Source organism: Lotus japonicus, chromosome 1, assembly GCF_012489685.1.
Source record: "Lotus japonicus ecotype B-129 chromosome 1, LjGifu_v1.2".
Lineage (NCBI taxonomy): Eukaryota > Viridiplantae > Streptophyta > Magnoliopsida > Fabales > Fabaceae > Lotus > Lotus japonicus.
Genome location: NC_080041.1, coordinates 7,331,759 through 7,401,477, shown reverse-complemented (window position 1 = coordinate 7,401,477; position 69,719 = coordinate 7,331,759). Strand labels below are relative to the sequence as shown.

Genomic DNA, 69,719 nt, shown 5'->3' with positions numbered 1-69,719 from the left:
GTCCTTGATAGAATATAGTTCCCCCCCCCCCCCTTAATTGTTTTTTGTTAAGCTTGTTACTATATGCCATGTAATATTTTTCTTTTTACCTCCCAAATAAATCGTTTGCAGTTTGTGTCACCCTTTTCAATAAGCAATTCCTCTATCCTCTGACAGCTATATTATATATGATTCCCAAATGAGTATATGAATTCTCATTTCATACACTAAATTTCATTTGCTTATTGGACTTGGGCTGTTATTTTTCTGTTCAGGATGCAATGGTACATATATGGAAGTCACTAGTGGCTGACTCGAAGAAAACCATTGATGAAAACTTAGATCTCATCATTGATGATTTACTAGTTCAATGTGGATCCAGGCTTTGGCGGTCACGTGAGGCATCATGTCTTGCCCTTGCTGATATTATTCAAGGAAGGAAGTTTTATGAGGTGATTAAGATTAATTTTGTTCTTCTAGAGTTTAGAGAACATGCTCAAAGTTCTCAATGGACTATTCTGTTAAAAAAAAATCACAAAAGTTATAGCAAGAGTCCCACTAGAAGGGGGACTGGAGAGTATTAGAGTAACACAAGTGTGACTCAAAGACGTCCCGCATTGTATAAATAATCAAGTGTACAATTGTATATAAGTTAAAGGACACATACACCCATTGCCTTAAGGTTTAGTGATGATATGGATGTAACTTAAATTCTAATAATTTCATGTGGCAACCAATATCTCGGCCACTGCTATGGCGAGGCTCTGTAAAAAGGAGAGAAAATAATTTGGCAATTGTGCTATTACTGTTGGTTTGTGATGTTTGTCACTAGAGAATAGTGTGTGTGCTTCTGCTTGTGCTCATGTTTTTCTCAATTTTTATTGGATTTGTTTACTTGGCTTTTATATTGTAAAAATATGCTTTATTGGGGGATCTTTCAATTGTTGATTTACAGAGGATTACAGAGGATGATGAGCTATTTCTATTTGACGACTACTCTTCTGTTTCCTATGTTTTGTTTTCCCTTTTGTGCTTTGGTCAAAGAGGATTTCTTATCCTCCTTGTGTTCATATATATATATATATATATATATTGCTTATGCTTGTAAGTTGTAACATTAATCAGAGTCAGAGTTGCGTGTCTCATCTGCGATAAAAAACTTTAAATTGCCTAATATGCCTTTGTGAATTGTGAGAGAAAAAGACCTAGATCTTCTAGTAATCAGGTTCAAGATATAGAAAAGTCATACTTAGATGTTTGTTTTCATATTTTTGTTTTGTGTTGATAAAGATTAATTTAGAAAATAATATGAAGATAAAAGGAGGGATGGAAAGGAAAAAAACTTTGACCATATTAATACTCCTTCCATTCCTAGTTATAAGACCCTTTAGAGACATACTTGGTGTCCCTTTATATGAGATCCCCTACTAGATTTTAGGAATTTTTTATCATCTTCTTCCATATATACCCCTTGTATTTATTTAGCGTTTGTAATTCCAATATTTTGATTACCACTTATAATTAATTCTCTTCCTCACCTTTTGGAAGGTTGTATGAACTTTTTTAAAACCAATACATTAATTGATCTCATTACATGTTTTCTTAATAAGCGTAATTGTCTGACGAGGTCTTATAAATAGGGAACGGAGGGAGTATATTATAACATGAGAACTGCTTGATTTTACCATGTCTGGAACAACATGTCTTTATTCTCATTTGTGCGCTTTTCTTTCATCTTGCACCACCCACAGGTTGAAAAACATTTGAAAAGATTATGGTCAGGTGCATTTCGTGCAATGGACGACATAAAAGAAACTGTTAGAACGTCTGGTGAAAAATTATGCCGTTCGGTAAATACATTGACGACAAGGCTATGTGATGTCTCTCTAACTGATATGTCAGATGCACGCAAAGCAATGGATATTGTTTTACCTTTTTTGCTTGCAGAAGGTATATTAAGTAAAGTTGACAATGTTAGGAAGGCATCAATTGGAGTTGTTATGAAGCTTACAAAGGTTAGAATATCTTGCTATTGCATTAATTCTTCAACTTGTGCTCATGACTCATGAGCTTTTTTGTTTCTTTTGATGTTTTTTGCTACCAAATGGTGAATATTTGTGTTTTCACCCTTAGTGTTTTTTGTAGTTCAAGCCATATTGATCTTTGTAACGATGTATTACTTTTATGTTTGGTTGGCCGAGGCTAGTATATATAATTGAAGCATAATGCAAAAGTGTAGAAAATGTAGAAAGATAGAAAACTAAGAGAGAGAGAGAGAGGAAAACAGAAACTGTAACTGAATAAATGTTTCTCTGAATTGTTTCCCAAGTGAGAACAGAAGCAACACAAGTCTTATTTACAACCTTATACAACTAGTGATAGCTCATCGAGTTGAAGGATTTACTTCTATTACATATTCTGCTATACTCTATTAAAAAGTATTTTGAACAGAGTTTTTATTCTCATCCATAGTTGGAATTGGTTATGTTTTTTTTGGGAGGCTCTATGTCGTTGATTTTTCAAGTGTGGGGTTTTCAGACATTTAGAGAAATGCAAGGATCATCACTAGCTGGCGTTTCTTTCTCTTCTTTATACTATTTTCTGTATTTTGTATGTTATAGCTTGTCCTATTCTCTTACTTATTTAAAAAAAAAATCTTTACCAAAAAATAAAATGACTAATTAGAATGATAACTGTTTCTAGAATTTATTTCTCAGTTATTGGCATCATTGGTGCCTGCACATATACATTACAACAAGTTTAGATAGCATACAATTGGATGTGTTGTCTGTTTAAGGTTTTTTGTTTCTAAGTCATTAGGTTTCCAGGTTTTCTTTTGACTTTATCGGATTGTGATCTTATAAGATTAATAATTAGTAATGGTTGATTTTGGAAATAAGCTATATTATAGTGCAGTTGATCTAATAATTTATTCTGCTTCTGAAATAATCATGTGTGTTTCTCATTATGGTCTGTTTTCAGCATGCTGGAACTGCGATCCGTCCACATATGTCCGATTTAGTGTGCTGCATGCTTGAAAGTTTATCAAGCTTAGAAGACCAAGGACTCAATTATGTTGAGGTAAAGATATGTTCAATTAATGCATTTACTAAAATTTATTAATTCATGTTTGTTTGTATGTTTTACGTTGTCTCTTTATAGCTTCACGCAGCAAATGCTGGAATACAGACAGAAAAGCTTGAAAGTTTGAGAGTTTCCATTGCCAAAGGCTCTCCTATGTGGGAGACTTTGGACTCATGCATAAAAGTTGTTGATGCAGAATGCTTGGACATGTTGATCCCACGGCTTGCTCATTTAGTGCGATCTGGAGTGGGCCTTAACACTAGGTTTATTACTAATTCATTATGACATTTTATGCATTTTCTTTGGTATAGCATGCATGCTTGAACTGTTCCAAATGATCTTTTCATCCTTTCGTTTTCCCTTTAAAATTTGAGGAGCTTTTGTTGATTCCGAGAGGGTTTAGTTTAAAAGGACTGTAGGATTAATGTATATCAGTAGATGCTTGATGTTTATGCTGAGATATCTTATTATATTCTAACACAACCGCCCAATAATAGTTAGCTAGTCAATTAGTTGGATTAATGAATAAGTCATGCTGCATACAAATATGAAGAGGGGTTGAAGGGAAGATTCTAGTCATTTGAGAGTATTGGGACCTGTTGGTATTGGAATTTGGGAGGTTTGCAGACCCTTGAAGTACTGCTGGTGTGCTGGTATCTCTGTAGTCGTGGGAGATTTCTTTTGAGTAACAAAATACTAGTTTCTATCAGCTTCTCACGCAATCTCATGATCAATATGCAACTCTGTTTGGATAGTTTTATAATCCTTATAAATGGAAGTTTTACTATTGGCTCTCACCGAAGCACTTTTGTCTTATTCAAAGTATTAGAGTATATAGAGTATTAACTCTGTTCTGTTATACTGTACAGCTGTCAATATAACAGAACAGAGTTAATACTCTATATACTCTAATACATAGGCTCTAACAAATTTGTCTCATAATCAGTGATGCTTTCTGTACCTGTGCAGAGTTGGTGTAGCAAATTTCATTACCTTGTTGCTTGAAAATGTTGGTGTTGACATCAAGCCATATGCAAATACACTGGCGAGGTTGTTGTTTACAGTTGTTAAGGAAGAAAAAAGTACTACTGCAAAACGTGCCTTTGCAAGTGCCTGTGCAAAAGTCTTACGTTATACAGCAGCTTCACAAGCCCAAAAACTTATTGAAGATACTGCAGCTTTGCATGCTAGTGACAAGAATTCTCAAATTGCATGTGCTTTTCTCTTAAAGAGCTATTCATCCATGGCAGCGGATGTTGTTGGTGGATATCATGCAGTTATCATTCCAATCGTTTTCTTTTCAAGGTTATGAACATCCTTTTACTATTTCTTATGTGATTTATGTTTATATTTTGTGAAAGTCCCATATTATGTGAAGAAAAAATCATATTATCTAAACAGAGGTTCTTGCTGTTGGCTGCCAGCCACTATCCTTTACGTAGTGTTTGGTTGGATGGGAATGGAGGGGAGGAGATGAGAGGAGAGGGAGGAGAGGATGTTTAAACTTAACTTGTTCGGGTCAAGTTTTAGGAGGGGGGGGGAGGGGAATGGAGGGGCCAAAACTCCTCCTAACTCAATTTTGTGTCCCCTCCAAAAGTTGAGAGAATTGGAGAGATATTTCGTTGGAAAAAATGACATGATGAGATTTAAAATCCCTCCCCTCCCTTCCCCTCCCCTCCTTTGAACCAAACACGCCCTTAGAATGATGTGTATCCTTTTACTTTTTTACTTTTAAGTAGTTTGTGATGATGTGGTCTTCTTGGTTGCATTATGGTGCTTAACTGCTTATGCAAGGACTTCCCTTGTTTGATAAGTTGTGGAACTAGCAGGAATTGTTTTGTTTGTATGTTTTTCCTTGTAATTTCTTTTGTACTATTTCAAAGGATGGATTTGCTCTTTACTGTTGCACTTTTATACTCAGTTTCAGAAATAATGTCATGTTTTATTTAAAAAGAAGAACTTCAAGAATGGAATTGAGTAAGTTGATGAACACCCACTCTAGGTACGGAATCCATGTTAAGGTCCCATTTGGCTTGGATATGGTATCCTTTTTTTTAGTTACATATTTGTATGGAACACACTAGTTTAGGTTTATTCTGTGATTATCAAGGATCAATTCTAAGAGTTTAAGTCGTTAGGTGGTGGAGGCCTGGGAAGAATTGTTATATTTATATCACAGCCTCTTCATGTAAAGACCTTTGATCATTGAAAAAGCTCATGCCCTGCACAACTTGTTGCTAAAAATATAATTTAATTAGAAGAATTTGGACCCCATTGAAAGATCTAACCTTTTAGAGGACTCACATTTCATAAAAGCTTAAGCTTTAGGTGGGGCCCATAATTTATATATTTATATCAAATGGTAGGAAATATGTATAGGCCATGGGGTACCTTGTTGTAAAATTTCTTTAGGCATCTGAATATTAAATCTTCATCACGTAAACTTTGTTATTGAATGATGCTTATCGTAACCAACTAACAACATATTGAGTAATAAAGGTAGTACTTATTTCATGTGGACTAAAATAATCTTATGCAGATTTGAAGATGATAAAAAAGTCTCCGACCTATTTGAAGAACTATGGGAAGAATATACAAGTGGTGAACGAACCACTCTCCAATTATACTTGGGAGAAATTGTTTCACTTATTTGTGAGGGCATGTCGTCTTCATCATGGACAAGTAAAAGAAAAGTTAGTCTTTGCCCTTCTTTTTATCCCTTGCTGTTACTTTGATTTAACTCGTTGCAGCTTGGTCGTTTGTGTCTAGATGTTTGCTTATTTTCTGCTGCTGTACCTGTAGTCTGGACAGGCTATATGTAGGCTTAGTGAAGTTTTGGGTGAATCTCTTTCCTCTCACCATGATGTTCTGCTTCAATCTCTCATGAAGGAAATCCCTGGTCGCCTATGGGAGGTAAGGAAATGAATTAGTTTGCTTTGCTTGAGGACAAAGCAACTTAAACTTTTAAATATGAAAAGTTATTGTCAAATATTAATCATTGATGAAATTGCTCAACTTTGATGTCCTTATTTTTCTTACTATGTATGACAGGGAAAAGAGGTGCTATTGCTAGCATTAGGTGCCCTATCTACATCCTGCCATCAAGCAATTTCTGCTGATGGTTCTGCCACTTCCATTGCCATTCTTAATTTGGTATCATCAGTATGCACCAAAAAGGCTAAAAAATATCGAGAAGCAGCGTTTACCTCTCTCGAACAGGTAAGAAATTCATAGCGGGTGCTGCAAATCAGTTTTAGTTTTAGAAAGCTTTCTCATTTTGGGTAAATATGAAATTGAAAACCATTGAGCATCCTTGATCATTGATAAATTTTTGTGACAGCTCTATGTCCAGTGTGAGTGTGAACAGGGAAAACATTTAAGTTATGCTTGTAATGTAATAACTATTACTTACATGATGATTGTCACTTCTACTCTGTTATGGAATGAATTGATAACAAGTAACAACCCTCCCCCTTTCTCTGTAAAACTTGTCTAGATGATTGACCAAGTTTGCTTGGACTAGAAATTGGCATAAGTAATTAGGATTACGATATTGGACGCTTCAATTTTAACTGTTAGGTAAGGCAACAAAGGTAGCCTCATCAGGTTGGGCCTGCTTATAATGAATGTTGAGAACTTTATCAGTCAAGAAAAAAATGAATAAATAATCAATAAACCGGAATAAAAAGAAGCAACTTGATAAGTAACTCACTAGTTAAAGACTGAAAGTTTTACGAGCTGCCAAGGAGGGTTAAAAGAATACAAACTAGTGACATCCTTAATTGAACTTTAAAACATAACGAGTTTTACACTGCTATCTACAAATGTGTGATCTGTGGGCCTTGGCCTCTTTTCACACTGCTATTTACAAATGTGAATTGGTTTTGTTACATATAAAACCACCGATAAATCTTCATCTAATAGCTTAAGTATTTCGGAGAGTTGTTTGTGAAAAACAGCGGAAGATAACTATTTCACGTGTACCTCTTTTTGTGACCCTAAAATCATAAAATCGACACTACATGTTTGTCCTTTACCTATGATAATAACTATTGTGAATTTAGTCAGTTTTTAATTTTTTAAAATTTAAATGTTTAATTATTCTCCGTTTAAATTTCCAGGTTATAAAAGCCTTTGGCAATCCGGAGTTCTTTAATATGGTTTTTCCATTGCTGTTTGAACTATGCAATTCAGTACCCGTAAAGTCTGGGCAAGCATTAGTCAGTGATGCTGCTAAAGCAGGTTATGACAAATTCTAATTCTAGATCCTTATTTATATTTTGCGACAAACATTTTTCCACCCATGGGGGCATGGGGTAGTTCATGGCTAATGCTGTTGGTATGTTGAAGTTTCTCATGCTAAGTTGGTTTAGTTCGCTAATGATTATGCAACTAGTTGTTAGAGTGTTGTTTCTATATGCTACTTTCTGAAGTGATAGTTGTAAATATGTAAGGCCTTGTGATGAGAGTGATTTATTTTATAATTATGTTTTTTAGTTCTCTCTCCTCTGTCTATTTTATTTATCAGAAAATTTGCTTGATTTGGGCTCTCGCCAATATGCCCAACTTTTAGTTAAGACTTAATGGTTCTTGGTATAAAGCTTCTCTCAGTTTTATATGGTCCTGACAGGCATATTTTTTGGCTTTGAAACTATATTTAGGCTTAATTACAACTTTGGTCCCCGACGTTTACCAATGCCACGATTTTGGTCCCCCACTTAATTTAATTACATGGATGGTCCCCGATGTTGTAGGTCGTGTGCAACGTTAGTCCTACCGTTTATTTCTTAATGGAAGAGGCTTACGTGGACGTCTAGTTGGAGAGAAAAAGGAGATCTGAGGAGAGAGGGAAGCACGTGAGTATCACGTGAATTCACGTGAACCTTATATGAACTCATTATACCCAAATCTGAAATCCTAGGGATCTAAATCGCGTTACCTTCTTCGTTCCAGGGAGGTCAGGGGTTTGGGTATAATGAGTTCAGATAAGGGTCACGTGATACTCACGTGCTTCCCTCTCTCCTCATACCTCATTTCTCTCTCCAACTGGACGTCCACGTAAACCTCCTCCATTAAGAAATAAACGGTAGGACTACCGTTGCACACGGCCTACAACGTCGGGGACCATCCATGTAATTAAATTAGGTGGGGGACCAAAATTGTGGCATTGGTAAACGTCGGGGACCAAAGTTGCAATTAAGCCCTATATTTATCACATGAAACAAAAAACTGAAATTTCAGTGTAACTATTAACTATAAAATTCAGTTTCTGGCAACTTGACATATATTGCTTTCGGCAGAGTTGGAGAGTGTTGAAGAGACGTCTGTTCCTCATGACAAAATTGTAGACTGTTTAACCTCAAGCATCCATGTGGCACATATAAATGATATTCTTGAAAAGCAAAAGAGCCTAATTCATATGTATTCAGTACTCTTATCACCTGAACATAAATGGACAGGTATTCTTTGCCCTTCACTTTTTGCTTTTCAAATTCAAAGTCCCTTCCAGGTTTTTGTATCCTTATTAAGAAAGTAACCTTTGTGCAGTCAAAACTACAACCTTTACATCCATCAAAGAGCTTTGCTCAAGGCTCCACAGTGTAGTAAAGGATTCCATGGAAAGTCAAGGGCCTGCCAGTATATCTTCCCTTGTTCAGGAGGTAATCGAGGTTGATTTTTAGTTGGACTTCTAATAACTTCAATTCTTGAATGATCTAAAAACCAACTTTATCCTTCTTCAGATGTTTCATTCTATATCACCAAAAGTATTGCATTGCATAAGCACAGTGAAAATTGCACAGGTATGTCACTATCTTGTTTGCTTTAACATTATTCATCAGTTACCCATCACTATGGTATTTGCATTGTGGTCAAATAGTTGGTTGATAATAATTTTATTCTATCTTCTCCGTGGCCGAAAATCAGGTTCATGTTTCTGCCGCAGAATGCCTTTTGGAAATCATTAAATTATCCAGGGACGTGACTTTAGATAGTACCATCAATGAAGAATTCAAGGAAGAGCTCCTTCATCAGTATGAGATAGAGAAGAATGGAGAAGCAAAATCATTATTGAAAACGTGTGTATCCATTCTTCAAGACACGAAACCATAAATTGTACTATAAATTATGATACCTCATGCTTATTGATAGGAGATGTAATGGCTCATGTAAACAGGTCATGTTAACAATTGGAATTGCATATTTAGATGGCAGCACTCAGTTTCTTGTCATTTCCTTCCCTATATTGTTTAGCCCTTATTGTTAATACTTTGTTCTTCTGAATCTTCTTCATGTTCAATGCTGAAGAAAGTATAGAATACAAAAGCAAAAGATTTTAATATATTGGACATATAAAAATCATTTAATACCTGTTTCATATTTGACACTTAAGATTATCAGGAGAATTGATTTGGAAGATTCATTAGTTTATGTGAATTGGATTGTAGGTTATTTGAGCTTATTTATCTTATTTTAACGCGCATTAATTTTAGTTGTAAGATTATTTTGCTGACAATTTATATTAGAAAAAATAGAGATAAACCAACAACACACTCCTTTTTCCACCAAACCTATAAATCACGAAAATTTTCAGGTTTTAAAAGGTTATTTAAATTTATTTTTCATTCTCTTAACTACAGATAATTATTTTTATTTAATTTAAACTAATTCCCTCATTTATAGGTTTGGTGGAAAAAGGAGTGTGTTGTTAGTTTATCTCTATTTTAAAGATATAATCTTGAATCAAATCTTGACAAATTTTTTTATAAAGAAAAAGGAAAGATAATTTCTCGTAAAATCAAAAATTAATTTTAAATGAATATATTTATTTTGAAACATAATAAAAAAGGTTTAATTCATAATTTTTTTAAAATTCACCGGTACATAAAATTCGAAAAAAACATAGTAATAGGAGAGAAATGATTTCTTGATGACCAAGTTAAAGGATTGGGAGACTTTTAAGTTCAAAAATATAGGAGAAAAGGAGATTATATTATTTCAAGTAAATTGGGATAGAAATCTAGCTTTTAGTTTAAATTTTAACTGAATCAGTTGAAGATTCTCTTTGAAAATTCGAAATACAAGTACTTTTGAACAAAAATTGAAATCTTATGACATATGAGACTTTTGAAAACTAAAATTCTATCTGCTAGGGGTGCTATGGCCGAAATTTTGAAGCCTTGAGGCTAGAGTTGGATTATTTTTATAAATAGGGTCATCAGTTGTGTATAAATTCATGAAGCTTGAAGCTACACTCTAAAAATACACTTGAGAAACTATTAACTCTCAAGAACCACTCCTATAGGGCCTACTAGAACCCCTCTCATCTCCTCTCTTCATTGGTCACAATTGTTTTCTCCTTCCAAAGAGTCAAGGTTTGATCATAGTCTTCTATACCATCATTCTTTACACCTTTTCTATAAGAAATCCTTCTTCTCAAATTTCAAACTCTTTTGGAAATATGAGACCTTTATTTTTTTGTTATGGAATTTATAAGGTAAATATGATGAGTTTTAAAATAAATAAATAAAAAAACCTTTCTTTTCTTTGTTTAGGGTCGCGGGTTCATTAGGGGGTTTGTGGGTCGAAAATGATTTTGAAAACTTGTTCTTTTTCCTCTTTTGGACACGAGTAGTTTTTGGTTGAGGAGATGATTTCTTTCTTTTTTATGAACTCATATTAACTATTTGCTTGTGCTAGGTTGCTATCGTATGCACTACTATCTTCGGAGTTAAGGGTAACTTCAATCTATTGGTGAGTTTGCATGTTTCTCTCAATCTCTTTTGCATGGTACTTGAGATGAATGTGTTTTTATTGGGTGTTGTTTGATCGATGTTTTGACATGTTTTGATCACTTTTGATTTTGCTGATTTTCTATGTTGATAGCATGTTTGCGTGATCACAAAATAATGAATATGACTTGTTTTGCCTTAAAACTTGTTGGCTGATTTTCCTAAGGTATTATTCTTGAAGTTGATGTTATTTTTAACATGGTTTAAGTATGATATGTAAATTATATGTTTGCTAGAAAATTGAAGTACGTTGAGTTTCTCATGATATGATTTAGACTTGGAAACTGGTTGGAGATGTGGCTATGAGTCATGAGTTTGTCGATTGGCTAACTTGAGCATATAGGACTTGATTTGAAGTGGCGGTGTGATGGTGTTTGTCCATATACTCTCACCTCATGGAGGTGTCTTGAACTTGATGACACCGTGGTGGTTTATCATGTAGATCATCGCAAGACTAACCTATTTTTTTTAAACTGTGGATTAAATTGTTATTTTGTGATCTATAATTTAAATTTGTGATATGGATTGTTGATATAGTTATCTGTTTAAAAATTTGTGGATAGAGTTTGCATAAATTGTTATGTTGTTTAAAGTTTAAAAACTTGTTGATATTAGAGATTAAGGATGAGTTGTTACCTTATCCAAACAGGTTATTTGAATTTGAATTATTTTTGTTGTTTGTTTTTGGAGCTAACCCTTTCTGTTTGATAATTGCTACATGGGTGCTTAACGCGATTAGATCATGGAAGCCTTAGTATAAGCCCTATATTTTTGTAGTTAATTATAACAATTAAGAGAATGTTGACTTTGACTTATGGTTGTCTTGAGTATTATTTTGATTTTGAAATAATAATACATTAGCATAATATTATTAGATGAATATATTTGAAAAAAATAATTATAATTAGTTTTACTTTCATGATTATGGAGATAAAAATTATTATTTGAATTATTTTAGGTTTTATTAATTATTATTTTTTTCTTATTTTATAGAGAGAGAAAATAAGATAACAATTATTTTTGGTTAAAATAACTTAAAATCCGAAATTATTATTTAAAAAAGTTATTTAGAGGTTATTTTCAACCTTAGGAATTAGTCTTTGAATTTTTGAAATCTATCATGAGATGTCAGTTTAAAATTTAGTTTCTGAGCAGATAAAGTTGTTTTATTGAAATTTAAGAGATAAGGGTGGAAAATGAAAGAAAGAATTAAACTTTAAATTATATTTGGAGATAATATATGAATATTTTCTCTAAAAGATAATTATATAATCATTATAGTTATTTTGTGATTTATTGAGACAAAATAAGATTATCTCTTATTTTAATTAAGAGATAAGATAAAGATAGATTGGTTTTTATTTAAAATTAATTTAATTTCGAAATTGAATTGAAAATATGGGTTTAGAATATCATTCTGAGTTTTTTTAATTAATCTATAATTATTTGAATTAATTTTAGATGTGTCCGTTTCTAACTCAAACTTTACTAAGTACTATTTTGAATTAAGAGATAATGATAGATTTAATTTTTCAATTATTAGTTATAATATCATAATAATATTATTATTTGATTGGTTGTTTATTTGTTGACTTTTCGTTGGTCATTGACTTGATGTTGTTGTTGTCTGTTTTGCTGTTCTGATATCTGGCAGATGATTAATTGGTCAAAATGATGCAGAATATATTCAAATTAATTGTGTGCATGAGTAAGAGTGTATATTAAGTTGTGCGAGTGTTGGTTTGACCAATTGAGTGATTGATCCATAGGAATAATTTTTTCAACCTTAGGTTTATTACGAAAACCAAAAATTATTGTAGAAATAGACTTGAAAATAATTAAATTAATTATTTAAATGTAATAAAGTAAAAAATGAATTATATATCCCCTGGTGAGCTAGAATTTTCATGAATAACACTTAGGAGTGAGAAAATGTATTTTTGTTGACATATTTCAAAAACCTTAGGCGATAATCCTATATATGTTTTGGTAAATATCTAAAAGAAAATTAAAATTTTTATCTTGAATAAAATTTTGATTTGACACCTCAACATAATCATTATTGATTAGATGTTGAATACATAAGTTTAAACTATATCTCAAAGATATTCTTTGGAGATTAGAAAGGGAGAAAAATGGAAACATTTAGGAAAAATTATAAATAATTATTTTAGGAGTAGGAGAATAATTATTTTCGTAATTTTTGAATATTTTTCTTAATTATGTCGATATTTTCGAAAATTGTATAATAAGTAGGAAAATAGAGTATTTTGAGTTTTTAATCATTAGATGATATTTTTTCAAAAATAGAAAATAGCAGAGATAAATCGATATTCACTTTTAAAAGTGTTTATATTTAAGTTTGATTTGTTTTGGATTTTTTAAGATAAATCAGTTAAGGATTCTATGTCAGAAGATTTAGCTAGCAAATAAAACCAAATTCTATCTAGAAGTGAATTTCAAGAGTTTTGGGGAAGGGGTTTGAATTTATTATAAATAGGGGTCCTAGGCTAGAGGTTTTGAGTCTTGAGTGGTCTCTCTTGCGTGTGTTTGGGATGAAGGTGTTAATTTTTTTTTGTTTGTTTGATTGAAATTTGGTGGTGATATGTTATACTTGATTCATGAACTTGTTGAATATTTGATGTTATATGTCTATTTGTAGTTTACATGAATTGTTGGAGATACTAGCATGTCTTTTGGAATTTGTTGCATGACATTGAGAACTTGTATGATTTGATGTCATAATCGTAGTTGACGTTATGATGAACTGTCAATGTAACAGTCGGTTGTCACGTGTGATTGTCTCATCTTGTGATATGATATTGATCAGTTGTTGTTGGAAGTTTCATATGGATTTGCATCTTGATCGATTAAGGTACATACCCTTTGTCGATCAAGATGCAAATCCATATGAAACTACCAACAACAACCGATCAATATCACCTCGCAAGGTGAGACAATCACGCGTGACAACAAACTGTCACATTGTCAACTCATTAGAATGTCAACTACGATCCTGGCATCAACTCATACAAATTCTCAATGTCATGCAACAAATTCCAAGAGACACGCTAGTCTCTCCAACAATTCATGTAAACTACAAATAGAAATATAACATCAAATATTCAACAAGTTCATGAATCAAGTGGAACATATCACCACCAAATTTCAATCAAGAACAAAAAAAAATTAACACCTTCATCCCAAACACAAGCAAGAGAGAGCACTCAAGACTCAAAACCTCTAGCACCGAGTTACCTTATCTATCACATAAGTCAAAACTCTTGATGCTTTGAAGAGGAAAACAAAACTCAAACTTATAGAATGAGGGAGAGAGTTTCAAACAAAGAGAAGAAGGGTGCTTGAGGATTGATGGTTCCCCTAGTATTTTTCAGGTGAGGGTAAAACTGATTCCATGTGAATGAGTTTACACTAGCATAGGCCTCATATTTATAATAAGCTCAAACCCCTTCCCTGAAACTCTTAAAACTCTTATAATAAGCTCAAAACTTCTCCCATAATCTATTACGGGAGAAGATTTCAGTTTTTAGCAACATATCACTCCTAGAAAGAATTTGGTTTTATTTGCTAGCTAAATCTTCTAATTCTGAGATAGAATACTTAACTGATTTATCTTAAAAATTCAAAAACAAATCAAACTTAAAAATAAAATCTTTTAAAAGTGAATATCAATTTATCTCTACTAATTTCTATTTTTTAAAATACCATCTAATGGTTAAAAACCCAAAACACTCTATTTTCCTATTTATTATGCAATTTTTGAAAATATCAAAATAATTAGGAAAAATATTTAAAAATTCCGAAAATAATTATTTTCCTACTCCTAAAATAAATTTTTATCATCTAAGATTTATTTATAATTTTTCCTTCAGGTTCCCTTTTCATCCCTTTTTAGTCTCCAAAGAATATCTTTAAGATATAGTTTAAATTTATCTATTCAAAAAAAGTTTAATTAAATCAAATAATTTTTTTTTATCAATAACCTAATAAATTATGATTATGTTCAGATTCCAAATCAAATTTTATCCAAGATTTGTCTCTTTCTAATTTTCTATCAATATCTTCTAGTTTAAAATGCAATGTATCTAGCCTTAATTCTTAGTTAAAGGTTGACACCTCTAAATATAATTCAAATATTACTAAATTATCTTCAATAATAATATTCTTTTTTGAAAGTTCAATAATAATATTCTGAACCGCATTTTGAACTAATAATTGAAAGGTGTATTTTCAAAAATTAAATCTATCATTATCTCTTAAATTTCGAGATTAATTTCTAAAACTCAAAATAATATCCTGAACCCATATTTTCAAATAAATTTTCGAAATTGAATTAATTGTAATTACAAACTCATTTATATAAGAGATAATCATATTTTTCTAAATAAATCAAAAAAATATGACTCTTATAAAGAATATCTACAGCTATTATCTCTGAATTTAATTCAAAATTAATCTTTCCTCTAATTTTTCACCTTTATCTCCTAATTTTCAAATAAAACAACTCTATATGTAGAAACTAAATTTTAAACTGACATCTCAAAATAAATCTCAAAAAATTCAAAATTAATTTCTAAGGTTCAAAATAACCTCTGAATGACTTTTTAAAATAACAATTACAGATTTTAAATTAGTTTAACCAAAAATAATTTTTATCATATTTTCTCTCTCTCTCTATAAAATATGGAAAAACCTATTTTTAATTAATAAAATTCAAAATAATTCAAATAATAATTTTTATCTCCATAATCACGAAAATAATATTAATTATAATTAATTTTATCAAATATATTCATCTAATAATATTATGCTCATGCATTGTTATTTCAAAATCAAAATAACACTTAAGACAACATGAATCAAAGTCAACCAAACAAGTCAATACAACACAAAAGTCAACATTCTCATAATTATTATTATAATAATAATAGTTAACTAGTAAAATATAGTCTTACAATTCTACCCCTCTAACAAAAGTTTCGACCTCAAAACTTAAGGGTCACGGAAAAGTTCAAGGTAATGTTCCTTTTTTTTTATCAACAGATTCCGAAGCCGTGTCACGGGTGACTTTATTCCAAACTATATTTGTAAGACCCCGAATTAAATAATTAGATTATTTATTTACTTTCGTCGTGTTGATTAATTAAGTAATTATATTTTATTTTTTATGTTATTTTCACGACTCGAATCCTATTACGAGTCATGAAAACTATTTATATAATAATTAAGTTCAAATTATGTTTAAGGTTGACACGGTAGTCAGCTTAAGTAATAGCACGAGCCATATTCGCACCCGACTACGGTCGAGAGTGTCCGAAAAAGGCTATATCCGCTCCTATAGCACTGTTTAAGAGAATTTTAGAATTGAAGGGAGAATAAGAACCTCTAGGTATTTTTCACATGACCAGTGTTTCGATACGAAACCCTGGATTGTACGCTTGTTAGGTTTTGCTTCCCGGAAGTCCGTCGAAGCTAGACTTTAACTTCTCGGGGACTTTAATTAAGACCCTGAATGAAGAGTTTTTCTATTCGGAGCTTCTAACGAAGTTTCCATCCGCAGTGTCACAATTCCTTCAGCAATTGCGACATTTCTCCAGAAGGAAGTTTCTCCATCCGACGTCGACTGCAAAAAGTAGTTTTTCGGCGTAAATCGACTCACACCGTCTTTGAGACGTTTTCCTCAATTAAATGAACCTTGATTTCAGTTTCGACATTCTGTCGCCGAATACTCAATTTTTATCAGCAGATGAAAGTACCAAAATGACCGGAACCGCGAAATCTCGATTTTTCGGATTTTCCCCTCCTATAAAAAGGGAAAAATGAGAAAATATCTCATTTTCTCCCAAAGTGGCCGAAGCTTAGAGAAAGAGAGAGAGAGAGAGAGAGAGAGAGTGGAGCAGAGCTTTTTCAATTCTTGCCCGATCGTCCTAATTTCAGAAGCTACGCGTAGGCACAGAGGTAAGGATGCTTAATCCTACTTCTATTTCTGCTTTCTGTGGGCTTATTATATCTATTTATGTGCTTAAAGTTTTGAGTTTTTTGTAAAAATGTCCGATTACCTCGATTTTTCTTTCCAACTATCTTCTACTGCAACCCAACATGCTATAATCTCTGTCGGATCGTTCGGATTTTCACCGAGTCGTCGTAGATATGAAAAACTGACTAAAAACCTATTTTCTTCACATGTGCTTACTTTATTATCAAAAAGTCGCAACCAAGCTTAGTACCCTTGAGATTAAGTGCTATAAACGTCGTTGTGAACAACCCCATCAATTTTGTTTTTCAGAATTTCAACTTTGAGTTTTTTGTCATTAATTTTGGACCAAAATACCCCTAAGTCGTATTTTCAGTCGTTAAATATTTCTGAGAGTTTCCCTGGCCTAGATATCACCTACGAATACCTAGGAATTATATTAGATCGAAGAAAAAGTTCGGAAACCCTATTTTCTAAAGTGGCCGAAACTTTTTGGAGCTGTACCGTGTCCAAAAATAATTTTTGGGTTAGTATGGCATGCGCCATAGCGTAGCCCTCTCCGTTGTCGAAAATTTGGCGTTGGTTTCGTGTCATTTCGATTTCTGTAGCTCGAGTTGTGCGCTTTTTAGCGAACGAAGTCTCCGTTGTCCGTTCGTGCCTAAATGTCGAACTCTAGAGCTTCGAAAGCTTCTTTTCGGATTTTGATAGTGTTATTAGTTGTATTGTTTCTTAGCGACTAAGCAATGATACTTTGCTTAAGGTTTGGAACGAGTTGAGCTGAGGAAAGAGACTTTGGTGCAATTGGTGAGGTTTCACAACTGAGGAGGACGCCCGAGGAACTTGCTGAGTTCAAGAGCTTTATTTTGGATTGGACTGGGATGTTGAGCTGGATGGAGAAATTGGCTAAGGTAAGGGTAACTCAGTTTTAGAGCGTTTTTGAGTCTTGCATGCTTTAATCGCACTGCTTGCGTTTGAGATGAAGTTGTTTAAACTTGATTGACAATTGATTGAAATGTTGGTATGCTTGCAATGTTGTATGCTTGCTTATGTTGACTGTTTCTGAGGCTTGTGCCAAATGTTTTCTGAAGGCTTCGGCCGAGTAAACTTATTGAGACGTGTGTCTCCGTTTTCTGAGAGGCTCCGGTCGTTTACTGGTTGCTGTCATTGAACTGAGTTGGTATGCAATTGAGTTGATTTATGTTTGTTGATATAATGAATAACATGTGGTTACTCTGAGTTGATCATTTGTTGGGCATTGTTGCTGACTGACTTGACATATAGGCTTTGGTCCTAAAGTGGCAATGGGTGTGGTCCCGCGTGATTGTCCCGTCTTTCGAGGCGTTATAAAGTGGCAATGAGGTGGGTGTGGTCCCACGAGATTGTCCCATCTTTCGAGATGTTCTAAAGTGACGATGAGGTGGGTGTGGTCCCACGCGATTGTCCCGTCCATAGTGGCGCTAAGTGGCGATGAGGTGGGTGTGGTCCTGCGTGATTGTCTCGTCTTTCGAGGTGTTATAAAGTGGCAATGAGGTGAGTGTGATCCCGCGGGATTGTCCCATCTTTCGAGATGTTCTAAAGTGACGATGAGGTGGGTGTGGTCCCACGCGATTGTCACGTCCGTAGTGGCGCTAAGTGGCGATGAGGTGGGTGTGGTCCCGCGTGATTGTCCCGTCTTGCGAGACGTTATTGATCGATGAATTTTGGTAGCAACATATAGTTGCATTATAGGGAACTAACACCTGACCTATGTTGTTGGATTTTAGTTATTGGTTTATTGATATTTGATTTGATTTATATTGTTGAGGTTGTGGATATCTGGTTTGATTTTATGTTGTTGATTTTCCTGATATCTGATTTAAATCTATGTTGTTGATATCTGAATTAAATTTAGGTTGTTGGATATATGTCGTTATCTATCTTGAATTAAGTTGCTAGCTTATGTGCCATGTTACGCACTTAAACTTTGATAGCATGCTTTTCTCTTTTATACGTGGTAATTGCATGGAGTTAACCCTTTCTGTTTGTTATTTGTTGTTTGGGCGCTTAACGCTATTAGGCGATGGAGAATCTTCGAAGGAGCTTAACCTTTGTGCGAGTAGAGATGAGGACTTGAAGGACAGTGGAGTACTCGACGAGTAGAGTCGGGTTTAAGGCTAGAGCCTGGAGTTAGAGAGCTTACCGTTATTGGTTTAAACTTGCATAAAGATTTTAGGAATTTATATTTGAGGTTTCGGGTAGGTTCCGATGCATTGCTTTCATGCGGTTCCCCGATGTGGAGATCGTAGGGAGTATGTCGGATTCATGGTGTCATTGCATCATAGGTTTTTGTTGAGTTGTTTCTATTGATTAGGTTTTGTAGTTGGGAGTATGCATGACATGTTTTGGAAATACATTTGAAAAGAAAAAAAAATATACTCGTGTTTATACATCCTTTTGGAAAACATTGGATATTTACTTTAATAGGTTACTAAAGTGACACCCGAAATTCGGGGCGTTACAATATTCTCATTAAAGAAACTTGCTCGTTCCTTGACTGCTTGATCCTAAGTTGAAGGAAAAACTCAATGACCACTCCAAACACTAAGCGTTATGCTCTCACCGAAATATATTAGTCGTCATCCCGACTAGGGATTCGAGTACAACAATAAGAAGAAAACATAAACAACAGCAACAACAACACCACCAACACCAACAACAACAACTCAGACACGAGCAAAACAAATCTTTTCAGACTTTGAGTTTAAAGGTTGCCTCCATCATTTTACAACACAACAACAACAACAATAGCAGTAGCAACAACAACAACCGATCGCAACAACAACAACAACAACAACAACATGGACACTGGAAAACAAATCTTTCCAGACTTTGAGTTTAAAGGTTCCATCCACCATTTTACAACACAACAACAACGACCGACCGGAACAACAACAACAACAACAACAACAACAACAACAACAACAACAACAAAGTCATGGGAAAAACATTCTCTCCGGACTTTGAGTTTAATGGTTTCATCCACCACTCGATAAAGGTATCCCACAGTCAGTAAAGAATAATTTCTTGCTCCACGATCATCGACTCCACACAAAATGTCAAAATTTCTGACATTTAATTTTTAACTTCCTAATAAATAATTTTTATTTTTTATTCCTCAAGTCCTTCCCTTAATTTTAATGAAAATCAGTAAATTAAATGAAGAAATTATTTCATACTTTAAAAAATACAAATTTATTTAAATGAAATTAATCATGTAGTTTCATCTTGGTTATGAATATTTGTTTCTCCCATCCATTCTGCAGAGGTTGGTCAGTGAAAGAGTCTTCACCGTCAAGATCACAAGCGCAGCAATTCGCAGTCAACCATGGATGAATCTGAATTTCAACGCCTTCTTCAACTCTTCCCTGTTGTTCGTTCTCGCGATTACTGTGTATGTCTACCCCTCTTTCTCTTAATTCCTCCTGTTTTTCTGTTTAGGGTTTATAGCTTTATGGGTTCTCCTTGAATTTTCATCTTTGTTACTCAGTACCAGAAATCTCACTTATATACTTGCTAAAGTTTCCATTTTGAAGATACCCATGTTGTCAATTTTGCTTTTTACATGCTGCTTCTCTCTGATACAGTGATACCCCTGTGCATTGGATTAGGGCAATTGGTTACATATGTTAGGGTTGTTCAGAGAAATTTGAGGCAGAGTGGAATATTTTCCCTTTTTATGCTCTTTTGCATTTGTAATATGCAAGAGATGGGCATGTTATAGGAAAAAAATACTTGGTTTTTTCTACCTTGAAAGCTTTCACTAGGGCAAGATTTGGTATATATATAATTTCATGAATTTGAAAAACTGATCCTCACAGCATACTATGAATTTGTATGATGCAGAATCCAAAATTTGGATTTTTCTAGCTTGAATAATTTGCAAAACTTTATATTTGAGAATGAATTGAGGTACTAAATTGACAAGTGAGAACTGTTAAATTTCAGGCAGAAACCAGTTCTTCGAGTCAATTACCATCTGGATCTGCACAGGATGAGGAGGTAGTAGTGCTGAAACTTCTGCATGTTTGATGTCTATTGTTGTTAACATGTATGTGTAATGCTATCTACCAAACTTGTGACTGCAGCTAAAAGAATGGCAAGATGCATGGGATGAAAGGGATAGGGATTTTGAGAATCGAGGAATTACTAAACATGGTATCACACATAACCTTTTCTTTTATTTGACCTTTTTTTTATCTGTCTATTTTCTTAGGGATAGTTGATCCTCTTTTTTCCCCCTAGAAATGCATCAAAGTTCACAAGTTACAAGGCAATACAGTGAATTGTTTTTGTTGTAAATTATAACACTTCACTGATTGTGTTTCCAAAATTCACATTGTGCTTATGTGACTTCTTCAATTCAACAGATTCATTTTGGAGCAAGCTAAAGTCAGAGGCCGCTAGGAAGGTATTCTGAATTCATCTGTTTGTTATTATATGCATATGATTTTGTACTGTAATTATCATCATTATTGAAATCATTATGAAGGTAACAAAGCTCATGTTCATTGGGATTTTATCACACACACCCTTGTTAACTCTTTCCTTACTGTCCAATCTATACTAAAACAATATAGTAGGCTTTAACTCAACATGATTATGTGAGTTTTTAATTGAAACTAGTTGCAAACTTTAGCGGGTTCTATCTATCTTCAATTCTTAAGTTTCTTTTCTCCTCAGACTGCACTTCCGGCCCAGTGTGACTTACATTGCATAAAGAGAGTTGGATTGATGGAGGGATACATTGATTTTCCTTTATGTATTTGTTACTTGTTATTTTCTTAGTTGATAAAACTGAATTCCTCTATCTTTATATTGGAAAATATTATTTCATGTCCCTTACGGTATGCAATAAACAAGTCAAGCCTTTGCATCATTGCCTCTTCATTTGGCAACAGTGATTGTTGATTTCCATGCTCAGTTGAAAATTTCATTTATTGATGGACCTTTAGTTTGGAGATCTTGTTAGTGAGGGCTGTAACTTAAACCTGCATACCTACTAACCTACAGACTATAGCGCTCTGCACACAGAAGCTAAAACGATTTTTTTTCGTTTGGAGGGGGGCGGGGGAGGGGGTATTTCATAGTATCTATCTCTGCTTTAATTTTGATGGTGATGTTACAGAGGATTTATGTCATTTACCAATGGTTCTAAATAAGTTTTCAACAAGACTTTGAATGAGACTCAGCTATTGGTTCCAATTTTCCAACAGGTCGGTACAGAGGAAGCAGAGAGATTTTGCAAGGCTTTCCAACAAATTCATAAGAAACTAGTATGTGTAGAATAATTTTTGTTTTTCAGACCTTTGTTTCATTGAAAATTTTATTGATGCTGTATTTTGGTAAGTATAGTTTCATGGAAAGCATTTTTTATGAAACCAAAATAAGCTTTTGTATGCTTTCAGAAAAGTATATCTTTGTTTTATGAAAAATGCAATTTTTTAGGGGTATTCTTGAATCATTCTCTATTATTGATTAGGAAAAGAATGTTGTGAACTGCAGAAACATGAACATTGAACATGTTTGGGAACAACTATAGAAAACAATATATTTTCTCCTTGTTTCTCTCGAAATAAATAGAAATTAATTTTTCTTTTGTTAGTGCTGTGTTTGACTAACATTTCTTTTGGCGTTCTTTTTTTCATTTTATTTAGGTCCATGAAGAGTTGGGTTTAGATGCTGCTCGAAGATTCTTAAAGTCATCCTAGAGTTCGAAAGAATTACATGGACACATTGGACATTTTCTTGTGATTCAACAACCAGCTATTGTAATTCTTTTATACTGTATCATTTGACAATTGACCCATGTGACATTTTGCTTAGATCTGACAATTTACAAGATTTGCATCCTCTCTTCTTTTGTTCCTTTCACTTTGAGCTTTTCTGTTTATAATTTGCCTTCTTGAATTTAGGGTAGACTTAACTGTACTCCAAAAGTTAGCTCGTAATGTGCGGATTAGTCTTATCTGTTGTCGATGTGGGATCTCAACATGCCTAAAAGCTGGAATTGGAATCCTAGACTAGTGAATTGTATTAGAACTATAGAATATATGATGCAAGAGTGTGCCTTTTTCATAGTCTATGAAAAAGAGATGTTGAAATTCGGTATTGGATGTGTGAAGTTTCTACTACATTAACATTTCAAACTAATGGTGTATTTTACTTATTTTTCCGGTTGCTGATTATCTGGCCTGACATTCTAGCTCTTTCCCTAACTCTGTTTGTGTTGAGGAGTCCCCTCTGGGTCTTTTGCCTTGGCTTCAACATATGATGTAATGCCTCTTGAGCTGGTTTAGTTTTCGTCTTAATGAAGTTTTACCTTTAAAAAAAAACTATTGGCTTGATTGAATAGATGTTTGCCAAGTTCAATTTACTAATGTTGCTCAACAAAATTAATGTAACAGAGAGGTTGCAAATGATTACATGTGTTTAGTTAAGCTTTGAAAGTGGTTAGCACACTTTCTCATGCACATTTTTTTAAAGCACTAAATTTGTCCCATTGATAAAAAGGAGTTTCACAGTTTTTTCAATGCCTAAACAAACATGCTCGTAATGCTAGGTCACTGATTGGATTAAGAAAACGACTTTGATAAGCTATCCAATAATGCATTGATATAGAGTCTTGCATGGATATGAAGTCTGTTTAGTTTACTGAGTAAAAAAATAACACATCTTGAAACACTTTCTGCACCACCTTCAATAAAAAAATGCATTTTGAAATGTGTTATTTTCTTGTTTTCATACTTTATAACGGAATTTTCGGTCACGTTATGTTTAAAACGATTGTCTGATACTTCAGAAAGCATGGTCTGCACGGCTGGATAGTCCATCTTAATTAGCTTCCCTTATTCGGATTGTTTGTGCTTGTCATACTACTTGTGGTTTTGTTCATGTCAAAAGGTAATGTAATGTCATAGCTGATTATCTAGCTAGGAAGTCTTTTGTTTCTAGGCAACAACTTACAGGTTTAGGCGAAGGATTACATGTTGATCTTTTCCCACTTTTGTCTTCTGAGGTATCGTCTTTCATTTTAGTTTATTGCAAGCTCTAATTAACCATCAATTATTTTTCACTATTTTACTAACCATCAATAATTTTTTATATGAGAATGACTCATTTTTAATTGTTATATTGAAGTACTTTCCTCAAAATTCTTAAAATCCACGTCTTAGTTTTCTAATTAAAGGATTATGTAACTAAATACTGGGGATTATGATAGACGAGGGATATAAAATAATTTGAATAGTTAAAAATATGAAAATTTGTCCAAAATAAATTAAATTTCGAGAATTTTAAATGAAGGAATAGCAGGATTTTAAAATCCCTTAACAAAAACCTGAATCTCTTAAAATCAAGTATTTAAACTTCCCACAATGACATAAAAAATTTAAAAGCAATTTTCCGCAGCCGGGACACGAACCCGGAAATTCAGATTCAATATTAGAATTAGCCAAAGTTGTGCTACTGCCGACTTGATGTTAATATTTTCGAAACAATTCATACTTAAACCAATATTCACCGCCTTATATTTATTTCATAAGAGGCTAAGAGCTTTGAAATTTACTTAATCTACTCTATTATTTGACCATGGTGATTTTAAACTATAGCTTTTTTTTCTAAAAAGGTTATGATTCATTTATGCCTCACTATTTATCTTTCCTCCCTATCTCTTATCACTTCTATTCCTATCACATCATCTACCATATTTCTCATTTATCGCTCTTTTCTTGACTTATCTAAATGTGGGAGTGTGTTTAAGTGTTAACAAAACTTCATTCTTTCTAAAAAGAAATAACTCTTTCAGCTAAGAATTAACTAATTTCTCTTGAAATGTAAAATTTTGGTGGTATTGGCATAATAAGTTTCCCTAATATTGGGGATTTATGATAGATGAGGGATGTAAAATAATTTGATTAGTTTAAAATATGAAAATTTGTACAAAATAAATTAAATTTCAAGAATTTTATATGAAGGAATAGAAGGATTATTTTATGTTAAAGGATAAACTAGTCATGCGCTAGTTCTCCTGTTTTCCTTTCTTTTTGTTTTGTTAATTTTCCGATGCACCAAAAAAAGAAGGAATAGAAGGATTTTAAAATCCCTTAAAATAACAAAAACCTAAATCAACAAAATCTCTTAAAATCAAGTATTTAATCTTTTTTTTTGAACGCATCAAGTATTTAAACTTAGTCCCACAATAATATAATTATTATTATTTTTTTGTTGAAATGTAGTTAAAAGCAATTCTCAATATACTATAAAACAAAATTAAAAGAAATTAGCCGCAGCCGGGATTCGAACCCGGAATTCAAACTCAATATTAGAGTAAACCAAAGTTGTGCTACTGCGGATCTGATGTTAATGTTAGCGAAACAATATATACTTAAGATAACAATACTTCAATATTTATTTGATAAGAGGCTAAGAGCTTTGAAATTTACTTAATTTCTTCTATTATTTGACCATCATTATTTTAAAATATATATTTTTTTCTAAAAAAGGTTATGATTCAATATATCTCACTTTCTTTTCCATCTTATTTCTTTCTATTTTTTTCCTATCTCTCACTTCTATTCCTATCACTCATTTCTCACTCTTTTCTTCACATATCTAAATGTGGGAGTGTGTTTTAAGTGTTAATAAAACTTCATTTTTTCTAAAAGGCTTAATAGCTTTTTTGGCCCCTGACGTTTCACGATTTGACAAAATTAGTCCCTCCATAAATTTATTAAATTTCTCAATCCCTCACTTATGGCCTCCGTTGCAAAACCATTCTTCCGTCCAACTTCCGTCAGTTTTTTAACGTTAGACGCCTACGTGACCTACTTAATGTTGTAGCTGATTATCAAACTAGGAAGTCTTCTTCTAGGCAACAAATTTAGGTGAAGGATTATCATGTTGATCTTTTTCCACTTGTCCTTTTATTACAACCTCTAGTTCAAAATATAAAAATACGAGGTGACACATCAAAATGCCTAATTTACTTTTTAGATTGTAGGAAAAAAAATAATTAACTATCACATTTTAGATAGTAGAAACTTAAAAATCTTAATGGTATTTTTGGAAGTTTCGTGATTTGGGATTGGGATGGTGTGTGTAAAAGTGTAGACGGTGGTGATTTTAGTTTTGCTTACATTCGTCTTACAAATTTCATATTCCTTGAATACTAATCCAGTGCCTTTGACTATGATGGATGGCCTTAACAATAGTAGGTTCCTTTTATTTAAAAATAAATAACATTACAAGTACCATGAATTTATATGGATACATAGGCTTAGTCAAGAGTCAAAGACTCATAAGGAGGGTCAAAGGGCAAGAGGTCCATTATATTTATGGCAATTTGTACATGTCACGGGCTGGAATATCTCCACCAAAGTAGAAGCATGTCATATACATTAGAAATTTGTTTACTATAATTTTATGAATTTAATTTTCATGCATGATAGATTGAGATCCAATCGATTCATGCTACATGAGTTTAAATATTAAAAAATGGTTATATGATTTTTTTTATTTTGATCAAATTTTGAAAAAATTGACATGGCAAATAATTATTGAATGTTAGTGAAAAAAGTTTTATATACGCATATGCATTAAATCCAAATTTTATTATTAGTCACTATAGTTTTATTATGACTCAAAGTAATCATGCTGGGATGCTGAATTTCTGATCTTTGCTCGTTTGGTATGTTCTGAGCTACCTACAAGTTACAACTACAAGTTATCACACGATAAATTATATTCTTGGTATGTAATGAGAATCTGTTATTAAGAAATCATAAGAAGACAACAACAGTGTCAAGAAAATCAGCAAAACATGAATGATGTTTCTTAGCATACACATCAACTTACTTGTCATTTATAAAATGCCAACATAGAAAGGGACAGAAAACCAGAAAAACTTCTTCAAAAGTTATGCCTTAATTCTTGGTTGAGCTTTGATGTGTGAACATGGAAGATTACTTTGAGGTATAACAACAAAGCTTCCCATGGTGGCCCAAGTGGTACATGTTAGATTTCTTTTAAACAACGACTCAGGTTCGAGTCTTAGAGAAAACCTTATTGGAAGAGTTAGTCTCACCTAGATGTGAATGTTCATGGCTCAAACATGATAGTCTCCCATGGAAGATACCTTTATTAAAACAAACAAAAAAATATTATATAGTCCATATCACCTTTACATTATTCACAAGTTGTTATGTTCTCCAAGCTCCCCTATCATTGTGTTGCCTTTACAAAACTTAGCCACCCCTTCTTCTGTCATAAAAGCCTAAGGTTTGTGTGTGTCACTATGATGGATATCTCTTTTCCCAATGAGCTTGGCAAGATGAGTGCAAGTAGCTGCAGCCAAGAGATGTGCTTCTACAGTGCACCATCTAGTCCTAGCAGACTCAAATTAAGACCATCTTGTGGTTTTCATACATGCCCCACAACACCAAGAGCATATGAAGAAGATGCTAACTCCAATTTAGACGACTTTGAATTTGAAACCGGTCACAGTTTCAATCTCAGTCACATGGTCATTGAGACAAACCAAAAAGATGTTAACACATTCCATCACCAACAAAGGTTTTGTGAGGATTCAATGCCAGCTATGGCATTTGCTGATGAGCTATTCAGTAATGGTAGAGTCCTGCCACTGCTACCACCTCTCAAACTTCCTCCAAGGCTACTTCAGAATGGAGATGGAAACATGGTGAGTACTCAAAGTTCAAGAATGGTGTCGCCAAGGTCCCCGGGGTTGATGCTTAGGCTTCCATTTTCGCGTCATAGTTTGTGGGATGATGAGTTTGATCCATTCATGGAGGCTCTCGAGAAGGTCAAAGAAGAAAAAAAAAGAGGGAAAACAAAGGCAAAACATGGTATCAGAAGGACTAGATCTCTTTCACCATTAAGAGGCTTCAACAACAAGTCTGAAAAACATGTGGGACAATCACAGTCAAATCAACCTAAGTCACATTGTGGTGAGGTTCAGAAAGAGCCATTTCAGCAAGCATCAAGAAGGGTAAATTTGCTATCTGAGCCTGAAGGGTTGGTGTTTACAAGACAAGTGAGACAAATGGGAGAGGGAAATCATAGGAACTTTGAGGCCCAGAGGATCTCAGTTTCCAAACTTGCTAGGGAGACAAAGAAAGATGAGAATCAAAGAGGTGGTTTTTGGACAAGGAATAGAAAGAAGGGAATTATAAAGAAGCTTCTCTTTGGGAGTGGAAAAAAGGGGAAAGCCAGTTCTCAACACAACATAGAAGATAAAAAAGAAGAACCAGAGAAGCCACCCTTGCTGAGAAAACTTGACATTAAATCTATGACACAATTACCCCAATGGAATAAAGATGAAGCAACGGCTGAGTTGAGCAAAATGAGATTGGTATGTCACAGGCCAGTGCCCCGATTCTTTCTTTGCTTGGGTTATGAGTGAGCGAATTTGAAGTGATTAATAGCAGGTTTGGATCAACCTCTCTTTCCTCGAATGGCACGTAGAAGCTGCTCACACAAAGCTTCTCATCAAAATTGATTTTGACTTCAGAATCAATTGTAAAAGGATTTCCAAACATGCACTAAGATTCTCACAGGTCATCTAAGTAGAATATAGAATTTAGCTCAAATGAATGATGAAATATTGTTGCTGTCTCTATTTATCACTTTGTCCTTTCTGGTGTGAAACCTATGATAGCAATGTTGAGTAGAAATTGTTAGTTGAAATCCCTTTGACTAGCTAGATACTTTCCCACGTGAATTGGAAGCTCAACTTCCCTAACAATGTCATTCTCCCTTTATAACCCTTTGTTCCATCAAAGGAGTCCTTAATACATTCAAAATTTTAAGATAATATAACAATGAATGGTATATTAGATGCAACTATGCTGCGTCTGCAAGAGCTTTGCAGATCACTGAGGCTGTATACCTCATTCATAAATCATAGCCAAAAGAAACATCAGTTAGTTCAGAGAGAGAGAGAGAGAGTGAGTTAGAGAGAGAGAGAGAGAGAGAGAGAATTCTTTAGTCATGATGCTAATAATCTGTTTGCATAAAAATAATATCTGAACTACATTTTACATCCCTTGGTAGATAAGTATACATATATTTGAATTCAAAGCTTAAACTAAATGTAGAATATCAGATAGATTCTTAACCTTCTATATTATGTGGAATCAACTTTCAGCGCCATCAGTGCTTAAATGAGTAATTTACATGAATTGAAATTACATGAAGAAGCCTACACTTTTCCATGAAAAAAATTGTGATAATAAAAGGGGGAGCCTCAGTGTCCATTTGGCATAATGAGAATCCTATATAACCCCTTTTCCCTAATGCAGAAGAATCTGCCAAATAAGAATACTAGTCTTGACATAACGCTATCTGGAAAGTATGATCTATTTAGTCCAACACATCAGAAGGCCAAAGTTTTTTCCAAATGGAAATCTCATTCTCACTCTTTATCTTTCTGATTCCTCCATAGAAACCGTCCGCCTCATTTCCCTCCTCCCGGTGATCTTTCCTACTGATATTCGTTGTCCTCCAACGCGAATCAGGAGTGTACTGATTGAACTCTAGCACCACTGTGTCTGCAATCAGCAATTATAGTGTCAAATAAACCATATTTGAATCCTAACTCCAAAGAAACGCCTTTGGGGATAGGAGATATAGCAAAGGCTAATGCCATGGGTCAAAAAGATTAGCAGTTCAGTTTTCATGGTAGATTTTTGAGAACTTCATTCATTATATCCCAAAGGAAGAAAATGTTTGACCATCTTGAAGAACTTGCAAAAACACGATATTGGTAAGAACATGTCAAATTATGCCTTAACTCGTGTCATGCTTAAATAGAGTGGTGAAGGAACATGAGAATAGAGTTTATCACAAAAGAACTTTCCTATTAGAAACATAACACTAAAACATGCAAAATCATTATGTATTCATGGCCAGGAAGATATACACACTTGGTTTTTATTTACTGAGGCACAAACTATAGGACAGAACTTACCTACTATATGTATTGTTTGTGCTGTTATCTGATGAAAAACTCAGTCACCAACATTTTTAGTATTTTATTAATGTAATAACCTCCCTCAACTTCCCCTTTTTCAACCGGTGTGTCATGTTCTTATTGGACAAGAGTAAAAACAGCATGTATAAAAAATGTATCTAAGTTTTTTCCCAAATTATAGTGTTTTGCATTATTCTTCTTCTGTTGTTACTGTTATCTGTGGGGAAGGGATTGTTAAAAGAAATGTCAAACAAGGTAGGCTAAGCAAGAGGCTGTGGATGACTCTGGCGGTTAACAACCACTATCAAGTAAATGGAAGTAGAGTTTCAAAGCTTATAATGAACATGGTATCCCCACATTCAATAGCAAAAGGGAAATAGAAGCTTTAAATAAAATTGGATTTTTTTCTTTAACATAGTTGGCCATAAACAGATCCACTGAGACAGGAGTTATCACAATGTTGGTGGAATCATGACATATGGACCATGATATGTCTGGGGGACCAATCTTATAGCATAGTTGGTGGTCCATCTTTTGATATATTATTATTGCAATTAAAGGAACCTAGCCTAAATTGAGGCTGATCGGACAAAATGAACTTTACATTTACATCATTATTTTTTCACTTTACAAGCTCCACAATAATTGTATGAAACATCACTAAAAAATTTAATCCATATAACAATAGACTTTAACCTACACTCAATTCCCTTGTCTTCAAAATCCCTGATCATGATGTTCTTTTCTCTCTCTATTTTTGCATCTTTATACACTACACTCACTTGAATCTAAGAAAATAGAATTCATTTGTATCCTACAATCACCTTTTCAACTAATCCCCACATCATACCAGATCCGGCTTCCCTGCGCTCGAATTTTTCTAAGTTCACTGCAGTCACAGATTCGTAGCTGTCTGATCAAGATTGGACGGTTCAAATTTAATTTCCAATTTCAGGTGCATAATCAATCTCTTGAAATCTAATCTATCGGATGGTTATAAAGTCATGACTGCAGTGAATTTACGAAAATTCAAGAGCAGGGAATCCAAATCCTATCTCATCCTTGCATTGTTCCACTAGATGATTTTACCAAAAACAGTTCAAATTGAAGGGAGGAACAGAACATGGATAACATGAATGACAAAAACTACAGCCAAGATAAGCTAATAAATGATAAATGCATTCATTTAAAAGGAAAATGAATTAACTCACCACTATTATGACAATGGCAGTAATTTTCATTCCCATCGCATGACTCCAAGTGTCCTACAATACCATACCACCAACCTGCCATAAAGGGGCACTTTATCAAGCTCCAATTTAGGATATTATCACAAGAAGAGTAAATCATACATGTAAATGGAAATGCATAATCAAAAATTGGATAAGTAATCATTTTCATTGAAGACTCAAAAACGGTTCACTTTGTCAGATGGAAATCTTATGTCCCAAAAATGCCAAAATGTGTCCAAACAACCAATACAATTATTAAAATTATAAGAACATGTTGAATAAAGGAACAAACCATAAGGAAATTCTTTGTTTCTCCTCCACTGAATCTCTACATGATCACCCGGATGCAAATCACATAGACAGTCAGAGATATGAAGATCATGTGGAGGAGTATCAACAGGTGGTGCCCTTAGCCTTTCCCATGGGACACCATGCTCTACTGTAGCTGCCCTTCTTCCATGTGGTGGATACCTATAATAGACAAATAATCAATAATTAGGCCACAAGATAAAAAAGTCTATGATAAATGGGAACATAATTATATTAAAGATATGATCACCACAAAAATCATGTCCAATTACCTGGCTTGGAAGGTGTCAGTGCTTGGATCATAGCTAAGCTCAGCATCATAGCATGATAACATAAATCCAACATGGCCGTTCTGCAGAAATAAATGTAACTTGTGAGAAAAACAATCTTTTACTTATCAAAATTCTTCTACAATTGATTCTAAGCCAAAATCAATTCCGGGGAGAAGCTTCTATGAGTAGCTTCTATATGCTAGAATTGATTCTGAGAAGAAATAAGTTTACCCAAAAGTGCTATAACTTATTTTACAATTAAGGGTAGCATGATACGGTAAAAGTTTTCAATAGAAAAAGCACAAGGGGGGTTCATCACAGATACCTCGCGGTTATAGACCTGTGCAGGAAACGCGAAGCTGCCACTCTCAAGAGCAAGATACCAAGTCATGAATGAATCAGGAGGCACATAACTCCTCTGCTTGCTGCTATAACTTGTTTCCACCTTCATTCTCATCCATGAAAAAGGCCAACGAAGCGGCACGAGCCTCATCAAGCTCCTTTGCTTGCCATGTCTAACACTGCCAACATTCCTTTTGGAAGCAACATGCCATTTCCACTCCCTGTAAGCAACTGAACCTACAACTCTTCCCCATTTCTGTTTCATGTGCCTCTCCCATAGGTGATTACTCACACATCTCTCCCTCAATGAACGGCAAACACCAGCCATTTGACAAAGTGAAGATGGAGGGAGCTTCTCAAGTATGGTTTCCAACACTAAATCTGGCAAGTCCAACACTGACATCTCTTGTGTGTCCTCAACATTCTCCACCTTTGAAGTGTGAGTCTTCTTCACAAGAGACATTCTTGAAGGAATTTGACAAAGAAAACCAAGCCAAAGGCGGTTCCTAAACAAACTAGTGATGGATTTCACAGACAAAAGCTCTTTGTGAAACAAAAGAGAGATAAATCTCACCTCACTAGTCCATGATGGGAGTGGTTTGAGAAGGATGAGAGGCTTTAAAAACAGAAAGAAAGAGACACAAGTTATGAAGTAAAGTAGCATTACAAGATAGGATATCTTTCAAGGGTGAAATTTGAGTTTTGCATATGTTATAGAGCCTTAAAGCCAATTGTGGAACTCACTATTCAACACAATTGGCACACTCACCCCCTTCCTTGTTGGAAAGAAACAAGGAACCTTCAAAGTTCAACCACCTTTTAAAGATGGAATTTTGATTGGTTCAACGAAAGCCCACCAAAAGCCCAATGGTGGGCCTCCTAGACCAAAGTTAGATCAGAATAAATTAGGTAGAGAACAACCACACGGATGAACAAGGGAAATTGCCTTGAAATGCTGTTATGGGGTGTTGGATAAAGAAAACAAAACTTGCAACAGCTTGATACTATTTGCTTCTCCTATTAGCTTCCAATGAAGAGCACAATACAACAGTGAAGTCAACCAAAAACAGTTGCTATTCAATGAAGAGTTGAATATTTCCTTATGAAGAGGTGAACCAATGAAAGTAATGAAGATCTGGTATCAGGTTTTATGACACCTATGAAATGAATTGGCAAAGAAAATAAATGAAGATGAGTCTATATAACAAGAATCACAGAAACATAAACAGAATCTCAAAATCTCTTGGTAAGTGAAAAAATCTTATGGGAATAATTTATGTCTATCTAGATTAGATCTAGCAAGTTGGAAGTGAAGCAGTATTAGGCCCACACAACACCTCAAGATCTACAAAGATTAAAGAAAACAAGAAAAATGATAAACCTTGTGATGGTGGTGGTGATGGTGGTGCAACAGCAGAAGATTAAAAAGAGATTGGTGAAGAGGATGATGAATGTGAAGGGTAGGTGGGTCCTCCTCCCCTCACTCCAACAAATTCTTCACCACACCTCAATTATTATCCTCTATGCAAGCAAGCAATCACAGAGTTTTCTTTTCTTCTTCTCTTTTTTCTTCTTTTGTTGTGTGTGTGTGTTGAGGCAATAAAGCAAGCAATTGGTGGGCAATGAATGGAATAGAAACTAGAAAGAGTTAAATATGCAACATGAATGGGAGGTTGAGGTGATGTTAGATTTTTGTGGATGTCAACACACATTTCTAGTCTCACGCCCCATTCTTCTATGATCCAATCATCAAAGGATTCCCAATGAAAAATATAAATTAATGATCAAATTGGCATACATTTTTTAAGAAAAAAAATGTACTAGTATTGATTAAATAATTGAATTTCTTTTTCTCTGTATAGGAAATCTTGTGCACTTTGTTTTTGTTGTTGTGCCATGATCAAGTTGGAGGGAAATGTCTGACCAGAAAAGGCAACAACTACTTTGGATAACGTACGTAAGACAAGATTCGTTAATATTAAAAATTTGAGGTGAGGGTTTCTGATTTCCTCCCTCTGCATTTACTACTACAAGTTGCTTATGAACGCCCATGCTTAAAATTAGTACTAGTTGAAATTCTTTTTCTTTTAGTATTTCAGTATTTCTCACCATGGTGTCCGAGCCACTTTTCGCACACCTTAACTAATCTCGCTTGCGGTGCATGGCTGCCTCTAGCCAATCATTATTTTAACAATAACAGGAATCGATCCTGAGAGCTCCAATTCGACCTCAAGTTGTCCTAATGATAGTCTTATAACCACTAGGCAAGACTCAAGAGGCGTGAATATATGTTAAAATAAGTATATTAATAATTAGGTTAAATATGTTTTTTCCTGCAAAATAAGGAAAAATTGAATTTAGTTTTTCTCAAAAAAAATCATAACTTTTATTCACTAATAATAATAATAAAATATGTAAAATTCATCTATGTCATTCATTTTGTGGCGGTTTAGTTTATACGGCTACTAATGCGAAAATTAAATAAATTTTGGCAGATTAAAACTCCACCGATGCATAAAATGCACCTCAAAACGACAAACATTAATTTCATATATTTAAAAAGCTATGAGATTTTTAATAAGGACTAAATCCAATTTCATTATTTTATGAGGACTAAAAATATATTTAACTTAAATTTGTATTGAAGTGTTTTTTTCAATGTTAATTTGTCTAATTTACAAAAGCCACACATTGACATATTAATTATATGATACTATCATATACTCCTGTATATTTGGTCTTACAAAATATTTTATGAAAGTTACATGTTTACACACAATATTTATTCTAATATCCTGCATCAGACTTCGGTAGGTATTGAATATATTAATTAACCTCCAGGAAGCAATGAAGAAATTAAGACTATGATTAAGACTATGATTAATTCAAAGAGTACACACAATACTCTAACTTGCTTGGTCATCCTCACTGTTAGCCTCGCTGAAAACGAATAAAATCATCTGTGAATCACGAGGTGACCAATAATTGAGCAAGATATAGCACGTGAAATGTTTTTTCATTTTTGTTTGAATCCCATGAAAAAATGTAGATCTTTCCTTGATCTTCATAAAACATTCATCTTAGAGAATAATTAATATAAAAATGAGTCAGACTAATTGTTAGAAGTCTCATATTTGCTAGAGATAAAACATAGTTAGCGTTTATAAGGGTAGTGCAAACCTCAATTCTTGAGCTAGCTTTTGTGGTTGAATATAGGTCTCTCAATTTCTAATATGGTATCAGAGCCTATCCTAAATCCATTTGTTGTTTGTTGTGGAGACCTCCCATATTTGGGACACCCGTTGTTGTTGATCCCACGTTCCAGGTTGTTCAGTCCTGGAAGTGAGCCCTATATAAGGGTAGTGCAAACCTCAATTCTTGAGCTAACTTTTGTGGTTGAGTATAGACCTCTCAATTTCTAATACTAATACCTTTAAAAGGTTAAAAGAAACTATGACCATTCATTACCATGCCTCAACACCCCCACAAAACTATTGTGACGGTTTTTTAAGTCACAAACTAATAAATTATAAAATTAAACCAACACAAAATTGCAAGTGTTGATGGGTGTTGATATAACGGTGTCTATGTATCTATACTAATTTTCATTTAGACCTGGGATTAGTTAAATAAACGTAATTTATGTGGTTAGTTACTTTAAGCAAACTAATATGAAACTCCTTCAAGCAATCACTTGTGTTACAAAAGTCAAGCTCCTTTATATGGCTTCATTTATAAACAAATTCTTCCATGAAACAAAGAATATTTATAAATCCAACCAAGCCAACCAACGTCAAGTTGTGTCCAATTTCTTCACAAGTTGGTTATTGTTTTTGGAGGAGTGAAAAGAATGCAATATCTAGACGCGTGAAGAACACGATCAAATCAGTGGCAAACGAAGAACAAAGGGACCTGAAAAAGGAGTACCCTGCCCTGAGGCAGAGGCAGAGGCTGAGAAATGGACGGTGCAAATTATATAACAAATTAAGCAGAAACCAAGATCCACCAATAGCTGCTCAGCTCCACATTCCAGGGTCATGGTACTTCAATTTGGGTGTGGCTCTCCCATCATCACTTTGTTAATTACAAGTTACATTCCAATATGCTAAAGTCCAACATGTATCACATATATAAAAGTGTTACATGTTATGTCATCATAAAATGACCACTTAGATAAAATAATAAAAATTTAGTGGTGTGGATTATTTAAACAATAATAAAAAAAAATTATAGGTTAGGGCCTCCTCTTTCGGTGAGTATTATAACGTGGATTAAAGCGCACATCCCTTACCTACCCTTATACGTTCTTGACATATATATAGGTCTTGACTCTCATACTTGACCAAAAAAACTCTACTCATAATCCTCAATTAGGACGTAGTTGACTTGACGCAACTCATTTGAAAAACGTATATAACCTTAGATTTAGCTCGATTTGACCCGAGTTAGAGCATGTCAACTTAAAAATAGCATCCTCTAGGGATAAGGGGTTCCAATTCATGTCTAGTGATGGTGTGGGCTATTTCACCTACAGGATGGAAGTTCAAGTTCCCTTTAACTGTCTGTCTTGTGCTAGATTCGATTTAGAGACTCTCAGTCCCTGTTGAATGGCCATAATAAGCCATAGAGATGTCATACCCCAGCATACACAGTGAATACCGCAAGTGGGACTTACCCCTTGCTCCTATCTAAAATAGGCTGACTTTCACTAATTCCGTGGAGCAGTCAACACCGCCAGGAAACCTTACACAGCCTCCTCAACAAGAGGAGGAGCGAATTTACTTCAACTCTAAATTAATTCACCTCCTAGAAATTTCCCTAAAAGGATGGGTTGTGCGTTCATGGAGTAGAATTTTACTTTTTTTACAATAATATTTTGAATATATGTGGATGTTCAATTATTGTCCTCTCACTCTCAAAGTTTGGTGATTTTGATTTTTCTGATTGTTGTTTTGGGTGGTCCATCACCTCACCATATCCCATAATTTGGACCGCTAACTTGAGTAGTCATGTTTTCTTGATTGCTCCATTTATCTTTTTCTTCACAGAGGCCAATGCATTCCTTGAGCAGCTTCCCACATCACACATACGTGAACCAAAGCAACCTGCTTGGTTTTATGCTGAAAACAATGCTCATCTTTACTGATTACAGACACAACTTGGCCTGTATATATCAATGAAGAACAATGGTATTAAACTCCATGTTGTAAGTTTATATATAAAATCAAAAGAGACATAAGATCTTGATTCACATAGATATTGATATTTAATATCAGTACTACCAGTTTTAGTTGGTTTAAAATTATGCAATAGTCATCTTTTCTGCTTCTTGAGTCCTTGCCCCTAAGAAAAATGATACTTCATACGTTCTAGAAAATTTGTTGTTCTGGACTTACTTTCAATATTTTAAAATGTTTGTTGTTTTAGAACGCTATTGCATCTTTTGCTAATTTTTTCCACTTATACCCTCATTTAATACATTTTCCCTCACTTATCACTTTTCATATTAACTAACCACAAGTATAATTTAATAGTTGCATACCATACTAGTAAAAAAAAATTTTAAATTCTTATCATACTAGTAAAATTAAATAAGGACAATCTAGTCAAATTATACTATCAATAATTGTTTTTTTTATTTTTTGTGCGACAATCTTAAACTACAAACTTTCTGGAACGGAGGGAGTATTTACTAAATTAAAACAACAGTAACAATAGTAATCGTTTACTAACAAAAGCTTTTAAGAGATTTACATAATTTTTTTTTTGGAATCGTTTTAGTAAAAGAAAACATGTATATACTATACATAATGAACAAAAGATAACATGTATGTATTGCAGGTTTTTATATTGCCAAAAAGAATGGGCATTGTTATTCTTGCATAAAACAAGTGGGCACATTAAGGTATAACTAGACTACAACCCGCGCGTTGCGCGGGTAAATACGACTGACTAAATATGTAGTGTATTTGTGTATAAATCTTTCTTATAGTATTGGTAGTTTTTAAGACATACAAAGTGATTCACTACATTTCGAGCATTAGTGGAGTTTAAGTATTACTATTACATCTTATGCATTAGTAGTGGTTTTTTTTCCAATTCACACATGAGTGGTTATTGTCAAATCTAAGGTAACCATTATTTGACCATGATGTAAATAAGCTAAGCTTTTGATTTAGAAATAAAATAGTCAAATACATGATGTAAAGTGCAGGAAATGAAATATAAGCTACGCATTGAATTGCTCTTTCTATTTTTTTTGTCTTGTTATTCCTTCTGGCTTCCTTGTGGTGTTCGTATTACTAACTTTGGTTCTCTTAGATGTGTTTGTCCTCAAGGTTTGAATCAAAATTTATTCTTCATCAACTGAAGTAATGTTATATGTGTCGTTGATTTCTTCTTCATCAAATGATGCATGTTGTCTTGGCTCTGCCGATGTCAACATTCTGTCATGGGAAATTTTAGATTACAACCACCTGAAATATTGATTATACCATTACAATTACCGGTTATAACAAACATGCTAATTGTATCACGTTAGACAAAACATGTGGGCATGTGTGTGTCAAGGGGTTCCAGCCAAAAACCAGTGAAGATACCTCATGGATACAGATACATACAAATTAATGGTATTGGTAGCTTATATTAGTCTTTGAAAAAACAAAATGAATAAACATCAGCACAAGTTTTGTTCAATAATTCATCCAATGTTACTTAGTCCATCCACAATAAAAATTTAATCAACAGGCGCTAATAAAATGTTAATTTAGAGGTTGATGGATGCAACTTTAAAGAGAGTAAGGATAAAGTTTCATGAGCTGGCTCTTACAATTGTTATTGGTTTTTTAAGTCTGAACCACAAGCTCTAATTGTTTCATCTGCTGTAATAATTAGGGAATATGAAGAGAAATCTTCACATAGAAAGGTTAGCTAGAACCTAGAATCCAATATTTGTACAGAAATTTGTATAGGGCAGACTTTTCTCATAGAAGATTAGTTTATGTATCACAAAAATATGCTAACAATATAACACCAAGATATAAAGTGACACTAAACTCACCAAGGCATTGAAGCATCTCTATCATATGCGCAATTTCTGTATCTGATTTCTGGCAACCATCTCCATGCATCTCTTTAACCTCTCTCTATCTTGCTCCTTAATCTATGAATACCATATTCAAATTGGGGGCAAATGTATCCATGGAGAAACACGGCAGATTGACTGTTATTCATGGCAGTGTAACATCAAACAAAGAGAAAGATGCAAATGTGGATTGAAAGTGAATTGAATTTGTATGTCTATGCATATTTATACACATTATAATGTGATGACTATTTTGAATCCTTTTCATAAGGTTCAAATTTGAATCCCAAGAAATTTGCATCTATTTAAGTGAATGTCAACATATTATTCTTAGATATATAAGTGGGTTAACTCTGTTTGAATTTGTTCTTGTAACGTTCAGATTTGAATCATAAATATGTGACAGATAGTATTCAGATTTAGATATTAGTGTTAGAAAACCTGATTTTTAAAACAGAGGTGCATAGAAAATTTGAAAAATACTTAGTACTTTCAGTTTTAATCAGTCAAGGATTTTTTGTAGCAAAGAGATTTCAGCTGTAGTAGAGCATAAAAACGCTTAAGATCATCAAGTAGTATATACTAATCCTCACTCAGAAAGTATGGTATTCCCTTTAACCGCCTTATGTTGGCCATGTGACTAACATATCAAAGAATGTTTGATTCTTCTATGATATTTTTGTGTGTGTTAGTTTCCTTGATACAGGTATATACTATATATATATATATATATATATACAAGTTCCCATGATTGCTCTAAACCATAGAAATATTATTATGCAATCCATATTATACAATTTTGAAACAGACAGTCATGTTGCATAGAAAATGAAATTGCTATCGGTCAAATAGCCTCAATTGCTATATGCTAACATATGTAATACAATTAATTGAGAAATTAAAAATAAAACAAATATAAAAACCAGGATTACTATTAGCAATAAAAAGAGCGACTAACCAAGCCACGGAAGATGACAAGCATGCAATTGCAATCACAGAGAAAAGAAACATAAGCAGTGTAGATTTTATTTTGGCAGGCTAGGAATGTCGAAGGAGTGGAATTGATCTGAGGCGATAGAGCGATGGAGCGAGGAGCGGAAGTGTGGCTACGCCGAGGACATAGGGATTGCATAGAAAGGGATGTACAGGAGAAGAAATGATAGTGGAACGAAGAAAAAGAAACCAAAAGAATGCATAAAGAAGTGTAGAAGGGATTGGAAGAATTTGGAGGCATCCACGATGGATTTTTATTGACGTGGCAAAATCAGTATTATGTGCTCAGCGTTATATTGCGCGCTTCATAATTCATATATTATAATAGATTATAATAGATAAGTTCAGTACTCACCGTTTTCTTTGACTAGGATTTTTGAAAAACAAATAGTAATTACTTTTTTTTTGTTACAATAGTAATTACATTATGCTAATATTAGTGTTCAGCGCATCTTTTAATTTGACTAAAATTGGTAAAACAATGGAAAATCAAATTGGTATATAGGGGTTGGTACAGAGTTGTACTCTTCAAGTTTTTCTCATTCCGCTTTCAGAGTACTAGTGCATTAGAGCCAAGAAGTAATGAATATTCTAAAGTTAAATTAATTTTGGTAAGTAGCTTTTGGATATTAAAATTGATACTAGAATTGATTTTGGATAAAAATAAGTTGATCCTAACTTGCCTCTGCTAACTTCTATTTGTTTCATAAAAAATCTGTGACGAAAGAATGCTGACATGTAGTTTCATCCTATGAACTTGGTCAACAAATGAAAAGGAACTCCTTTTTCAGTTAAGTTCTTTTGGTACATTTTTCAGTTGGATTTCAATTGTGGACAATGCTTAAGAGCACGAAGATGAGTCCCTCAAGATTGAAATATCTTGAAAAAAACACCATTTCTTTGGTCTGAGAATGGGCAACGTGGCTCGACGAAAGCATTGTGGGAAAAATAGAAATGGTGATCACTAGCACAATAGTGAATAGACTTTAGTATACAAAAATGGTTCCCTTTTGGACTGGCCGTAGGCGGTCCATTGCAAGGATCGCCCCATCGACCACGCTAAACTTATGGTTCAAGAGGGCGAGCTAAAGATACACGAGAGCTTAATAAAGAAACATACATTGTACTTTCATGTTTTTGGTGTGGCGTCTTGTGAACTTATCAAGGGTAATCCTATCAAAGGGTTATTCAAGCTATGTCTAAATTAAGGCAAATCATCTCACATGGCGGTTTATTCTTCAGAGTGCATCCATAGGACCTGACGAACGAGGGGCCAACGACGGATTTCAGGATGGCCTTCAAACTCAATAAATGATTCACCCATACGACAAGTGAGATTCTCGCCCTCTAAGCGATCTACTTGTTGGTGGACCATTTATTACTTTGTAACACTCTTTGTACGTTTGTGTCGTTTTTGACTTAATTCCTAAGCCTTAGAGAGCATTAGGGTTAGGGTTATATTTCAATTTTTTTTAATTATGTTTTTATCATACGTATGTACAAACAATTCAAAAAATACACAAGTGATCATTTTTATAAAATAAGTAATTTTTCAGAAAATAATTAAATATTTCACAGGGGTTGTCTAAATGACCCAAGGTAAAAAATGGGTTAAATCACCCAAGCTTAGGTTGTTCCAATGGTATTATTACATGTGTCTTTAAAAAATTCCAACTCATGTTACATGTGTCATCATAAAATCCAACTCATTCTTTTTTATATATTTTCATTAAATTCATTCTATTAAATAATTTATTTATACTTTAATCCCATCAATTAGGATACACTACACAATCAACATCTTTTCCAAAAAAAACCAAGAACCCTAATCCCCAATTTTAAATGTCCTTTTTTTTTGATAGTCCTATTTTATTTCATGAATTATCATATGCCTTGAATTTCATCCATCTCCATCATTTCAACATTTCAATAATTGCATGGTTTGTTTAATACGATCCCGATGGAAGTCATCCCGTATAATTGTATTTTGTTGATAGTTTTTTTTATGAAATAAAAATGAACATTAAAACAAGATTTGAAGTAATTTGAGTATAACTCAAAACTCACGAAGGTTCAGAAGCTCAAACTAATTAACCCGACAGAATCCATGAGTTATCAAATGACGGAAGAAACAATCTAAATTGTTCAGAAGTTTCAACTCTTTTTAAATTCAATCTCGAATTGTTCATGTGGAAAAAATTGCTTACCTTTATTAGATTTCCACAATAAACTTCTAAAGAACAAGTCTACAACGATAGAGATTAAGATGCTCAAATGTAAAACCACTGTCTCATCCCAGTTTTCTATATAATGTTATGTTAAAAGTGTTTCTGCACCTTAAAATTTGATCTTAGATTGCATGAGTCAAGAAGAAAATGAACTTTTTGCACTAGTTTAATTAACCAATTAACTCTATCCCTCTCAAAGGAAGCCCAGCATGAAGTTGAAGAACAACATCTCCAACAAGCTTAGCCATGGATCTGTAAGAATGTTCCGTAACGCCTGCAACATGAGGAGTCAGGTTGTTCATATTCACTTGTTTAAATTGATTGAAAGGGAAGATTTAAAATTGGGGATTAGGGTTCTTGGTTTTTTTTGGAAAAGATGTTAATTGTGTAGTTTATCTTAAATTGATGGGATTAAAGTATAAATAAATTATTTAATAAAATGAATTTAATGAAAAATATAAAAAAATTGAGTTGGAACATGACCTGGATTTTTTTAAAGACACATGTAATAATACCATTGGAACACCTAAACTTGGGTGATTTAACCCATTTTTTACCTAGGGTCATTTAGACAACCCTTAAGGATTTATTATACAATATCAAACTTCTTTACACCAACATAAAAAAAAAAATCAAAATGATTGTTTACTATGCCATAAAATAAATTTTAAATTTTAAAAATAACAACTCATGTTTTTTTTTATCAGCAAATAACAAATCATGTAATGGACTAACAGTTTAAATTAATGTAACATAAAACAAATAATCAGTGTAAAAATGGTTTTGCCGTAACAATGTATATAAAAAGGATAAGTGATGAGTTGGTGATTTTACCACTTGAGCATCATAACATCTGTAAGTGAAACCCAATCGAGAAACCTTATCTAAATGCATATGCATGGTCAGACAAAAGGCCAATTTGATTCATCACAATGTCACTAACCATGAGTCTCCACATTTGATTTCTTTTAGAGGAAGTTGCTATTGTGTCTCTTGTTTTGTTTTTTTCTCCATAGGTTAAGGATCAAGTGGCATAAACAGATTTTTCTTTCTTTCATTTCTTCGCGTTGATCATGAATGAAATAGAAATTCCATGTTTTAATTAAGTATATTCTCTATGGTTACTCTGATATTTCCACTAAGGTATACAATCTTTTGGTCCTTGTCCCCTAAAGTTTGAACTCATCTACCCCACCTATTTGGTCCACACAAAACTCCCTCTATCACTCTCAATGAATGTGAACTGTATGGTCCCAGAGGCTAAAACAGTCAACTTCATTTCTAGATGATTATCATTGGCTTCCTTTTCTTGGAGCTTGTGATTTTTTGTGTGGGTCAAAGTGATTCGGTTTTCTATACTTGTGGTGCTTGTGAATGTAATTTTGTTTGTCAAACTTGTGAATGTGATTTTAAATGAGCCTCCACTTGACCTCAGTATACCCAGGCCTATTAGGCCCAATCTTTGAGTCTATAAAAAATAGTAATGGAAGGAGATGGGTTGAGGTGAAATTGGGCTCCAAGGTAGAATCTGAAAAAATAGGTGATTGATAAGCCTCTACTTATATGCCCAAGGACATGTCCAACCTCTCATCTTCCTTTAGTTAATTTGGTTTTCAAACTATGTGCATCATCACATTTAGTTAAATCACAACTGAATCAAACACCATATTTTTCACGACAATATGGGTATGAGTCATCTCACTTATAAATAAGTTTACATGTTTTAATTCTTTTACTGTGAGACTTACTCACACTTGATATCACTAATAAATAACTTAAATTTTATGATTTATAATTCTTTTATATTTTTTATTTTTAGTTATTTTTACTTTGTTTAACCTTGATCACAGAGCTTGGTGGTTATATATGTACTGATTCTAGTTCACAGAAAACACCACTTCGTTATGGATATTCCAAAAATTATAAGAAATTGTTTTGAAATGGTGGAAACACACCCAATTTTTGCTTATTGTCTTCACTGGGATCAATAATGTCGTTTTATCAGAATAATGTTTTGGACTTTGGAATTTGTATTAAAGTATTGACAGGAATAGTTGTCATCTTGGAGTTATTACCTTGGATATCCTTTCTTTATGGAAGTGTTTGATTTTCTTACAGTACCATACACATATATTGATAGGAATAATATATATATATATATATATATATATATAGAGAGAGAGAGAGAGAGAGAGAGAGAGAGAGAGAGAAATTAACAGAAAAAGGTAATTTAACTAACTATTCTAATTTGTGATACAAAAAGAACAAACAAAACAATTGCCTTTTTTTCAGAAATAGATAAACTAATGGAGAATTCTGAATAAGTAACTAAGCCTGATTAATCTTAGCTTCAGCCTCTGCTATACATGACAAGAAAATTCTCTTCAAATGCCTACAAAAACAACCAGAGCTGTCTAATACAAGCTAATAGTCATGGCAAGCACTAACTACGAATTAGTCCTTCTAAAATTGATTGTGAAGTCAAAATCAATTACGAGGAGAAGCTTCTGTGAGTAGATTGTACGTACTAAAATTGATTCTAAGAAAAGGGAAGTTCATCCAAACATCATGCTCTTTATTCTTGTTGATCAAGGTTACTTTGGTGCAATCTCTTTTTTCCACAAAGAGGAACTCCAAAGAGCTTCACAGAATTATTAGAGTCCTCACTAGAAGTTATGAAAGACTTCTCCATAGCACAACTCTTAGTAGGTATGATAACATTTGGTGATTGAGGTGATGATGAATCCAGTTCCACAACTTTGAAGATAGCATTGTTGCTACTTCTTTGTTGAGCAGGACTCACATGATTTTGGATGAAATATATGATGTCATTGTACAGATTCTTCATGTGAGTGAGTTCTGATAAGAGCATCAAGTTCTTTCTCCTCAGTCTTTGATTGTCCTCAGAAAGTTCTGTTAAGATATCAGTGCCTGGTTTAGGAGATGGTAATGGAGTATTATCAATCCAACAGAAACTTTCATCAGCTGGCTGAAGAAACTGTGGTGGTTGGAGTTGGACTTCATGGTAGTTTTGTTGATAGTGATGTGGGGTTTTTCTCCTGTGGATTTCACATAAAAGGTGCTTAGCTCCTTTTCTGAAGTATTCATTTGCAAACTCCCACCTATCAGCAACTATCTTCTTGAAACCCTGCAAGAAGAGGAAAAGTAGATGTTGTTTCACTAACATAGTCAAGCATGAAGCTTCTATAGCAATAATGATGAAATTTAAATGCAGTCAGATAGCTAGGTAATCATGAGTTAGCCTCACAGTTTATTTTGGTTTAAACCACAATTATCCTCCATTGAAACAATTATGTTCGAGTCGGGTAGAATCAATAAAGTTCTCCCTACAAAGTATTTAAAGCAGTTGCATTCATATGGACTCAAACCTAAGACGCTAGTTAAGCTAGAACTAGAACAACCTCAACCAGTTGATCTACACACTTCGGGGTAGCCTCACGGTTCAAATAGTGAAATGAAAATCAAGAGAAGACCTCTAACTTTTTAAGCTAGAGAAGATTCCATTTCTAAGTTCTTCTCAATTAGTAATATGATTAAGCCAACTTTGTCAAGCTTTGCATACTGATAAACCAAATTTGGATTCCCTGCCATCAGGAAATTCTTAAATTTATGCAGTCAAGAATTGAACGGCTCAAATTTGAAGGTCATCCCTTTCGTCCATCTTATACGAGCTGACTAACCTTGATCGAACCGTTCACATTCCTTAACTGCGTGAGTGCATGATTGAAGTGAAATCAGGGAATGTAAATCCTGAAAATTCTAACTCAATGGGGTGAAAATTTGTCTTGGACAAAATCTTAAGTACCCATTGAGGTAGTGCTAAAACAATCATGAGGGATAGAGAACAAAGAAGTCAGAATAGGTGGATTCTTACATAGGTGTTTAGCTGCCTAACAAAGCTAGAGAAGTTGTTGTGCTTGAAATAGTTGGGAAGAAGATCTCTAGCAAACTCAGGTGGCCTCCACACAATAAATGTCGCTTCATCATCACCCCAAGACACAATGTGGTCAGTGTGAGGATCATCAACAAGCTGGTATGTCTTTGTCAAGAAGGGAGCAGGGACTGACTTCTGAGACTCCATAGTGAACACCATGTTATCTTCACACCTGTCTAGTGTGAAAGCCATCACTGAACCACAGAGTGTTGCTTCCAATCTTGTGCTTCGTTACAATTTTTCTTTATGAAACAGAAACATATGAGATATCACTTAAATAACTGTTCTTTGTCCTCTCTTACTTCTGTTGTTTACTAACTTTAAGAAGCATAAGACCATGTCAGTAAAAACAATGAGTTTTTTGGGATAAACTATAATAAGATCCAATGAGATATTATTTAGCTATTGATTATGCTCTATGCTGCAGTGGTGTTGGGTTGATGCCTCTAGAGAAATGAGCTACTTTCTATTTTTATTTTGGAGATAAAACAGTGGGGTATATTTTTATAGAATTCTCCAGATTTTAGAGTGATGGGGTTGTCAATCAAAGCTTAACACAAAAATATGAAGATTTCATAATTGTGTAACTTTTTTATGGGTACAAAGATTTCATGTCTTCATTATCAAAAAAAAAAAAGATTTCATGTCTTGTGCAAATTCCTAGTCTAATAATTTGATTTAAAAGAGAACATTTGCATTTATTTCTTCCCTGTAAAACTCATGAAACTGAAACTTTGAAGGTTGCAAAAGTCCTCCAAAAAGCTTGGCCTACTACACTATCAAGAGTCAGAAATTGTTCACTTTGTTGGGCCCCCTCCCCTCCACCATCTTCTTTTCGTTGAAACTAGAACAATAGCCTGCTTTAATTTTATTTATGGACATTTGCAGACACTTAGAGTGAGAAAGGAAGAAAAGAGAAAGAAGTAATAGGTGTGATATATGATATGATCATGAAATAAGGAGATGGAGAGAGAAAAATGATGTGTCTAACTGTTTAGATGTCTAAGTGTCATTACTATTTTATTTTGTTCCCAATATGAGAAGAGATCACCTCAGCTTGTCAAGCTTTTTGTCTAGTGCAACAGAGAATTAATTTGTCAAGTGTCCCTGGTTTGCTTATTGCCATCTAAGTTAAAACCCATGAAAAGTTGGCAAGTTTCAATACATAACACATAGCTCCACATTATACAAGAATTAAGTGATCACTCAGGATACCATTCTTCCTTTACTCATCATCAACAATCTCATGCTTATTAGGGATTACTGAAAGAACTTTCTTAGATCACCCAAATCTGGACTTTTTTATTTATAAGAATAAGTCTCAGAAGTCAGAAAAGATACACACTGTTGAAGAATTTTGTAGTTGTAATCTTTCTTTTTCTTCTTTCAAATATCAGTAATGATACAGACATTCAAACAATGCAAACACCTCCTTTTCTCTCTATCTCTCTCTCCAGACTCCGCATTTTTTCTCTATCTCTTTTTTCTATCACATTCACTATATATCACATCCATGACTTCTTTTTCTTATCTTCATGCAACCAGGACATCTATTGAGTATCGACCACTATGCGCTATACGGATGTATACGAATCATTTTTCTTTAATTATAAGGATTTTTTAGGGAATCACTTGTTGGATAGTGATCTCGAGGATCACCATTTTGAATATTTTCCCACTATAGCTACATACTTCAAAGTTGCCTAGTGCACATTTTATAATTGTAAATAAATATTGAAGTGCTTTGTACTTAGTTATCAAGGTAGAACATTCTGACCTTTATTCATCTTTGTACATTCCAAAGCACACCCGTGACATAGTGGTGATAGAAGAAGTAGAGTTTTCAATCTAGGAACAAGACATTTATGTACTGCATAATTACAAGTGAACCTTCTGTGATTTGAGCAGACATATATATCTATATTATAACTACATGAGAGAAGAAAGACAATGATCTAATGCACAAACTTCTAGCTCTAGATTCCATTGTTGGAGGGGTCACATTCATCACTCTGATTCTCCTTGTTTCTTTCTTTGTTTCTTCCACCCTTCTTTAGTTTTCTCTCCCACATGAAAAATTACATGAAAAGTTACTAATAGGATGTTTGAGTTAACTTCTTTTTTCCAAGAATCAATTCTAAAACTCAGAAGCTACGAATAGAAACTTCTCCCTGAAATTAATTTTAACTTCAAAATCAATTGTAGAAAGTTTTTCAAACATACATTAACTGTAGTTCCTTATGCACATCCAATCCAAGCAAATGTTGTTTATTCATTTCTCTCTCACTTGGAAAATTTTGTGGAAAGTGACTAATAGCATCTTTGGATTAGTTTTCTTTCTTTAGAACTAATTCTAACACTTAGAAGGTAGAACAAAAACTTCCCCAATTAATTTTAACTTCAAAATCAATTGTAGTTCCTTCTGCACATCCAATCCAAGCAACTCTCTTGACTGTAGGGTCTTGATTTGTTGCACACTGTTTTGTGGTCAAAGTATAGGAAGCCTCTAAAACACCCTTCATCATCACTGCTATGGATCCAAAAGGGTCCAAATAGATATTTCAATATTGAGAAGATTCTATTCCAAATTAATATTACCAACATCTTCTTCAGGGCACAGTTTGTGCAGAGTGAAAATGGGAAATATATGTTACATCACATGATAAATCTCCATATCCATGTGACTCACTGCATGCTTTTTGTATAGAGAAAGTGAGTGAGTTTTTGTCTTCTATGTATCAGCACAAATCTAAATGCAAAACATGTGAAGATCAGCATGTGGCAACTCAATTAATAAATTGAAAATAGTGAAGATGCCTCCAAAAGTGACTAGTGTTGGATTAATTAACAGAAAGGGAAGGTTTGAAATGTATTAGATGGTTTGTTAGATAATGATTTTATGTAAGTTAATAACGATCTTTGTTGCATGAACACCTTTGAAATTTGAAGAAGAGAGATTCTGGTTCTTCTTGAATGTGCTTTAAAAGTACTGTTAAGAGTTTACTATACTAACGAGTGACTCGTTGAAGTATTAACATATGTTTGATTCTTTTTAAGTAAAGTTTTGCTTCGAGTCTTGTCTGTGGAAAAAAAAATTGCTAACAGTGTAAGTTTCACTAGCATATAAATGTTTTTCTGACTTGATCGAGATTACCTCCTGGGGAAGTACATATAACATATATTACACCAAAAAAGAATACTTTGAAGAGCTTTGTTGAGGGTTGACTAACATTAACATCTATACTTTCCAGAGAGGGAAAGAAGTTGTAGCTATAACCATCAACTTCAAGCATGGAAAACATCCAAAGTTTGAAGTTTATTTATCTCCAAGTTGAAGCAAGACATGCTGAGTATATGCCAAGACCTGATATTGAAATCATTTCATGTTCTTTCAAATTTTCAAATAAACTAAACAAAAGCTGAATTTGAAAGAGGTGTTGATGTGGTCATGTGGATGATGATAATTAATTGTTTACAAGCTACATTCCATTTTTTTCTTCGTTCAAAATTTCTTTTAACAGAATTATTTAAACGAAAAAGGCAATTATCAGTAGTAGTTTTTTTAATAAACCAACTGTTGTAAAAGCTTGTCAAAAATCTCTCATGCATATGTCTACCCACCTTGAAATTTAATATTTTATTATAATAATAAGGATAATAATGATCGAGCTTTAAACTACTTAATCATAGAAGCTCTGATCAACCTCTTTTAGCAAGTTTGATTTCACTTTTAATCCTAAAAAAATATATTCTCCTTTTCACAAAACTCCCCTTAGCAGCTTCTCCATAAAACCTTATTAATGTTAAAATCTAAGTTTCCAAACACACTTTTTTTTAGGAATAATAAATTAAATCTTTCACACATCTCCACCTCCATGGAGAGAGATAGGGGGAGAAGAGAGAAAATTGAGAGATATTATATGTGATGAAATAAGAAAAGATGAGAGAGATAAAAAGAAACAAATGTAAAATAAGATGTTAGAGAAAGTGAAACGTGAACATATCATTGTTGTTTTTTTTAGTGTACATTGAAGATTCAACTATATATATTAGTTTTTTTTTATTTTGTTAAAAGAAATCGTGGTGGGATCCTGAGTGTGATGTTTTCTAACCTTAATAAAGTGATATGAATGATTTGTGCTTCCTGCGGAGGAGCGTTCTAATCAGTACATGAATTCACCACCACATCTCATTCTCAACCAAATGAAAAAAAATCACATGCAAAAGATAATGAGGAAGCTTTTAGTCTACCATCATCAATTTATACCTAAAGTAATGGGTTTCTATCCTTGGATTTTTGCATCATTACCTCTCATGCATTTGTCTCCCCACTTTGGCAAACGTTCACACTATCTGCTCTTTTTCTGTCCATGGTCCCATTCAATATAAAGTATTTCATAGTGCACAAATTTTTTATTAATTTTAATTATACAGTATGCACATAGGTTAATTTTATGGAAAATTAACCTTTATTTTACAATATTAATGAAATATTGATTTTTAATAAAATTTAACCTTAGCATTTAATATTCTATAATCTATATTCAAATTATATAAATTTACCAATTAGTTCTTTTAGTTACCAATGAAGATTAATTTGAGAAAATTAACATAACATTAGATAATTTTCAAACTAACAACAACTAATTTGAATTTATGTGGAATATTTAAATGTAAAAGAAGTATATAAAAATGATGATAAGTTGTAGGTAGCTAAAAATGGTGGAATTAACTAGATATCTTTATTCCCTAAAAAAAACTAGATATCTTTATGTTAAAATAAAGTTGTCTAAATAACTCATGACAAAGTTTGAGTTAAATAACTCATCATCCATCATCAAAATGTGATTGGATGATGAATTATTTAACCCAAACTTTTTCATGAGTCATTTAGATAACCCCTAAAAAAATAAACTAGATCGATATGCTTACATTCAACAATGATATATACACACCTCATTTTTTAAACACTTCATTTCCACCTATTTTTGTTTCTATTTCTCTCCTCTTATCATCTATCACATCTCATATTTTCTCTCTCTTACTTTTTCTTTTTTTTCTATCTCTCCTCCTTCCACCTCTTTCCACCTCTATGAAAGGTGTGAACATAACATTATTCTGCTTACATTATTGTTCTTTATTGAAAGTGCGTTTTGTTTTAAAATATTAACAGAGAATTGTCAGAAGCACCAGTAACCATACAAGCATTTTCCTTTCTCTTTTCTCAGAAGAACTTTGTTATCTACAGTGATAATATAAAAGGTGGAAAAAGTGATGGTTAGTGGGAAAGTGCTTGAACAAGCAAATACAAGAGATATATAGGCAAGACAAGTTCAGGTCAAGGCTCATCCATGGTTGTGTGCTTAAAAATTAAAAGGGCATTTTTCCAGTTACATAGGCTTTTCCAACCTTTCACTCTCTTCTATGTATAATAATTTAGATTTAGATTAGATTGTTCTTTAATTTCTAGTAACACATTTTTACACAAAAGTAGTGCCATCATCACAATTTGTCATCAGCACAAACCATGTAACAGTAATAGCAACTTTAGTAGCGATTTTTTACCGAAACAAAGTAGTGATAAAAAAAATATTCTCCGGGAGATCTCCCGACGCTCCTATTAGGAGTGGACCTCTGCTGGCCTCCCCGGCCAGCATGCCACTGGCGCCTTATCCGGTAGTCTGGATGTGTTTTCTCTCCATTCTACCATTTTTATTTTTAAAAAAAAATCACTCTGTAGTAGTTAGAAAACACTATAAAAGTAAAGTGTAAAAAATGATAAGTACGGTCAATTTATTTATTTTAGTTGACATATGTAAAGAAAACATGTCATTTAAGTGTAGTCCATGTGAGGTATCTACAACCTCATTGAATAAATATATTTGCTATGGTCATTTCATAGTGTTTTTTATCTTACTTAAAAACGTGTTTTTTATTTCTATTCAAGTGTAGTCCATGTGAGGTATCTACAACCTCATTGAATAAATATATTTACTATGGTCATTTCATCTACATGTTTATAACATATGTTCTGTTCCATATCTTTTATATATACTTACTGAAAAGAGATTAAACCAAGTTAAAAACACATTACTACCGATTTATCTTTACAATAAAATTAATCGTCGTGCAACGCACGGGTAAAGAATACTAGTATGTAAAGAAAACATGTCATTTAATTAGTTCCTTTCAATTATCAATTGTTCAGATTCATTCAATAGTTCCTTTGGGAATTATTTTTTTAGAAGGAACTATTTTTTGGTACATTTAAAAGCAAACCCAACTATTGAGTGTGTAAAAAGATTTTTTTTATGACTTGGAAAAAAGTAGAATTCAGGACGTTTGAATTGTATTTGCACGCATCGAGCTCCAGAATAAAATTCCATCCACTAAGTGTTCTTGTTTTTTTTTTTTAATAGAGCATTTTTCTTACAATTCAACCTCTTTAAGAAACAACCTTTATTTTTAATTGTTTATCGTTAAAGAATGCAATCATAAATGTGTTTCTTTTTTCTTTTTCCAACCAAGTCCAGCGATATTCGAAATGCCGTGTGTTAGACTGTTAGTAACAGGTAGCTGAGGTAGTACTACTTAAACCGTCCTTATTGTGTGTTGAATATTCAGTAGTACAAAGTTGTACTCTCACGTTCATTCTTATGACAACAAGTGTAGTACTTGGGTGCAGTACACCTAAAGCCTGAAGTACTAAGTTTAAGGCTATAAATCCATTGAATCAAATTGGATCAACAACTCATTACACTAACAAAACATGATTCAATTTAGGCGAGGACTTCTCCAAAAGATATGGAGGTAGAGGGGTTCTACAGGGTCGTCCTCAGAACACATGATTCTGGCTCTGTTGTTCAGAAACAAAACAAGCATTACAATCATGTGTTCTCAGGTCGCCCCTGCTGGACTTTCCTCTACCATGCATTGGCCACCAAAAGTAGAATCTGCTATTTCAGTTACATGAATATGATTCAGGTAATTGACTTAGGATTCTGATACGTTCACGTATAACATGTTTGGTTCCAATTAGAGAGTGCTCAAATTGATTCTCCTCTATCAAAATCAATTTTAGAGTTTTTAAATGTTTCCTTTCACAGGTAATTCAGGCACCATAAACAATTTTGGGATGCAATCACAAATCTTAACTTTCACAATTGACATAATTAACTATGAGATCTTACGATTCGATTTCACAACATTACATTGCATAAATCACATTTATTGTCAATATATACAAACATAAAATGCATTACTTCCAATCCACTTATATCACAATCAATTTTACCCAAACCAATTCTACCATATAATCAATTCTGATAACGTTGACACATGCGGACTTGCATACTTTCTTAATTTTTATAAATTGAATTAGAAATGCAAAATGTAATTTGGTGTACATGTAGTAGCATATATACGGAATATGCTAAAATAAGTTCAAGAAAAACTATAAATAACTAACATATCATAATCAAAACTTGAGAAGGGCTAAGCAGTAATTACCAATCAAACTAAAATCCTCACTGAAGACTCTATGGCTTGCAGCTCTTCTTCAGTAACTCTCTTCCAAACTCCATCTACCAAGAGGCATCTATTGTCCCTTTCCGGTGGAAGTTCATCGTTTAATTCACCAAATTCATTGGTCTCCCTTATCTTCTTGACGGCTGAATTATCAAGTAGCTCAAGGTCTAAAGTGGCGTCTCTCTTGGCACCATGTGGCATCTCTTTCCTTTCTGATACTTGATTCTGTTTTACATTATCAATAATGTTCTGTTTTACGTTATCAATAATGTCAAGAACAGGAAGACAACCAGATGAACCAACAGCACGAGGCAACATGCCGATCGGACATGGGTTCCATGACTCTGTCAAAGTCCAAACCTTTGGCTTTTTGGTCTCACAATTCAGTGTCGTTGGTTTTTTATTTTTCATGATCTGTTGTTTAACTAACTCTAGCTTTTTAGCTGCTTCACGAATGGATTCCTCAAATTGGAACATCTTTGTTGAGGTCAATAAAGAGCTTTGAACATCTGCATTGTCAAAATTGGGCAAAGTGAAAAGAGAGAGTTTTTGAACCTTCTCCAACACAAAGCTGTCATTCATCATCTTTGCAAGATGCAGGGCTGAATCCATTAGCTGCTTGTTGCAAAGTTGTGATATTAGAAGACATTTACGAAGAAGTTCGCGCAAAACTCTCTTTGGCATGTTTTCTGATGCAGAAGGAACTTTGCTGAGAATTCCGACAAGCCAAGCAAACAGAGAAGGAAGATAATCCCTTCGGCGAAACTCTTCCTTCGAATGTGAAATCCCAACACTTGGGTTATCTACAAAATACACAGTGTAAGAACAACAACAAAAACAGCGTACAAAGTCATATGCTGCCAGAATAATTTTTCTGACCAAAATGAAGGACTAAAATTTAAAATGCAATATATAACTTAGGGTTGGCTGGCTTAATGCAGAAGCCATGCTTATGGAAACCCAATTAAAAAATTCCATGATTAGTGTAGTATAAAAGCCCTCGAAAGAATCCAGTGTTAAATAACTAAAAATAAATAGTGCATTGATAGATAAAAGGCCGACAAGAAAATAAACCTTGTACCCCACAACAATGAAACAGATTTTACACTTCAACAAGAAGTGATACATTATGAAAAGGGATGTTATCATATTATAGAAGGAAATAATAGCTATCTACCTTCCACAGACTTCGTATCTTCCTGAGTCTCAATCATATCAAGAACTTCCTTAAGAAGGTTCAAAAGTAATTCTGGTTCCTTATTAGACAATTTGAGCATGACAAGCTTCCAATCAGCCAAAACTTTTTCTATGGTTAGACCACCAGAAGCATCCACATTCTTTTTTACTTCTGAGGAGCTTAAAGCTTTCAACAAATACTCCAATAACACAGACACAATCTCTGAGGAGAAGGAAGAGTATAACTGAAGAACAGATTTCAATATCTTTGTTATTTGTTTTTTAGATCCTGAAAGCATCACGAGATATTAGTTCATACTACATAAATACCTGAACATAATTATAACAAAACATACATCAAATAAACTACTTCAGTTTCATGTATTTTTCAGACTAAAATAAAATTATCCAATATGTTGCAGAATAGGAATCTCTCTCAAGTCTCAATATTTACGCATTTGGTTGACCAGCTTTAAGGAAACTTTTTTTTCATGAAAAATATAATCAATCGGAGCAAAAAGAAGTATAAACATGGAGGGCCAGGAATACTAAAAGAAGAGAGAACACCGACTCGAATAAGTAAACAGTCTCCTGGCATAATAGACAAAGGAACTCACAAAAAACAACCTCTGAATTGAAGTCCCACAAGTGGCTAAGAAAACAAGAGTCCTATAAAGTAGGTGATGTAGAAAACAAGCCTCCCCCCTCTTCAGGGATGGAACTATTCATGCCTATACAAAATAACAAAACGGTGTTCGATTTAAGTTTTCTTTCCATTCCCTTTTATTTATCTTTCAAGTTATCTTAGACATTATTTATATCTTTAGAGGTTTCCTTGCCTCCAAAAGTCTGCATACTCTCTCGCATACACACAGGCACACATATATAAATAACGGTGTACTGAAAAAAGAAGATACACAAGACTTATTGTATTAACGATACCTCCAAGTCGTGACGTTTGACTCTTGCCAACCACAAGAGAAAAAAGCTTATGGCGCCCTAAAAGCAATTCACCATGCTTGACCCCTTTAAAAGAGAACTAACTGAACATCAGAATTCACAAAAGCAGACAAAACAATGGCAAGTATGAGAATTAATATTCTTTTTACATCCCCCACCCCACTTCCAGGCTCCAGCTGAGTATAGAGCAAATATTTTTCTATAAAAGCTATATAACAATATTTTCACTTGTCTGTAAGCAATATAACAATATTTTTCTATAAATGTAATCTGCGACTTATGTGTCAGCACTCGGCAAAACTCCATTAATTCCAGAAAGATAATGTATCATGAATTAGATGTTTATAGGGCACTAGCAAGTATCAAATACCTATTTCACATGTTAGACAGAAGTCCATAATTTAAATAGTACAATACAGAAGTGATGATTTACTTTTAAAAGGCAATGACTCTTCACATTATTCTTTTCTGAAAATTGTGAAAAGAGTAAAAAGAAATGGTTAAAGTCACAATATGATGAAAGTGAACAAAGCTTACACACGTTTTCCTTTGAGCGGTAAATCACTAGACTGGGCATTCCCATTGAATTTCAAGCAGATAGCTAATTCCCGAATCTTCGACTTGATTTCTTTTTTGACTTCTGCATTGCCCTCACCTTGAAAAGGAATCGCTTGGCTCTGAGGTTCCCAATAATAAGATTTTAACCAATCAAGTGCCTGAAATTATCAGCAATGGATTAGACAAGTCTTGTGGAATGGGATAAAAGGGAATAATTGCATATAATAAGATCATTAGAAGAAACTGCTCATATTCAAAAAGGAAAATTCATAAAAGAAAATCAGAATGTTTTTCATTTTTCTTTTCAGTTTTCTGGTAACAAAACCTGAAAATTTATTAATATTGAGTAATAATGTATAAATCATCAAATGACATTTGCATCAATGATCCTAATTTGTGTGCATCTCAACCTTACTCCAATATCATTTCACAAAAAAAAACCTTGCTCCAATAAAAGAAATTCTGTAGTTCAAGGTTCAAAGTCCTCCTTAAAAGACAAAACAATTCTATTCCTATATCATTGATATATTAGAAGAAGCTAAAGAAGCAGCAGCAGCAGCCATATGCACTGTTCTCAACAATGATAACTTCAATCCACAAGCTAGGTTCAAAATGCTATTCTAACATGATATGGTCGGTTATTGAAAATGAGAAAACTAGTACCTAGTTAGTTTCTTACTTATAGTCCTTAAAGTTTAATAGAAGTTACCAAGGGTCCCATGATGGCAGTCATTTGAATTGCACCATAATAAGAAATGAATATAGGAGGGAAAATTGAATATATGAAAGGAATTTAAGGGATATTTCACTAAGAAAATAACAATTCTCTCTGTTCAAAAAATAGCTCAGATTTTTGTGACTAAAAAGTATGTACTCAGTTCCACTATACAATTACAAGACAAAGATGAATATTATTTTATATATTCAAAGTAGTGGTAACCTCAGACCTTGGGAAATAAATTTTGGTCCAATTATTTCATAAATGCTAACAATGTAACCTAAACCATAGACCACATACACCCTTACAGAACTTAAAATCTAGAGGAAGTAAATAGATTATGGAGACAGATGATTATTAAACACACGAAAGTGAGTCATACCTTAATGGAGGCACTTTGAACAACCTTCAGTGAAGGAAGCTCACGATGAGATCCCTCTGCACAAGCAGCAATTAGTAAACAATAAGCAGGGTTTTCTTAACATAATAAAACAAGAGAATATTTTTAAGTCCTTTCACCACTATCATGACCCGCATTTAGCACAATCCAAACAAAACAAGAGTAAATACGAATTAGAGATGAAGAATTATTAACCGTGGCGAACATCAATCAGCATGCGCGGAATGCCAATTGCATCAGCTGCCGCAGCAATTGACACCAATTCTTTCTTTCGTGTCTTCTCAACAACACCATTCACAAGTCTTAAAAAACAATGCAGCGCAATTAAATTTTCGCAAGAGAATGAAATAATATTAATTAGTGACAAAAGTATAAAGAATGTGACCACACCTCACAATTGACATGCAATGCAGCATGGTGAGCAACTCCTCTGACAGAGGATTGTCATTAGATTGATCCTGTCTATGATAAAGCAAAGAAATTGCTTTAGAAAATACTTTAACATAATATTTTCTAATAAAAGAATGCAAAAAGTTGAAAAAAGCATGAATGGAGTTAATGTTACCTAAAATAGGGGTCCTTATGCTGAATTTCAATGATGGATGCAGTGACATCAACGAGAACTGGCAGCGTACCTCGACTTCGCCATGCTGATATCTGAAATGCATAAATACCAGTAGGGTTACATTTGAGGTTGCAGTGTAAGTGAAAGGGGGCAAGAAACTTACTCTTTTGAGAGCAGAGGAAACAGAGTTAGGAGAATTAGAGAAAAGAGCATCTTTAACAAAGAGCCACTCATCCCAGTTCAACCAAGGGACCAATCTCCGTCCACTTGAAGACGATTTTGTATCATCTTCCACTTCAGGTTCTTCTTTGAACCCTAATAAGGAAGCCTCCATTGAAAACGAGCTGCAGCTTCAGCAAAACTCCCAGGTAAGAGAGGGAAAAGGCTTTGCAATCAAATAAATTGGGCCTGGTCTAAGGCTGTATGGAAAATAAAATCTTTTCAGCATGGGTCAGGTCTGGATCAATTCATTCGATTCAATAAATATTAAAGCTTTTATTTTCGTTTTGTTTTCAGCAATATAAAAAATGAAAATAGAACACTCATGCGGCTCGCTTGATGGTCAGGATAAGATAAGGGTAGATTGAAAAGAGGATTGGATAAGAGTGAGACAAGATAAAACCCTGATAAGCTCTTATCTTATCTGGTGCTAAATGTGCATGAACCCATAAGAGAGTATTAAATTACCCTATCCAATTTTGGATGTATTTTATGCAAATAATCTTGTAGAATCTGGAAGCTGCTCACACACAATTTGATACAACCTACTCCTTAATCTCAATCAACAGGAGCTTTTATTGCCTTCCCAATCTTCGAAAAAACGAAGCAGTTTAGGTTTTTACCAACTCCCTTTTCGTCAAGCAATAACGATTTTTTCATGATTTACAAACTTTTGCAACCGCATTAACGATAACACGGATCTAAAGCCTAAAATAGGGAAATTTCAAATATCAAAATCATCATGAGGATGGCCAGATTATGCCCTTAAAAGTTAAAACTATGGCATTTGATTTGATCATAATGCTTCAAGGAATCAATGTAGCCATGGGTTAATATGATTGCAAAGATAATTGTTTAATTTACATAATGGTTGGTTTAAGCTTCAATTATAAAATGAGACTTAGTTTTGACCTAAACTCAACATGAAACAGAGATTATTATCATTGATAAGAATCATGACAGATTAATCAACTGAGCATACAATCTTCTAAGAACTCAAATAAAAGAGCAAAGACAAGTTCAATGGAGGAAGAGGGTTGGTGCTACAAATACAACAGCACCCTCAAATCTCAACCAATTCATGATTTCACACAGTGTAAGATTTATTGGAAGAAAATGCCAGAAAACACAAACTGCAAGATCACGGTAACACAAGCAAAGCATGGTTGGTGTCATTACTGTTACAGAGAGCTTGAAAGAAAGAAAGCGTGCAGGGGTTGGGAGAGAGTAAGCGAGACAGAGAGTGTATACCGCGCGGCAGCAGTGATGGACGGGAGCCGGAGACAGCGGTTGCGAGCTGCGAAGAGCCGCCGGTGAAGACGGCGGTTCAACGACTGACGGTGGCTGAGAAGTGGGGGTGGCCGAAGGTGGGAGCGTGTGCGTGAAGGTTATATAGGGTTTATATAGATTGAGATCCTCTGTGTCTATTTCACATTAACCATGTCATGTTCAAAAATCTGGACCATTCATGATACTTGATGATATCGTACGGTGTGTATTTTTTAGACCTGTCATAAAAAAAAATTGGAGTAAAGAAAACACTTTTTTCTTTTATGGGGAAAGCCTTCAAAAGGGGTTAAAAAGAATTGGAGCATGCGTATAAGCTTCCTGATTTTATTTTTATGGAAAGTAAATCTTTAATTAAATCGAAACGGAAAATACATCAGCTAACAGAGCTGTAGCAATTGTGTCAGGAAAACTATCTCACTCCAACCATACAACATTAGGATTATTACATGCACTAGCTGCTAGCAAATGAGCTACTTTATTCCCCCTCTTAGTATGACATATTTCAAAGTGTTCCATACAAGTAGCTAACCGTCGACAGTCATGGATGAATGGTGCTATAGCTGGAGTATCCTTATGACCCAGGAAATTTTCCACCACATTCTTTGCATCTGTTTCAAGAATGATATAAGTCAATTCCAAACGCTGAGCCATTTGAATAGCCCACCTCAGAGCTTCTGCTTCAGCAACAATGAGAGCCGCCCTTAGTGGGGAAAAGGATGAAGTTGCGAACATACACTCTCCCATATGGTCTCTGATCACCATGCCAAACCTTGGCCATTGCTCCCCGACCAGCCAGCATCGATATTGATTCTCAACACCCCCTCCTCTGGCTTGCTCCAGCTATCCCCTTCTTGCTCCTTCGTCGGCTTGGTCCTCTTCTCATTTGCATAACCTTGCCATTCAACCCATAGCTCATAAGCCATCGTAACCGTTCGTTGCACATGTGGTTGTGTTCCTTGATAAACCAGTTTGTTTCTCTGTTTCCATATAGCCCAGGCTAGCATGGCTAACTGGCCTGTGACGTCTAGGTCCCCGGCTGAAAGCAACCCCGCCCACCAAGCACGATAGTCATCTGCAATGTTATCCATTCTTATAGACAGGATTTTATTTTATTCTAATGTGTATAAGCTTCCTGATTTTATTTTAAATTCTAGTGTGTATTAGTACAAATAATTTTTTTAAAATATGTATCCTTTACGGGAGTCAATCATGGTCGAGTCAAGAACATTCATATTTCAATGGAGTTAACTCTTCTAAGGAGGTTTTTTTTTTTTTCATTCATAAGACTCGAGCTTAAAACATTGTTTAAGGGGAATTAGATATGTACCACTTGAACCAATTTATAAACTTTGTTCTGATTTTTTTTGGGTAAGCGTAAACTTTGTTTTGATTGAAGTTATTGTTTTTACCTTTTATTATTACTTTTTGTTTTAATTAAATTTCTTATTATCTCTATTTTTTTAGAATAATCATGTCAGGCTCATCTTTTGAAATTATTGTAATTTAAATCTTTGTAAAAATAAAATGAACTCTATAAATCTTGAAGAAATGTACGTTTATTTAGTTAAAATTGTAATATCAATAAATCTATCCCAAATCACACTTCATTCGATAAAAAAATATCAAAATTGAGCTTCATTTTTCGCTTCATTCGATAACAAAATATTAAAAATGAGCTTCATTTTTCGCCACAAGTTTTGTCAAATATAGTTTTAAAGATAGTGTCATAATTTAGTGATTATTTGATTTTAGTCCCTACTTTTATTTTTCACAACTCATCAAGTCTAGCAATTTCACAATTTTAGTATCCTTGGTGTATGCAAAGTTAATTCCTACTTTTCTTTTCGTACTTTTGGTCTCCAAGCTTAATGATCCACGATTTTAATTGTGCAAAATATGGACCCTTAAATGACTCCCATGAAGTTAAATTTATTTGTAAGGTGTCCTATTTTTCTTGATTGATACGGGGCTCAATCATGTGACCATTCTTTCAAAATTCAACAAATATATTCTTGATGTTAAAAAACCACATAGTATTGTTTCAATTAAGAACTTTATCGTAAAAAAAATACAACATACATGATCCAAATGTTATCCTTAAAATAATAGTATGCTAGTGTCTTAAGGGGCACTACGTTCCTGAATAGATTCACAGCAAAATTGGCTTGAGAGGAGAAAAATAAAAATCTTTAGTAATCAACATTATGTAGGAGATAAATCAGTACAATATATACTATGGTATGAAATAGGGCAAAATTTTGAGGCCAACATTTCAGTCCAACAACCAAGATTATGAGGCTGCAGCAGATGAACGCTGAGTCTTCAATCCAAACAGATCCTCAAATAACATTGGAGCCATATCAGGTAGATTCACTGGTTGAGGAGCCATAAAATTTACTATCTTTTCATGGACATTATACCTTCAACATCAAATCATTCAAAAACTTATTTCAGTTCATAAAATTGCAAGATACATATGACTGTAGTAGAAAAAGAAAATTAGTAGCAATCTTTCAATACCTTATCTTGCGACTTTTTGAGGCGCGACGGTCAACAATTTTTCTTTTCTTTGGTTGCATTCTCTTCAAAGCATAAAATGCTTTCTCTGTACAAATGACAGTAGCAGAAAATAAGAAATTGGACTTCCATTCTTAAGTAACACAGTTAAATCTTATTATTGAAGAGGTAACTAACAACTACATTATGGGAAAATTTTGAACAGGTTGTTAGGGGGATGCTAATACAAAACAACTACTAGAAAATTCTACATCCCTTTCTTGTCTAAAACATTCCAAAATTTTCAAAATATATATCCAAGTTTGATTTATGATTCTCACAATTCACAAAAGCTTGGTGGGATAATAGCTCGGTTTTCAGAAGCAGCAAACCTTAGGCAATCATTCACATTTCATGCACCTAAGCGAAATGCTAGGTGCTTTACCTAGGGTCCAACCATGCAAGCGTAACCAAAAAGAAATTTAATGACAAAATAGTCATTATTTGAGTCCAGTTAAACTCATATTCAGTTATTTGTACATGTGACAGGTGGTTACCCTTGGAAGCCCGTATACAACATAAGACTATACCAATCACTCCTAAATGCCAAAACACTTAATATGTATCAATATAACTGTATAGCATATGGATCCATTTCAAGGTCATGAGACTCATGAAGAATAAAAGCCCTAACTAGTACAATGGTATTAAAAGTATAAAAACATCAATCAGTAAAAAAGAAGTGTACCAGATGATGAAGGATCAACTGTCTCCAAAAATTCTTTCAATAATTGCTGATAAAATTCAGAGTCGTCCAGAAGTTCAGGATCAGCGTCAGCATGTGTTTCCTGAGCAAGTTAAATTTAGAACTAAATCATCTTGAAACTCAAAGTGAAAAAAAAGGTAAAAAGAGAAGCAGTGTAAAGACAGATAGACAACATGACAATATGACAACATAGCAATTTTATAAGACAAAAACATGTCCCTTAGTGGAGACTAATAATCAGAAGATCAAACCACCATATCACCAACAAAACACTAACATATTTAGACGCACTCCTTAGCATGTTTGAAACCCTTCATCCTCTTCCTAGCTTTCATTATACAACTAGATACATCTGATCCAATCAAACTAACAATAGATACCAAACAACTTGAACATGCTTTGTTTTAAAAAAAGGTAAATGATGATCTTTGGCAAATTAATGGACAGCTATTCAAATTTGGACAGCAACAGTGATTAAGAGCAGAATCCCATATGGCTTGATAAGGATGAACCAAGGTTGAAAGCGAAGGAGAAAGATAGACATAATGCAAGGAAAAAAGGTCAGTGGGGGAGGGAGGGAAAGACAGACAGACAGGTTACAGTGTAAAGGAACCACGTAACGGAGCTAGGATTTGGCAACAAAATTCTACATCCCTCAAAAAGATATTACTAGCTGATCCCGAGCATAAGTAATATCAAAGCAACACTAAAAATTAGCAATGTACAAGACTTACCACTTCTTTAGAGCTATCATTAACCTCTGGAACCTGGAGACATATGCCGGTAAATGTCAATTACTAAGGTGAACAAATCAGGTTCTTACTTAACAGACCTTTATGCCTGTTTCAGCCTAATATGCACTCTGCAACATATTTCTAAAACAACTAAGATTAAGAGACTTACAGATCCAAATATACCAACAGCTGATCTTCTCAGTTGCATTTGCTTGGTCATTCTACTGGGATCCCTCATATAAGCAGCGACTTGATGACTGATATCCTATGACAGTAGAACAAAATAAGATTAAAAATAACCGACTATCATATAGTAGAATCCCCAGTTCAGTTATAGAACCTCACCTGATTAAAAGCATGTAATTTTCCTTTAATGGCGGCAGCACCAGTTGTCACTTGTGTCATCCTCTGCCATTTGTTGATTGACTTATCTCTGAAAGATGCCATACTGAAAGATACAATCACGAATAGAATCAGTCAAGCCGACCCACATAAGGATGATGAGCACATGTTTTAGAAATAAATTTAGATGAAGAACATAAGTAGTCTCAATGCTGCAGCACCTTAAGAAAATCAGTACCTAAAAGAACATTTGTGCACTTGGAAGATTTATAAACGTACCTCTTGTGTCTCTGAGAAATCTGTGACCACTCTTGGTCAAGATTGTCATCCAAATGCTTAGAAACTTCTAAATCTTTTGATGTCCTTTCTGAACCTTTAACAAGAGGGAAAATTTTGTTACTTTGGAAATTGGAACACTACTAAAGCAAATACACAACAGATATTGGAAGTCACAGAAAATTGTTGTTTACGACATAATCAATGCATTTGATTCGGTTGTCTAATTGTGTCTTAGAGAGAGCAAAAGTGAGTATGGAAAGTGTTGTGACCAGGTGCAACACCAGGAAATAGGGAGAATAAAATAGACCCAGAATTTATCATGGTTTGACCTAGAATTAACTAAAGGCCTACACAAGGAACACACTTTGTCAGTCCTCCACTCCCTAGACAATTACTATATAAGTCCTCACCTCAATCCCAGAAAATATACTACAATAGGTGTCAACAACACGGATATGTAGATCAAACATAATCTTATTTGATTACACATAAGGCACAAAAACACGATTTCATTGTTAGGTTTAGAAACGATCAACATAAAAAGAAAAGAACTGAGTGAAAAATGACTTATGAAAATGACTACATGAAGACACATGAATGATTTCATATTATAATTCTAACACAGTAATGAGCAGACTCTTCTTTTTTATTTGACATTTCTCTCTCTGCTCTAAATCATAGTAACAAAATATTTGGGCCATTAAAGGAAAACAATACACAAAACGGAGGACTCCTCTTTCTACAATAGTAAAGATGTCCATGTTATTGATTAACCAGATAGACAGATAACTCTTCTAGCCATATATTTCTCCATCCCAGACAAAACTTTACGATTTTCAATTTCTGACAGATTTATGTCACACACTCCCAACTTTTCCTTCGCTCAATTCTCGAAACCATTCTAACTGTCAATTCCTTGCTTAACAAAAGTGTTCACTTTAACTAAAAAAGTCATTTAAAGAATATGTCTCTAATAACCAACAAAAAACCTTAGCTAGATGTCCATTCCTTGCTTAACAGACGTGACCGCCTTATTTCAATAGCAAAGCTGGTTAATATATATATATATATAACAACCAAAATCTTGGTGACATCTCATGAAAGTCTTCCAAAAAGATAAGTTGCCGTATGCTTCATCAACTACATAATACTAAATTACTAATATACAAGCCAAGCACGGTCCATGTAAGTATAACAAAATCCATATTCCTAAAGCAACTATATTGCTAGTATTGCCATTTCTTACAGGGAATGTTGTTTTTTTAACCCTCAAAGATATGCCACAAGCATCAAAGTATGAAAGGGGTCAATGGAGCACAAAATGATCACAAGTCAGATAAATCCAGAAGAAACTGAAATGGGAGATGAGAACATTAAAGAAACCATTTACCATCTGTGGCTTGAGTAATTGATGGATTGTTTGCAAACAGAGCCTGGAACAAGGAAAAGTATCAGTGACCCGCAATGAATTACACACACACACACACCCTCACACAAACACATATAAGTCAGTAACTAACGAAATAAGACGTAACGGAAATATAACAATATTGCATATGATGAGATTTTGACAAATATAGAAATGAAACAGCATCATCCAACAACAACTTCTTTTCTTTTTTATTTAAATTCCGAGGAAAAAAATGCACCTCTTGTAGTTCCACAATAGAATCTAATGTCTCCTTGGTAGAAGTCATCAGATCTGAATAGGCAACTCCCACTGTCTCATCTGCTTCGCAGAATGAAGTCTTGATCGATTCCTGCCCAATTTACCATGTTTGGCCATAACATTCAGGTATGATAAAATAGCAAATCAAGTTAAATTTAAAACAAGGGTAGGAAAAAACCTGGGGTAACCTATTTGAACTTGTGAATGGCTTCTGAAGCAAAAACCTAAGCTCAAGAATTTTGTACCAGAGGGCCTTCAGAGTTCAGATAAAAAAAATTAGGTGATGTTATTACAAACTCATAACAGAAACCACTAATTATTAATAGTATATACTAAAGCAAAGGTGACAGCTACAATTGACAACATCTATGTCCGAATTAAGATTTAGAAACTAGCTAATAAACATATTTCAACCTACTATAATATTAAACAATGAGGAATCAAGACTGAGTAAGTGGCAAAAGATACTGAACAAAATACTGAATACCACTGAAACAGAAAGCACACCTTCTGGTTTTTCACAGCTTGACCTTTAAGGAAATCTTCATCCTTATGATGCTTCAAGTTCTTCAAAGTATCTCTGAGGTTAGAAAGTTAAATTTCTTAAATTTCATAATCAGCACAATCTTATAGATTAAGAAAGAGAAATAGTATATAATAGGTTCACTAAAACCTTGAATCTAGCAACATAAAGTAATTTTCCATCGCCAATATGCACTAAATGTATATCAAATGATTAAAGAAATCTTACAGCTCCTGGTGATGAAGATCCCGGTACTCTTTCTCAAGCTGTTCCATCTCATCATCATCATTTTTCCATTTACTTGGCTCGTCCGTCCCATCTTCTTCCTCATCTGTCCCCCCCTCTCCATCTACCTCCTCCTCTTCCTCTTCAACATCATCATCATAATCATCTTCCACCTACATCAGAAAAAAATACTCCTTAATCACAATTCATAAAAAAAAAACACAACAACATCAATACTTTGCATCAACAGTTACCTCATTGTAGTCCATATCATTGTATTCATCCGAATCACTGTCACTTTTTCTCATTTTCTTCGATTTCTTCGCAGATAATCCCATTTTTCACCTAAATTTAAAACAAATGAATTACAAATCACATTGCATATTACATATATATTAAAAAAAAATTGCAATCAATAGACTATTATCAAATCAAAGGGGCAGACAATGAAGAAAAAACAGGACAATTCTTCATGTGAAACCCTAATAATGCATATAAATAAACAGTGAATCAATACTCAACAATAACTGCAGCAAAAAGCAGGCAATAAAACCCTATTCTAGAGTGGTCACGAAGTGGTGAAAAAGCTCTGAACCCTCTACGGGTTGAGCTCACCGACTCGTTTCAGTTTAAAGGTGAGCTAGAAGATGATAAACTGAGTTCAACTCACCCGAGTTAGAGTGTGTTTGAAACTCGGAAGTCTCAATCTACAGTGAGAGAAGAATCTGGAAGAGGTTCGACGGCTGCGGACTGGACGGACGGCGAAGACGGGCGGAGGAAGCGGTGGTTTGGACGGCGGTAGTGGACGGAGGCGCGAGCAGGGGCAACTCAGAGCAGAGTGAGACGCGGGTTCCTGTGTTGTTTAGGTTTCGCAAATTGGTACTTCTAGTTTGGTGGTTTTCCACTTTTTAATTTAATTTTAAAAGAGTTTTGAAATTATTAAAAACCAGAAGGAAAAAAAAAACAAATTTTTTTATTTGTTACTTTTTTCTATTTGTTCCTATTGAGTAACGATTACTAATAGTTAATTTCAGAAGAAAAAAAAAAACGATTACTAATAGTTGATACAATAAAATTAAAAATAACAATGGGCCTGTTTGATTTCTGTTTTTAAAAACAGTTTTCTGTTTTATAAAATAAAAAAATAAAAAAATATGTTTGATAAAACTGTTTTTTGAAAATTAATTTAAAAACTGTTTTCTATTTTTCTGTTTTAAAAACAAAAAAACCAAAACAGAAAAAAGTTGTTTTTGTTTTTTTATTTTCTAATTTCTGTTTTGGAAGGGAGAAAACACGGAGAACAACCTCTTTTGTGTTTTTCATTAATGGCACAAATGTAATTATTAGCAATTAGAAAAATAAGGGTTTCAACGCTTCTTCCTTCTTCTCATCTCCTCTGCTTTGCTTCTTTGATTTTTTCTCCCTGTTTCTATGGAACATGAAGCTTCTCCACCGAACCAAAAGTCTACTTCACCCACCATAATTCCCGTCTTTGCTTTCAACACATCAGACCCTTCCCCTCCAAGTTTCAGATCTGAAATACAAAGCCCGCATATATCATCATCCCATTCCGGTTACAGTTCACAATGTCATTTGGCCTAATTTTGATCTAAGTTAATTTGTAGTATTTTTTTTAATTTGTTCAGTTCCATTGGACAAGGGAAAAGGAGAAAGGATAAGGGGCCTAAACCCTCAAATTCTAAAAAGCATGGTGAAATTAGAGTCACTGCTTTTGATGTTGGTATCACACGTCTCCCACAAACTCATAAGTTAGAGTAGATCTGAACTCAATTGAGAGAGCTAGATTTGCCACCCCAACCATTAGATTTCACACCCCCAATTTTCGGATTTTCAAGTTCCGAATTATTTCGGAATCTTAGATTCCGAAATTAATTCGTGATTTTTAGTTCAAAATACATCTAACACCACACTTTTGAGTAAAAAACCACACTTTTGAGTAAAAAACTGCTTCGGAAACCTTATTTCCGAAATATTTCGGAAACTGAGTTTCTGTAAGTGGGGTGACATTTCTAATGATTGGGGTGTCAAACTATGAACACATGGATGGGTGCCTTTTCTTCATGCTTAAATTCATATAAATGGGTTGAAGTTTGAAGGTAGGTAGCTATGCTTCTTATCTCGCATACAAGTACTGCAAGGTCATTTAATGGTTGGGCATGGATCAGATCCAGAAGAAATTTAGCACACAATCAAACAGTTTTCTATTTTTTTTTCTAAAACATGTTTTTGGAAGAAATTTATCAAACAAGTTTTTTTGTTTTTTAATTCCTAAAACTATTTTCAAAATTATATTACCAAACATATTTTTTTATTTTATTGTTTTGAAAAGTAGTTCTTAAAAACTATTTTAGAAAACTATTTTGAAAACAAAAAAATTGAAAACACAATCAAACAGGCCCATTAATGATACTAGTTTTTGTGGTCCATACGTTGCGGGAACGGAATGCTTGTGGCGTTTCCCTGCTAAGTATGAGACCATGAGCAATGGTTCAACAAAAAATGTTTTGTTTACCCCTTTTCAACCCCACTTTTTCTTTTCCCAACACTCCACATCATCTTCTCTCTCCAATTCAACACACTCTCAACAATTACCTACTCCAATGGTTTTCTCTTTCAACACCCTACCCCACCACTCACCCTACGCCACCACTTTTTTATTTCATATTTTTATTTAATTTTATATTTTTGTTTTTATTATTTACATAAAATTACAATTATTGTTTTAAATTAAATTAAACAATAAACACTTAACAAATTAATTTTTTTTAATATAGACAATAATTTATTTTATTTCCTTAACTTAAAAATGGAAGACGACAAACTATGCACACAATAATTTATTTTATTTTCTTAACTTTAAATGCAAGTCAACAAACTAAGCACACAACACACAAATAACGTAATTAGTACGATACAAATCATCTTCCATCACGAAGCATTTGCAAACTTTGTCCATATGTG

General features: G+C 33.8%; 7 protein-coding genes and 2 long non-coding RNA genes across 15 annotated transcripts in view; 4 read left to right on the top strand and 5 right to left on the bottom strand.

The window, feature by feature from the left end:
* LOC130733331 (uncharacterized) overlaps nt 1–9,293 on the top strand; it is a 25,819-nt gene extending 16,526 nt beyond the window's left edge. Inside the window, exons 24-36 of one of the 2 annotated variants that reach the window (XM_057585470.1) lie at nt 255–431; nt 1,731–1,994; nt 2,962–3,060; nt 3,142–3,326; nt 4,033–4,368; nt 5,603–5,756; nt 5,866–5,976; nt 6,115–6,282; nt 7,185–7,305; nt 8,364–8,522; nt 8,611–8,723; nt 8,805–8,864; nt 8,989–9,293. In XM_057585470.1, the coding sequence (XP_057441453.1) occupies nt 255–431; nt 1,731–1,994; nt 2,962–3,060; nt 3,142–3,326; nt 4,033–4,368; nt 5,603–5,756; nt 5,866–5,976; nt 6,115–6,282; nt 7,185–7,305; nt 8,364–8,522; nt 8,611–8,723; nt 8,805–8,864; nt 8,989–9,174 (2,133 nt within the window). In that variant the 3' untranslated portion in view covers nt 9,175–9,293. Of the gene's footprint in view, nt 1–254; nt 432–1,730; nt 1,995–2,961; nt 3,061–3,141; nt 3,327–4,032; nt 4,369–5,602; nt 5,757–5,865; nt 5,977–6,114; nt 6,283–7,184; nt 7,306–7,878; nt 8,267–8,363; nt 8,523–8,610; nt 8,724–8,804; nt 8,865–8,988 lie in introns of those variants that run through there. The other variant, XM_057585471.1, reaches the window with a different exon arrangement.
* Nucleotides 9,294–20,108: 10,815 nt separating this feature from the next.
* LOC130733330 (uncharacterized) lies at nt 20,109–22,737 on the top strand. Of its 2 annotated transcripts, XM_057585468.1 has the most exons (6): nt 20,111–20,278; nt 20,833–20,886; nt 20,973–21,042; nt 21,255–21,295; nt 22,101–22,160; nt 22,542–22,737. In XM_057585468.1, the coding sequence occupies exons 1-6, from the start codon at nt 20,213–20,215 to the stop codon at nt 22,593–22,595; spliced, it is 345 nt and encodes a 114-aa protein (XP_057441451.1). In that variant the 5' UTR covers nt 20,111–20,212; the 3' UTR covers nt 22,596–22,737. The 2 variants fall into 2 exon arrangements, with proteins under 2 accessions (XP_057441452.1, XP_057441451.1); XM_057585469.1 differs by lacking the exon at nt 22,101–22,160 and having other exon boundaries at nt 20,109–20,278.
* Nucleotides 22,738–27,016: 4,279 nt separating this feature from the next.
* Nucleotides 27,017–28,690, top strand: LOC130731562 (uncharacterized). Its single transcript, XM_057583849.1, has one exon. It carries the CDS (start codon nt 27,086–27,088, stop codon nt 28,304–28,306), a length of 1,221 nt encoding a protein of 406 aa, XP_057439832.1. The 5' UTR covers nt 27,017–27,085; the 3' UTR covers nt 28,307–28,690.
* A 321-nt stretch (nt 28,691–29,011) lies between these two features.
* Nucleotides 29,012–33,726, bottom strand: LOC130733329 (F-box protein At2g26850-like). Its single transcript, XM_057585467.1, has 6 exons — nt 33,412–33,726; nt 32,014–33,187; nt 31,689–31,768; nt 31,400–31,578; nt 31,087–31,161; nt 29,012–29,453 (listed from the first exon to the last, which is right to left on the bottom strand). Exons 2-6 carry the CDS (start codon nt 32,692–32,694, stop codon nt 29,266–29,268), a joined length of 1,203 nt encoding a protein of 400 aa, XP_057441450.1. The 5' UTR covers nt 32,695–33,187; nt 33,412–33,726; the 3' UTR covers nt 29,012–29,265.
* A 4,280-nt stretch (nt 33,727–38,006) lies between these two features.
* LOC130731561 (uncharacterized) lies at nt 38,007–40,311 on the bottom strand. Of its 2 annotated transcripts, none has more exons than XR_009016740.1 (3): nt 40,073–40,311; nt 39,091–39,252; nt 38,007–38,506 (listed from the first exon to the last, which is right to left on the bottom strand). It is a non-coding gene; the product is annotated as an uncharacterized LOC130731561 (long non-coding RNA). The 2 variants fall into 2 exon arrangements; XR_009016738.1 differs by having other exon boundaries at nt 38,013–38,506; nt 39,091–39,192.
* Nucleotides 40,312–44,600: 4,289 nt separating this feature from the next.
* Nucleotides 44,601–46,701, bottom strand: LOC130733328 (heat stress transcription factor B-4b-like). Its single transcript, XM_057585466.1, has 2 exons — nt 46,231–46,701; nt 44,601–45,483 (listed from the first exon to the last, which is right to left on the bottom strand). Exons 1-2 carry the CDS (start codon nt 46,480–46,482, stop codon nt 44,911–44,913), a joined length of 825 nt encoding a protein of 274 aa, XP_057441449.1. The 5' UTR covers nt 46,483–46,701; the 3' UTR covers nt 44,601–44,910.
* A 6,353-nt stretch (nt 46,702–53,054) lies between these two features.
* LOC130733327 (uncharacterized) lies at nt 53,055–54,293 on the top strand. The gene is made up of 2 exons (XR_009017447.1): nt 53,055–53,274; nt 53,842–54,293. It is a non-coding gene; the product is annotated as an uncharacterized LOC130733327 (long non-coding RNA).
* On the bottom strand, nt 53,645–59,822 carry LOC130733326 (uncharacterized). 3 transcript variants are annotated; one of them, XM_057585463.1, is made up of 10 exons: nt 59,665–59,822; nt 58,358–58,613; nt 58,195–58,286; nt 58,020–58,091; nt 57,825–57,931; nt 57,612–57,667; nt 56,495–56,669; nt 55,936–56,019; nt 54,995–55,282; nt 53,645–54,620 (listed from the first exon to the last, which is right to left on the bottom strand). In XM_057585463.1, the coding sequence occupies exons 2-10, from the start codon at nt 58,526–58,528 to the stop codon at nt 53,803–53,805; spliced, it is 1,863 nt and encodes a 620-aa protein (XP_057441446.1). In that variant the 5' UTR covers nt 58,529–58,613; nt 59,665–59,822; the 3' UTR covers nt 53,645–53,802. The 3 variants fall into 3 exon arrangements, with proteins under 3 accessions (XP_057441446.1, XP_057441447.1, XP_057441448.1); XM_057585464.1 differs by having other exon boundaries at nt 58,358–58,538; nt 59,665–59,818; XM_057585465.1 differs by having other exon boundaries at nt 58,358–58,544; nt 59,665–59,797.
* Nucleotides 59,823–61,739: 1,917 nt separating this feature from the next.
* On the bottom strand, nt 61,740–67,631 carry LOC130733325 (uncharacterized). 2 transcript variants are annotated; one of them, XM_057585461.1, is made up of 14 exons: nt 67,408–67,631; nt 66,992–67,082; nt 66,741–66,910; nt 66,497–66,569; nt 66,168–66,242; nt 65,970–66,080; nt 65,711–65,753; nt 64,321–64,414; nt 64,045–64,147; nt 63,869–63,964; nt 63,700–63,732; nt 62,948–63,047; nt 62,224–62,308; nt 61,740–62,123 (listed from the first exon to the last, which is right to left on the bottom strand). In XM_057585461.1, exons 2-14 carry the CDS (start codon nt 67,073–67,075, stop codon nt 61,994–61,996), a joined length of 1,197 nt encoding a protein of 398 aa, XP_057441444.1. In that variant the 5' UTR covers nt 67,076–67,082; nt 67,408–67,631; the 3' UTR covers nt 61,740–61,993. The 2 variants fall into 2 exon arrangements, with proteins under 2 accessions (XP_057441444.1, XP_057441445.1); XM_057585462.1 differs by lacking the exon at nt 63,700–63,732.
* Nucleotides 67,632–69,719: the final 2,088 nt, after the last annotated feature.

Excerpts from the sequence above, each read along its gene's own strand:
- LOC130733330 (XM_057585468.1), top strand. The coding sequence starts at position 20,213 with ATGGATGAATCTGAATTTCAACGCCTTCTTCAACTCTTCCCTGTTGTT. Across the intron at positions 21,043-21,254 it reads TCGAGGAATTACTAAACATG|ATTCATTTTGGAGCAAGCTA; the intron begins GTATCACACATA and ends TCAATTCAACAG. Across the intron at positions 22,161-22,541 it reads AACAAATTCATAAGAAACTA|GTCCATGAAGAGTTGGGTTT; the intron begins GTATGTGTAGAA and ends CATTTTATTTAG.
- LOC130733329 (XM_057585467.1), bottom strand. The coding sequence starts at position 32,694 with ATGCTACTTTACTTCATAACTTGTGTCTCTTTCTTTCTGTTTTTAAAG. Across the intron at positions 31,162-31,399 it reads AAACAAAGAATTTCCTTATG|GTTGGTGGTATGGTATTGTA; the intron begins GTTTGTTCCTTT and ends CCTTTATGGCAG. Across the intron at positions 29,454-31,086 it reads CTGCCATTGTCATAATAGTG|ACACAGTGGTGCTAGAGTTC; the intron begins GTGAGTTAATTC and ends TGCTGATTGCAG.
- LOC130733326 (XM_057585463.1), bottom strand. The coding sequence starts at position 58,528 with ATGGAGGCTTCCTTATTAGGGTTCAAAGAAGAACCTGAAGTGGAAGAT. Across the intron at positions 58,092-58,194 it reads CATAAGGACCCCTATTTTAG|ACAGGATCAATCTAATGACA; the intron begins GTAACATTAACT and ends GCTTTATCATAG. Across the intron at positions 57,932-58,019 it reads CATTGCATGTCAATTGTGAG|ACTTGTGAATGGTGTTGTTG; the intron begins GTGTGGTCACAT and ends TTGTTTTTTAAG.
- LOC130733325 (XM_057585461.1), bottom strand. The coding sequence starts at position 67,075 with ATGGGATTATCTGCGAAGAAATCGAAGAAAATGAGAAAAAGTGACAGT. Across the intron at positions 66,911-66,991 it reads ATGATATGGACTACAATGAG|GTGGAAGATGATTATGATGA; the intron begins GTAACTGTTGAT and ends TTTCTGATGTAG. Across the intron at positions 63,965-64,044 it reads AATTACATGCTTTTAATCAG|GATATCAGTCATCAAGTCGC; the intron begins GTGAGGTTCTAT and ends CTACTGTCATAG.
- LOC130733328 (XM_057585466.1), bottom strand. The coding sequence starts at position 46,482 with ATGGCTTTCACACTAGACAGGTGTGAAGATAACATGGTGTTCACTATG. Across the intron at positions 45,484-46,230 it reads TTAGGCAGCTAAACACCTAT|GGTTTCAAGAAGATAGTTGC; the intron begins GTAAGAATCCAC and ends CTCTTCTTGCAG.
- LOC130731562 (XM_057583849.1), top strand. The coding sequence starts at position 27,086 with ATGTTCTCCAAGCTCCCCTATCATTGTGTTGCCTTTACAAAACTTAGC.